General features: G+C 47.3%; 6 protein-coding genes across 7 annotated transcripts in view; 3 read left to right on the top strand and 3 right to left on the bottom strand.

Annotated features, from left to right (window-relative positions):
- The window catches only part of UCK2 (uridine-cytidine kinase 2), a 20,678-nt gene extending 16,278 nt beyond the window's left edge, over positions 1-4,400 (bottom strand). The window contains exon 1 of the mRNA XM_054285996.1: positions 4,153-4,400. Coding sequence (XP_054141971.1) covers positions 4,153-4,251 — 99 coding nt within the window. The 5' untranslated portion in view covers positions 4,252-4,400. The remainder of the gene's footprint in view (positions 1-4,152) is intronic.
- Positions 4,401-9,527: 5,127 nt separating this feature from the next.
- Positions 9,528-28,141, top strand: TMCO1 (transmembrane and coiled-coil domains 1). The gene is made up of 7 exons (XM_054285675.1): positions 9,528-9,665; positions 10,379-10,456; positions 13,838-13,897; positions 17,293-17,339; positions 17,923-17,990; positions 21,470-21,614; positions 27,815-28,141. Exons 1-7 carry the CDS (start codon positions 9,596-9,598, stop codon positions 27,911-27,913), a joined length of 567 nt encoding a protein of 188 aa, XP_054141650.1. The 5' UTR covers positions 9,528-9,595; the 3' UTR covers positions 27,914-28,141.
- Positions 28,142-28,257: 116 nt separating this feature from the next.
- On the top strand, positions 28,258-35,596 carry ALDH9A1 (aldehyde dehydrogenase 9 family member A1). Its single transcript, XM_054285674.1, has 11 exons — positions 28,258-28,491; positions 29,129-29,274; positions 30,353-30,482; positions 30,764-30,898; positions 31,350-31,546; positions 32,292-32,432; positions 33,089-33,277; positions 34,192-34,279; positions 34,589-34,730; positions 35,208-35,320; positions 35,423-35,596. The coding sequence occupies exons 1-11, from the start codon at positions 28,299-28,301 to the stop codon at positions 35,515-35,517; spliced, it is 1,569 nt and encodes a 522-aa protein (XP_054141649.1). The 5' UTR covers positions 28,258-28,298; the 3' UTR covers positions 35,518-35,596.
- An 887-nt stretch (positions 35,597-36,483) lies between these two features.
- Positions 36,484-41,493, bottom strand: MGST3 (microsomal glutathione S-transferase 3). Of its 2 annotated transcripts, none has more exons than XM_054286034.1 (6): positions 41,421-41,493; positions 39,257-39,380; positions 38,411-38,484; positions 37,728-37,785; positions 36,984-37,056; positions 36,484-36,694 (listed from the first exon to the last, which is right to left on the bottom strand). In XM_054286034.1, exons 2-6 carry the CDS (start codon positions 39,371-39,373, stop codon positions 36,579-36,581), a joined length of 438 nt encoding a protein of 145 aa, XP_054142009.1. In that variant the 5' UTR covers positions 39,374-39,380; positions 41,421-41,493; the 3' UTR covers positions 36,484-36,578. The 2 variants fall into 2 exon arrangements, with proteins under 2 accessions (XP_054142009.1, XP_054142011.1); XM_054286036.1 differs by having other exon boundaries at positions 39,257-39,377; positions 41,421-41,491.
- Positions 41,494-43,260: 1,767 nt separating this feature from the next.
- LRRC52 (leucine rich repeat containing 52) lies at positions 43,261-46,026 on the bottom strand. The gene is made up of 2 exons (XM_054286079.1): positions 45,408-46,026; positions 43,261-43,517 (listed from the first exon to the last, which is right to left on the bottom strand). Exons 1-2 carry the CDS (start codon positions 46,024-46,026, stop codon positions 43,261-43,263), a joined length of 876 nt encoding a protein of 291 aa, XP_054142054.1.
- A 1,949-nt stretch (positions 46,027-47,975) lies between these two features.
- On the top strand, positions 47,976-59,171 carry NUF2 (NUF2 component of NDC80 kinetochore complex). The gene is made up of 13 exons (XM_054286101.1): positions 47,976-48,098; positions 49,061-49,135; positions 49,887-49,963; positions 50,125-50,186; positions 51,002-51,099; positions 51,838-51,911; positions 53,039-53,135; positions 54,048-54,110; positions 54,772-54,909; positions 55,758-55,898; positions 56,667-56,842; positions 58,233-58,368; positions 58,558-59,171. Exons 1-13 carry the CDS (start codon positions 47,976-47,978, stop codon positions 58,693-58,695), a joined length of 1,398 nt encoding a protein of 465 aa, XP_054142076.1. The 3' UTR covers positions 58,696-59,171.
- Positions 59,172-67,627: the final 8,456 nt, after the last annotated feature.

Genomic DNA, 67,627 nt, shown 5'->3' with positions numbered 1-67,627 from the left:
CACAGGCCAAGCAGAGCAGGAGGGGGATAGCCAGGTTTCTATTCACTCACCCTGGGACACTGTGCATGTGATCAGCAATCCAGGGCTGGAGCATAAACAGGCACACACAGAGGCTCTAAACACAGATTACATGCAGGGAGGAAAACAAGCCCTCTAACACAATCCCTCCCAATCCTCTGGTTTTAGGCACAGGATATTTTTCTCGAGCCCCTGCTGCAAACTCCATAGCCCAGAGCTGGCTGAGCCCACGGGACTGTGGTAAGCAGGCTCCATAATGAGCACATATTCCATCAGTAACAGGAAAGGGCTGACCCATCAAAACGCCCTGTGGATCAGTCTGATCAGGGCTGGCACACAACAACGTTCTGCTAGAAAGTTTGATGAGTCTCTAGCACACGTTGACACCAGTGTTTAACTAGTCAGACCTTGTGATGCAGGGCTCCTGCCAGCCACAAACCAACGTCACCAGGAAATGGTGCTGAACCGGCACAGGGCTGCTGCAATTCCTGTTAATCCCCCTCCCGTGGGGGAGCCATTCCCGGATCTCCCCTGGCCTTCTGTGCCAGCCATCCGGGTGGTGACATTGTGCCAGTGACTCCCTCTGCCCTTGGTGGGCTGAGTTGTCACAGAAGAGGCTCCATGAGAGATGGAGCTGCCCCTCGCAGCTCTGAGCACGCCTTCCCTGGGGGCCAACGCTGCTATGCCACCCTGGCAGGGCAATGCCAGCCTCCTGGCTGGCTCACTCCTGCAGCCTGAGCCAGCCCTGCCAGTGTGGTGGAGTCAGTGAAGAGCACACCTGGCTGATCACAAGGCTGTAATCTTGGTGCTCTGCAGGCTGGAAACTCTGAGGCTGCATGTTCAAACAGACACTGGGAACTTTATGTGCTAACTCAAGACCCAAATGATGTAACTACCTCCAAGGCTGCAGTGGCACCCATGCTCAGCCCTCACTGCCATCTGAGCAATGAGCAGCCAACCAAAGCAATCTGTCATTTCTCACAAGCTCCTGTTGGAAGGCAGCAGTCAGCACCTCACTTCACGTGGGGACAATTAATGCTTCAGCCTGAGCTCCAAGTGCTCTCCCCACCCCTGCAGCCACCCCAGCACCAGATACTGCTGCTGGGAGCAAGCTGCTCCAGGCATGCTGGCAGAGCTGCAAGGTCCCTAAGCAGAAGTGAGGACACAAAGAGCTTTAGGAGGTATCCCAGCAGTTCCCAGCTCATCTCAGCAGCCAGTTTGCTGAACTTTCCTCCAGCCTGCAGCCTGGCTGCCTGCCTTGTGCTCTGCAGAGTCCTTGCTGGTCAGGAATGTCCTGCAGGAGCTGCTGGCAAAGGCCATGGGTGTAAGAGGGAACAAGAACTCCAACAGAACACTTGAGAACAGACAGGGTGAAAGAAAATGTGACAACAAGCCTTGGGAATTGCTCTGAAGGAATGAGGCAGTTGCAGTGCTCTTCATGTTTGGAAGGATGGGGGTCTTTATGCCAAGTGATCTCCACCCCAGGAAAGCACAGACTGCACAGTGCTTGGGTTTCAGGGGACAACTCTTTTTTTTTTTTGTGAAGAGCCTGTCCCAGCTGAGCTGACTCAAACCAGCCACTGCGCAGCTTGCACTGCCCTCACAGGGGCTGTGATATCCCAGACTGCTCAGGGCCTCTGCAGCTCCCCAGTTTTGCTCCCAGCACAGTCCAGCTTTCTTCCCAGAGCCCAAAAACCAGGAAAGCACCCAGGGTTCTATCTTTATCTGAGTGGGCAAAGTTGCTCAAGCCACTTTTGCTCACTAGGGAAAGAGCACTCAGCCTTTGAATTTAAGGAACACTATCCAAACAATCCCAGCTTTTTGGGAAGGCTGGTTGTTTCCAACACCAGCTTCCCCAGGGTACCACGGCACACAAGTCATGGCCAGCTACAAACACATCCCATCCTCACACAGCCTGACCCTGCTGCTGCACCAAGAGGGATGGAGGGGACTGTGGAGCCTATTGTCCCCATGTCAAACCCAAAAGCAGCAGTGGGAGGAGCTGCAGGGGGCCTTGGAAGGCAAATTCCCTCCGTTATCTTCGGGCTGGTGCGCTGCCAAAGGGGTGTGTTGGGACAACAACCCGCAATTGGTGTTGAGGCCAGTCGGATGGATCTGTCACTTTCCCACTGGGAAAGGTGCCTGCTTCACTCCCCTGCTAGCACTCACTTTTCACCCACAGCCAGCACATCAGCACGGCAGCCCCTGGGCTGGATTTTGGCTGCAGGCAAGCCCTTAGCTAAGCAAACCTCATCAGCCCCATTGCTGCTTTCCCAGAGCGTGCTGCAGCACCCGGCACAGGCCACTGTCACCAGGCAGGTGAGGGACAACCCCCACATCCCTGCGTTGCAGCCACACCAAATGTGAATCTGAGGAGCTGTGGGCACAAGCCTCAGGTCATTTTTTTCCCGTTTCTTGGGGTTTTTTTGCCAGTATATTTCTTGTGGCCTTTTCCCACCAACTTTGTAGCGATCTGCTGGACTCCCTTCAACAGGCAACACTGCACAGAGATTTTCAGCAGTCACTGGAGGGGGGGAAATCAAAGCTGAGAGACAGGAAAAGCCAGTTAGTACATCTCCCTTGCTAGAAAAGGACTATTTCCCTATTTTTTTCCTAAGGCAGCCTGCTGCTCTTGAGCATTTTCACTTTGAAGTCGAGCACCACTGCGGTGCATTGTACTGTAATCACGGATTTTACCTTGTGGGCCTGAGACACCGTGTTCAGAGACATAACAGTTCAGCAGCGCCAGACGCGATGTTATTGGGACAACTACAGAGAGGCAGACCCACGCATCAGAGAACAGACAAACCCAGCGTGTTTGAGTCACCAGAGCTGTGCTGCAAGAACAATCCAGCTTTCCTTCCCACCGGAGGAGATTGCATCCTCTCTCTCACCATCCCTCCCCTGTTACAGCTGGATTTTTCCCCCTTGCAGCAGCAACAGCAGTCCAAAAATCAATAGGAAACTCGGAGACACATGCTTAAAACACTGGGCTGAGGTACAGCGGTTGGGTTGTGCCTTCAAGAGAAGGAGGGATCCCCCGGAGATCAGCCCGCAGATCCCAGGCTCATCCTTCTGAATGTGCCAGCCCACATTCAGTTTCCTCAGCAATAAATATTTCACAGGTATAGAGCTACTTCCAAATCTATTCATCCTTTCCTAAATACAGCTAGAACGTGCTGCCCTGCATACGAGTGCTGATGAGCTGCAGAGCTGCTTTTACCGCTCTTAAATAAGAAGAAGAAAAAAAAAAGGTATTTTCTTTTCCTATTAAGAAAGAAAGTGACCTAGCGAGGTTAAACAAATTCAGACGGGCACACTGCATGAAACAAGGAAAATAAAACGCTGAAAAGGCGCAAGGCTGCCGTGCGCTGCAGTTTGGGCGTAGCAGCCTGCCGGCAACACCCGCATTGCCCCGGCGGGCGATGCCCCGTCCATGCCCGCAGCCCTCGGCCCGCTCCGCTCCCACCTGCCGCTGCCAAGGGCCAGCCCCTCCCGGCACGGCAGCCAGGAGGTCCTGCCGCCGCTGTGAGTCAGCATTTGCTGCAGAATCCCCGCTCCTGCCACCCTAAACTTGGGCAGAGAAGGGCACCCCCATGCACGACCGGCGAGGGTGGAAGTTAAAGAATTGCATCGGCCCCGAGGTGCCCTGCGGGGCGGGCAGCGCCTGGGGTCGGTACGGGTGATGGGGAACGGGGGAAGCGCTGACTACAGGACCACAGAAGAGATTTTGGAGGGGAGGGAGATGCCGCCGCTGCCCCGGCCGAGCTGGGGCCACCCTTGCTCCGCACAGCGGCCCCCGGCTCTGCCCGCTGCCACAGAGGGACACAAGGTCCCGGCCGCAAAGAAGGAGCGAGTAAATCCCGCACCCACCCCGCACCCCCTCCACGTGTCCGCGGGGCTCCGTCCGCCGGCCGGGCAGAGGCCTCGGCGGCCGCGCTCCTTCCCCCGGACCGTCCTTCTCCGGGCAGCCGGCTCCATCCGCAGCCGCGGCCCCGGCTCCTCCATCAGCCCCGAGCCCCGGCCGGGCCGGGAGCAGCGCACGTGGCGGGGCGGCCGCTCGGAGCCGCCGCCGCCGCTGCCATGTGGCCGCCGGCCCGGCCTGGCGGGCAGCTCCCCCGCCGACCCCCGCACCTTGCCGCTGGCCGTGCCGCCGCTGACCCCGATGAGGAAGGGCTCGCCGCCGCTGGGCTGCCCCTGCTCCTCCAGCCGCTGTTCGCTGTCCCCCGCCATCCTCCCCGGCTCACCACCGCGCCTCCTCCGCCTTCGCTTAGCCGTGCGGGGCTGGATTTATCTGATGAGTCAAGGGCCTTCCTCCCCGCCTGGTTCACATCCCCGGCGCTGCGGCTCCTTGCCAGGTGCTGCCGCAGCTGCACATGCTCCGGCCCAGCCCGCCGGCGGGCGGCACTGCGGCCACATGGGCCCGCACCGCGCCGCCGCCCTCAGCCCGCCCGCCGGCCGCGGACAAAGGCGCCGGGCCCCGCGCTGCTCCCGAACCCCGCACTGCTCCTGAACCCGCTCCCTTCCTCTCTCCGGCCACTCCGCTTCATCCCACACCACGGTGGGCCCTGGCAGAACCTCCATTGTTTGTGTCCCACGCTGGCCAAGGAGGCCAAGGGCATCCTGGTTTGAATCAGCAATAGTGTGGCCACCAGGACCAGGGCAGTGACCGTGCCCGTGTGCTGGGCACTGCTGAGGTCGCACCTGGAAAACTGGATTCAGTTTTGGGCCCCTCACGACAAGAAAGAAAATGAGGGGCTGGAGTGTGTGTAGAGAAGGGAACAGAGATGGGGGAGGAAGGCCAGGGGGCTCAGTCTGGAGAAAAGGAGGCTCAGCAGGAGCTTTATTGCTCTACACCTGAAAGGAGGTTGTGGCCAGGTGAGGGTCAGCATTTTTCCCCCGTGTAACAAGAGATAGGGCAAGAAGAAATATCCTAAACTTTTTCATAGCCTTGCGTGGGTAGGTTGGGTATTAGGAAAAATTTCTTCACCCAAAGGGTGGTCAGGCTTTGGAACAGAGTACCCAGAGAAATGGTGGAATAATCACCATTCCTGGAAATGTTCAAGAACCACACAGATGTGGCATTTGGGGACACTGTTTCATGGTGAACAGTGCTGAGTCAATGGCTGGACTTGGTGATCTTGGAGGTCTTTCCCAACCATAACAACTTTCTGATTCTCCCACCCCACCTGGGCCCTGATCCTGCAAAGCACTCATAAATTATTATTATTATTATTAACAACTCAAATCTAGGAATAAAAGTTATGCTTATGTCTTTGGCAAATGGGACCTGTCTGGAAAGAGCCATGAGCGCTCTGGAGGCTAGGATTCAAAGTCAAAATGACCTCAACAAAATGGAAAAAGGATTGGAAATACGTAGGGTGCAAGTCCACGCAGACAAATGCGATATGATCCATGACAATGTGAGATAGGAGCCTGCTGGTTAGCCAGGCCTTTTACAGATAAAGATCTGATGTAGAGTGGATCAAAGAATCAATTGGTGATGCCCTGTGAAGAAGGCAAACATCCCATTGGGGCATAGAAACATCCACAGGTGTGCTTTGAGAAAGGTGAGGCCTGATGGGAACTCAGGAGCAGCCCAGGGTCTGGCTTTGTAGGACTGCAAAGAGAGACCTTCCCCATGTTTAGTCTGGGGAAGGTCTCTGCTGCAAACGACTAAATAACTATTTAGTGCAATACAACATCTGCTGGGCTGTAAGGCTGTGTGGACATGATAACTGTTTCCAAATACATAAAAAACTGCCACAAACAGAAAGGGAATAAATTTCTTTTACCCTTAGGGACTAAAACAAAATGTTGCCAGCTGAACACTGTTACAAGGACAATTCAAGCACATATTCTAGGGTTGAAAATGCTTAAATCATAGAAAAGGTTGTTTAAGGAGAGTAAGGACTTTAAAATCTGAGGACTAAAAAAAAAATTAAAAAAGAAAAACTAGTAAACATGCTCCTGTATGGAAAGTGTTCAGTAATGCTGATCCTGCTTTGGAGCAGGAGCAATGCCTCAAGGTTCCTCCCAGCCCTGTTCAGAGAGGATCAGAACTCTCACTGAGGTTTCTAACTTCCCACTTCAACACAGCAAAGCAGGTGTGGAGATGTTTGCCAGACAGGTGCCATGTCCCCCATCCCACAGGATGTGAGAGAGGATCTCCTCAGCAGCCCCATCACACAGGATGATGTCCCCCATCCCACAGGGTGTGAGGGAGGATCCCCTCAGCAGGCCTGACCCCTCTGCCCACTGCTCCCCATTCCTCTCCAGCAGTGCCAGCATGGGAGACTGGCACAGCATGCAGCCCTGCCAGGGAAGGAAGTGCTATATATGGATGAGAACTTCCTGCAGGGATGAGTTCCCGTGGATTCCCATGGCCCCGGGCCAGTTTCCAAGCGCTGACCATGGGCACAGCTCCTGCACACCCCAGTGGGATCCAGGAGCTATTCACAGCTCTTCTTTCTTACCTCAGCGCTGACACAGTTCTATGTGGATGGCAAAACCCCCTCAGGAGAGAGAAAACTCTAGGTTCCTGGGTTCTCCTCCTGCCTGCCATCACTGCTGCCCTGCTTGGGGACAGTGCTGTTTCAGGCTGTGCTGCCCAGCTTGAGCTTCTCTGGAGGATGCCCATCATGGCATTTCAGCTCCAGGTGAAAATGGACTTGTCCTTCATGTGGCAGGAGCTGACACACACCTGCAGGGGAAGGAGAAGTAAATGCCTCTTGGAGGGGGTTGAGCTAAGGATACCCAAGGCTTATTTATACAGAGCACAAGGAGAACTTGAAAAGGTCAGATTAATGGCTCTTTCAAAACCAGGCCAGGGCTGTGACCTAGAAGTGAACTAAATGCAAGTCCTAGTTAGTTTCAGATGGCACTTTTCCTCAAAACTGAGAATTTTACACACCCTTTTACTGGCTGCTGGTCACTAGCACACTGTGCAAAGCAACTGAAGATTTGTTCAGTTTAAGCTTGGAGACTTCAGTATGTGAAACCTTCTGGGATTATGTGTCACTCTAATCTGGTTTCAAGGTTGCCTCCATAAATATTACCACTTCTATATCTAGAATGTTTGTGGACTACACCAGTCCCTGACTCTTGAAACCAGAGTGATGTATTATGCAAATGCCTTTCTTTTTCTCATATCCCAGGCTGGTAGATCAAACCAGACTGCACCCAACTCTCATCTGTCCTTTACACGTTGATCAAAGCACAAGAATGCTGTTTTGAAAAGGAAATGCCATTGAGGGTAATGTGCTGTGTGTTGTCTGTAAAAAGGATCTGCTGATAAGGATCCCCGTGTGATTCAAAGTGACAGGATGAAATTACAAAGAGCCTGTTGTCACCTCTACCTCCAGTTCAAAGCATGGACCCTGCAGAGAAAAGAGGTTCATGGTTCACTGACCATCTCCTCCTGGCCTGCATCTGCCAAAAAAACCCCACTCAGTATCAATAAGTGATACCATGTGAATAATTTCCCACAGCAGCATCTGAGAAACGATTTCAAAATACTGCTTTGATGCATCTCACAGCCAGGAAAGTCATGGAGCTCGAAAGGGAGGGAGAGAGGGGGGTAGATGGCATACAGCACAGGGAACTGCATGAGGTGGCACAAAATAATACAGAATCACAGAATGCAGTGGGTTGGAAGGGGCCTTACAGCTCATCTCGTTCCAAGCCACCTTCCACTATCCCAGGGTGCTCCAAGCCCTGTCCAACCTGTCCTTGGCACTTCCAGGGATGTGGCAGCCACAGCTTCTCTGGACACCCTGTGCCAGGGCCCGTCTACCCTCACAGGGAAGAATTTCTTCTATACATCACAAATCCTTCTGCATCACCAGCGGTCAGCATCTTCCTGCTGCTCACCCCAAACAGAAACATCCAAACTCAGTTCCATCCCTGTCTCCCTGATGGCTCTGAGTCCCATTTTGCTGACATCCAGTACTTAGTTTTGCCCTGGTGTGGCAGGAAGTTCCCTGTATACGGTGCTGGGACTTTTCCCACCTCCCTGTGACGTCTGACACAGCCACCTGCACACAGGTGGCTCTCTGCTTTCCTTGTGTGTCTATCCCCAGATTTGCAGAGGTTGTTTGCTGTCTGAGCTTACACCTCACTCGCTGTCTTCTCCTCTTTCTGCATGCTGTGTTTAATTTAAGGGTGGTAGATTTTTTCCTTTCCCTGTTTTTCACTTAGCTCTGCCCCTGTAATCTTCTGTCACCAGCAGCAAACTCCTCTGTTACGTAAGGACAGGCACAAACCTGCCCTTCCCTGCTTGCCCTGTTTCCTTTTCTGTATTTCTGCTTTCTAGGTCTCCTCACCCCATTACAAACCCACGGGTTTGGTCTAGTTCTGCTGCTCCAGGTGTAATTGCTGGAGCCTCAATAAAAGTCAATTTGTCTGCAAAATCCTTGCTGCTGTTATTGTACTGGCCTCGTTAATGCACTGCATAGTGCCATCCCTTCCATGAATATTTTACACACACGAGCAATGGGAGATTTGAGTCCCTGTGAATCACAGAATGCTGTACTCCTCTGCTGGCTGTACAAGAGGCACGTGGGACAGCAACAGCCCCTGTTAAAGGGCAGGCAGCAATATTCCTAAATATTTGATCCCAGAAAGTGCCTCCTGGTGAGATGCACCTACAAGCTGTTTACAGAATCACAGAATCGTTTGGGTTGAAAGTGTGAAAAATGCGCATTTTATGATTGGCTTTTCTCAAATATTCAAATGAATATTATATGTGTTATGTTAGAAAGTGATGCTGTATTAATTTTTCAGTAGTGTGTTAAATAGAGTTTTAGGTTATAATGTTAAAATAGAAACATGCTATGTAAGATACTTTTTTTGAAGAAAGGACTCGGACTGAGATAGCAGCCACAAGGACACCTGAATCTTTCAGAGAAAGAGAATTTATTGCTCCATTATCAGAAATGAACTTCTTCCTGCCTTCCTCAGCCATGATGACACCATCAGGATTCAGAGGAAGAAGCTGACACTGACTAGACAGAATCCTGTGTGTGAATGGAATTTATGCATCATGTATGAGGTGTATGAATATGCAACAGGCTGTTGCATTTAAGGGTTAATCCTCTGTTAGCGTGGGTCCTTTTTCGGGCTTGTGCTGCCCAGAAAAAGGTACCCGGACTGTCCGTAACTCTTTGTTCTATTGTCTCGTATTGTCCTAATCCAAATTGTCCAAATTATCATTACTCTAATTATATTACTACTTTTATAACCATTTTATTACTATTAAACTTTGGAAATTTTAAAAACAAGTGACTGGTGTTTTTCACAATGGCATGACAACGAGCCTCCCTCAGCGCCGCTGGGGGGCGGGGCCACCGCCGCCACCGGCAGATTGACAGCCGCCTCGCCCAATCAGAGCAGCGCCCGCCGCGCATTCCCCGCCCTTCACCTTTCCCGCGGGTTCTCGCGGAGCCGGTGGCGCCAGCCGGAAGTGCAGGTTGTCGCTTCCGGGAGTTGCTAAGCAACGAGGGGCCGCAGCTTCCGGGTGGCGGGTGCACTTCCGGGTGCGCCGCGCTGTTACCGGGTCGGGGGCGGCGGCAGCACCATGAGCACCATGTTCGCCGACACCCTCCTCATCGTGTTCATCTCCGTCTGCACCGCGCTGCTGGCCGAGGGTGAGCCGGGCAGGGCAGGGCCGGCAGCTCCCGGCAGCGGGGCAAGGGGAGGGAGGCTGTGGAACGGGGCTCGGGGTCAGCTGGGGCTGGCAGGGAATGGCCCCGGTCAGCGCTGAGCTGCGGTGCGGAGCGCTGGGAGCTGGGGTTATTCCCCGCAGGAGGGAGGGAGGGAGGCTGTTGGAAGGTGAAAAGGGACGGAATGGTTCCTCCATATCTGTTATGGGAAGGGTGTGAGGGAATCGCCTGCCCTGGCAGTGATGGTGGCTTCAGCTGCTGGAAAAGGTTGTTTTTATGTCAGTGGCTGAAACAGGGGCAGATTTTTAGGGAAGTGCTGCATAAGTGTCTTTTGGGGTAGTCACAAGTCCCAGGTCCCACTTCTGGTGTTGTGCCGTATCCTTAAATTCCCCTTATAACCCCTGTCCCTAAATTCATCCCACACGGCCAAAACAGGTTTATCAATACAAATAAAAACTAAAAACTCGTTTCTGTTTTACACCTACAGCTCCTTTCATGGTTTATTTCCCCATTCCATTTCACATGGAACTTGGAATGGGGATTTGAAGGGAAGGCATGGTGCAGTTTGCTGCTGCTTTGTGCTCCCTTATCTGGGTTCTGACAGCACAGGGGTTTTGTAAACATAAATTTAATTGCTGCAGGGTTTGCTCTGCAGGAGGTTTTTCCCTGCCTGGCTCCTGGCTGAGTGTTTGTTTCAGGTATAACCTGGGTGCTGGTCTATCGCACAGACAAATACAAGAGGTTAAAGGCTGAAGTGGAAAAGCAGAGCAAGAAATGTAAGTACTCACCAGGGGCTTGTTTCTGTCCTTAATTCTGTGTTTTTTTGTTTGTTTTTTTTTTTTTTGCTGGAAGAAGCTCAGCCATAGACCTTTTGCCTTGTGGAAATTGTCTCTCCGTCAGTGGAGGACAGGAAGGAGTAGAAATTGGTCCTGGTATCTTCTTTTTATGCATATCAGCAGTCAGTGTCTGAAATAAATGTTTGAAATACATTCACAATGTCTGAAATGTTCAAAAATGCAATTTCTACCTTTCAGGGGCAAAGAGGAGAATTTGAGGTCTGTAGAAAGAAAAAATTAGGGTTGAATAATGAATACCATGAGGAAAAAGCATTTTAATGTAAAGGTTAAAAGTGATGGTGGGGGATGAGTAAGGACAAAGCCATCTTAGAAAGGTCTGAGCAGTCAGTTGATGGAAAACCAAATTATCCTAATGTAAACTGGAAGCAAATACGTTAGGAAATATTAGGGAATAAGCTCATTCCACAGAGAGGAGGTAAACAAAGTGTGAGGGGAGAAGGGAGCTGAGGGTGAGCAGTCAGATCTGCATCAAATATTGAGAGAAATGGTGAACAGGAGCATGGAGTCTGTCTGTATCAGAAGCCAAGTTTCAGATTCAGAGAAATTCTGACCTTTTAGCCTCAGCTGTGTGCACCCTGCCCAAGTTGCAGCAGTGAGAGACAGCACAGGACAGCTGGGGCCAAAGCAGAGCTGGTTTTACCTCACAGATGAATCATGATGCTGTCAGTGCTTTTAATGCTGGGAGAACAACATTATCCCACATTGCTCTTTGCAGCCCAGCTTGTTCCACCTTCCCCTGGGCAGTCTGAACTCAGGAGCTGCAGTGCAGTCATGTTTGTGTCACAGCTCCCACAATTTTGGGGGTTTTTGTCACCACAGCAGCAGCAGATGGGGATTGCATCCCTGCCTGCCTCACTTGAATCCCACTGCTCCTGCGTGTGGGATGGAATGAGCCCCAGAAGAGCAACTCAGAGAAGGAGTTGAAAGCCAGCTGCAGATTTAGTGTCCCCTTGTGTTTGTGCTGCTCAGCTCCAAAAGCAGTTAGCAGGGCTTAATCTCTGGGGTTTAATGAGTGCTGAAAGGGTTTAATGCTGTTTGCTTTTATAGCTCTCCTGGTGTCTAGGCTGTCATCTGTGAGGGCAGTGATGAAGGGTTCATGTGTCTCAATTAATTTCTGAGCTCCTTGTTTGATTCCCCACCCCCAACAACAACAACAACAACAAAAAAGATGAAGCTGCATAAGGAGTCAGTAAAAATTCAGCTTTGCTTTTTTCCCTTCCCCTCTTGTGCTGAGGACAGCTGGCTGACCTGAGGGTTTACAGCTTGCCAAGTGGACCACTTGAGCCACACCTTTCAGCTGTTATCTAACACATCTGAAACAGGAAAAAACACATTTGAGACCTTTAAGCTCTCCCTAGAGCCCTAGCAGATCCTTAGGATTTGCAAAAACAAAGGGGCTGGCCAGTGTGCTTGAGCAGACATTGTTACTCCTTAATTTCATCTCTTCCTGTCCTCTCCTTCCTCGGGAGAGGCTCAGCCCTGCCTGAGGCTGCTGCAGGGATGGTTCTGGGTGAATGTAGGGCTAAATGGACAGGGCTGAAAGCTGTCGCTGGAATTTCTGATTTGTTGGTGTGGGTGTTCCCATGGGAATTGGGACTGGGAGCTCCTGGGGCTTGGCATGAATTTTAGCAGCACTGCCTAGGGTTTAGAGCTGGGGCTGTGGGGTGATGTGCACAGGGCAGGATGGGGTTCCCAGCTGGATTTGGCACAGGGAAGGTTATGGACACACCATTCTGTGAGTGCATTGTGGCATCTGACACCTCTCCAGTGTTCCCTGGGGACTCAAGCTCCCTGTTTTCCTCCCTGCTCGCCAGAGCTCCTCTTGTTCCTTGGGAACGGCAATTGTTTCTCACTCTGTTGCCATGGGGGGATGATGTTGAGGTGGCTTGTCTGGGCTGCTGTGATTTTCTCAGCAGTTGTGACTGACTCACAGGCGTTCCTAAGGCAGCTCTGCAGATCCTGGTGTGGCTTGGAAGGTTGGCTGGCTTCATTTCCCCTGGGCTGTGAAATCAGGGCTGTGCTGAGCTGGTACTCCATGAGGGAGGGCAGCCCCAGCACTCGGGTGTCTGTGAGCTCACACTGAGCCCAGGCTCTTGTTTGGGATATGGTGTGACCGTGTTCACAGGGGTTTTAGGGTGAGGGAAGAGATGAGGATCTGACTCATGTTTCAGAAGGCTTGATTTATTATTTTATTATATATATTGCATTAAAACTATACTAAGAGAATAGAAGAAAGGATTTCATCAGAAGGCTGGCTAAGAATAGAATAGGAAGGAATGATAACAAAGGTTTGTGGCTCAGCTCTCTGTCTGAGCCAGCTGACTGTGGTTGGCCATTAATTAGAAACAACCATATGAGACCAATCACAGATGCACCTGTTGCATTCCACAGCAGCAGATAACCATTGTTTACATTTTGTTCCTGAGGCCTTTCAGCTTCTCAGGAGGAAATTTCCTAAGGAAAGGATTTTCCATAAAAGGTGTCTGTGACAGATATGGTACCTGCACTTTGCATAAATACACTGAGTTTAAAGTAAAAAAAGTTGTTAGAACATGGTCATGCTTCATCATCCTTGCATTCTGGAGTACTCTTATTATAGATCTTGAATAAAAGTGTCTCTTTCTTCCTGGAAAAGCCCTTTTTGCTGTCCCAGAACCTCCTTTGCAGCACATTTGCTGTGTTCCATGTCCCTGTGCTGGCTCTGCTGGCCTGCCTTGCTGCAGTGGTGGTTGGTGCATGTCTCATGTGGGGTTTTAGTACCTTTGACCTTAGGCTTCAGCTTTAAAATATTGGAAATGCTTCAGTGCTAATGAATTGAAGAATGGAGAGGCTGTGGCTGCCTGCTTGGACAGCATTTCCCCTGAGAATGCCTGCCTGTGAAGAAGGGATGTAGGAGAACACAGACTTTGCTGTATTTTGCTTCCCACTGCAGATAATCAGGAGCAGAGCTTGTCACAAAGCTCTTTTCATCCCACTTGCTGAATCAAAAGTACTGTCTGATGCTAATGACAAATCAGCAAGGGTGGCTTGAGCCAAATTTGTCCCCAGACTGCTCAGTCCACAGTGCCATGGGCTCTTGACAGTGTTCAAAATTAACCCTTTAAATATATTTGTATCTTATCCAGGGTTTTGAATTTTTTTATTATAAAGTGATTGGTGTAGGTAGTTGATAACTTCTTGATTCTAAACATGTTGTCAGTCCTATTTGCTGTTTTTTGTGCCCCTGTTCTGTAGAGGACTGAAATGTTCTGTTGGTGGTATCACTGTGCAGAAATGATGGAGGATCTTTTCATTTTGCAGTGGAAAAGAAGAAGGAAACCATAACTGAATCAGCAGGCCGACAGCAGAAAAAGAAGATAGGTAAGACTGGCACCTCAGGAATGGTGCAAAGTTGAGAAACTGATGGAAGTGATTATCCTTTCCTTCCTTTCAAGGCTGTTTATTCATTTGCCTTACTCTTCAAGGCAGGAGACAGCCAGCCTCCTGATGGTTTTGGTCAGATCACTGGGAGGAGCAGCACCTCTTGCTGAGCTCCCTGACTTTTCCTCCCATTTTAGCCTTGATATCTGTGGCTGTTACTAACTTCAGCTGTCAAAGTCTTTGCTGCAGTGCTGTAGCTGTAGGACTCAAATTATGATTTTTTTCGCCCCCTTCATTTGTACATTTTAGAGCTGAAGATGTTCATGTTAACTATAACCATGCTTAGATTAATTTCAATCTCGATAAATCAGTTTTGCTCAATTTTAGGCAGTGATTTATTTTTCCATTCTTTTTCATTGTCAGTAAGCTGAATTCTTTCAGGGTTAGGGTAAGTATTGACCCAAGCAAGACCAGGGTGAAGAGGTGTTGAAAGGTTTTGGGAGGATCTGCCATCTGCAGGACTCGTAACGTGCAGCAAAGCTCAGTTCAGTTATTACAGAGATTGTGGCAGGAACACTTTTGAGAGCTCCTGGGAGTTGGTTTCCTCATTCCTCTGTAACACCAGGTAGCTGGATTAGTCATTTGATCTGTACAAAGCTTGGGAATTATAAACACATCTTCAAACAGCTCTTCCTAGGTAGAAAACCTGTTGTCCTTAGATTCCTGAGGGGACAGGAGCCAAAATGCTTCCTCTTGTGCATTTCAGTTCTCAATCTTGACTAATCCCTGCGTGGGATGAACACTGCTTGGTGGAAAAGGCAGCTTTGAAAGTGACCATGTGCAACAACTGCAGATAACAGTAAATAAAGAAAGTGTGACAATGACTTTTTTGCAGGGCACCATCCAAGCTGTGTTCCTAGCAGACAATATTTGACTTGTGCTTGGGCTAAACCAATAAACAGTAGAATCTGAGGACTTCAGATGCTCCACCAGTTTTTATACACTGAAATAATCTTGTTTTGCAGATGGAAAACAAAGCACAAAGGGACAAAGATCAGAACTTAGGAAATGACCACTGATTTTGTTTGCTGTGATGCTTGCTGGCCAAGCCTAAGATTCTGACACTGATTTTTTTTTCTCTTTTTTTTTAACAAGTGTGTATAACTTCAGTATTTCATTTGTGTTCAGGCAAAGATGAATTCTTGGTGTTGCTGAAAAACCAGACCCTAAATGTCACACTGGACTTCCAGAAAATGACTCAGAGCTGTTAAGTTGAAATCTCTGATCTCAGTAACTTACTGGATGTCAAATCATTCTGCAAGATGGGGCATTGTTGTCACAGCAAATCTACTTGTGCTGCAGTTCTTCCAAGTTCTGCCATTTTGGTTAACAAAAAGTAAATATTGAGCTGAGGCTTTATGGATAAGTAACAGCTGTGGTACAGACCTGCCTCAGTTGCCATCTGTTCTGCACACAGAATAAGACAGGAGGTGTGTGGATGATACTACTTGGTTTCATAAGGGATGAATCATGCCTGTGCACAAGGAGGTAGGGGGAAAGTAGCTTGGGAAGGCTTCATTTGGTGTTTCCTACATAAAAACCTTTATTTTTAGCTAAAATGAATGGATTGTCACATTTTTGGGCACTGCTGGAACAGGACACCTTTAGCACTGGTGTTGCCTTCTGTCATTTCAGTTTAAAGGGATGATTTGTTAGCTCAAACCTTGCTGCTGCTTTCTGTATCCATGTGCTTCTGGAAGAAAAGACAGAGATTCCCAGGAGTGCACACCAGTGCTGGATGGACAGCAAAACTAAAACAAAATAAAACAAAAATCCCCAGTCCTGGCAAATCTCTAGCCCTGTATCCTCATGGTTTGTGTTCCAATGAGCAGAGTAAGATGATTTTGGACTCCAGGGAGCTGTTTGGTAACCCAGTCCTCTTTCTCTGTGCCTTTTCCCAACTGTAAACTACCCAGCAAAGTGCTGATGTGTGATTTGGGGAGGAACAGACCATTGATGTAAGTTGGTAGATCACCCAAAACGTGTTCATTTTGAATCTGTAGAAATAGGTGAGAGCCAGGTCAGGTATATTGAGCAATCAGAGCTGTGTTCTTTCCTCCCTGTAACCTTTAACCCACCTAAATAGATGGTTAATTATGCAGCAGAGGGGAAAAAACAAGTATTTGTGCCAAATGTGATTCCTGAAGAGCTGGCCTGTGCTTGCTGAAATGTCCCAGGACACAACTTTCTACCTTGCTCAGGAAACAGGTGTCTGAAAGGTTCCTGCCAGAGGGGGTGGTTTGTAGTTAGGAGCAAGTGGAAATAGCAAAGAGGCTTCTGAGGAGTTGGGTAGGGGTGCTGCTGTTGCTTTTCATAACAGTATCTGTGAATGCCTGTGCTTGGCAGGGGCTTGGGAGAGAAATTTTGGAGTTTCTGAGCTGTGGTACTGGAAGTTTCTGATACTAAAAGTTTCTGGTACTGAAACTTCAGTGAGGATCCCTCAAAATTCCCATGCTGGATAGGCCTTGGCAGTCCTGCATCCTCCCCTTTTCACTGATGCTGTTTTTTGGGTATTCCTTCATTATCCACATCCTTATTTCAGCTGGCTGTTGCTTCCCAGCCCCTCTGGATCCATCCAAGGCATGATGGGGACAAGGGAGGAAAGGTGACAGATAGTGGATAATGCTGAAGGCCAGAGCAGCACTCCAGTGAGAGAATTGGAAAATGTTCTCTTGAAAATCTGAGTGTCTTTGAAGTCTGTGGTGATTTAAGGACACACTAAATTTCCATAATATTTCCTGCAAAGCCCAGTAATACACTCATTACTGAATTTCATGTAGGAAATCTCTTTCCTCTTTGGAGAATCTCCTAGGTGTGAGAAGAGTGCAAAATTCATTGCTAAGACCAGCAGGATTTTGGCATTGCTGAGGTGCAGCTCCCAGCTCTGTGCATGGTTTTCCCTTTGGAGACTTCCAGAAGGAAATCCTTATTTATTTGATGTATTTGTGATGGTGTGCAGCAAATTGATCACTGCTGCCTTTGGGAACTGTGCTAGAGGAGCACAGTTTTTGTTTCCTGGCAGCAGTGCTCATGCTCCTGAGTGAATTGGTTGAGTTAGCAAATCTGACTTTGGGTGCATTTCTTTCAAAAATGCTGAATGTGTGATTCCAGCCGCCTCCTCCCTTTGTGCCTGACTTGCTGCATGTTGCTGTGCTGGAGAAGCAGTTGGCTATGTGCAGTTTTTCACTTTCTACTGTCTGGCAAAGAGAGCTGGAGTTGATTTTGGAAGTGTTATTTGTTTGGAGAGCCAAAGAGGTTAAGTTTTCTTGGAAATGAAAACACTCTGGTTTCTAGGTTGACATAACTGATTATAACTGTTGGTTTTGTCTTTCCAGAGAGACAAGAAGAGAAACTGAAGAATAACAACAGGGACTTGTCAATGGTATGAACATTTAAAGCCAGTTCCCAACTGCTGGAGATTTCAGTCAGTTTCCCAACAGAAAGATTTTGTTCAATTGGCAAAGAAAGCTGCTTTTCCTCTGGAAGGGTCTTTCTGGATTTTCTCTAATAACTAGAGATTTTAGTTTGAGCCACAGAGTTACTGCCTCATCTCATTTTCATCTTTATAGGTCTCTATGATGTTTCTTGATGTAGAATTAATTTTTGTGGCTTCCTAAAGCTTTGGTCACTGTAATGATTCCCCTGCTGGGAGTCCCCTGGGAATCCCCCTGGTGGGTTTTATAGGCTTAAGGAAAAAATAAAACCAGCCTGGGGAAGGTGACAGGACAATTCTTGAGCACTTGTTGGTTTTCTCTCCCTGCAGCAGCACCTCCCATCAGTGGCTGCCTTTGTACCAAGTCTCTTGAGGATTTCTCCAGTCATTTTCACAACCCCTCTGTGTCCTGGGCTATCCTTTTTCCCTGTTGATTTCAGTGATCTGTACAAAGCCTGTTTTTAAGGGTGTGAGATCATGATACCTCAGTGTGGGCCTGTTGTTTTAAATCTCTCTGAATTTCTGCTTGCAGGTTCGGATGAAATCCATGTTTGCCATTGGCTTCTGCTTCACTGCCTTGATGGGAATGTTCAACTCCATGTAAGTATCAGCTTCCTGCATTGTTTTCTGAAATTTTTATGGTGAACATATTTTCCACCTTCCCTTCATCACTTGAAATGTTAAGAGTGACATTGTCCAGCTAAGAACCACAAATAAATAAATGGATCCATATTTCATCTGGAGAAGTGGTGGTTTGGTCATCACATATATTTTCTGCTCTAAGGGGAACATTGAGTACTGAGCACAACCAAACTGAACAAATTGCATTCAGTCTAGACACAGCTTTAATATCTTTTCTGCATGGAAACATCCTGATTAGGGCAAGTTTGGTGCATGTCAGGCAAACATCTTCAGTCTTCAGCTGCTTTGGCTTTGCTGTGATGGTGTGACCAAAGAGTGCTCTTGCAAACAAAACTGGGTCAGCTCCCTTGCCCTTAGAAATGAGCTGTAATTGCAGAGTTTGTTGTTGCCCTACTTGAGGAAATCAGAGTCCAGATATAAACAGGTCCAGGCATGGGCTCTGAGTTTAATTTGTTTTAAAAGTGACCTGGGAAGGGTGTAGTTTAAAAAAAAACAAGCAGACAAGAAACCTCAAACTGGTTTGCACGGTTATAGACAGCTTTGTTTCAAATATGCATATCTGAAAGGCTGTGCTTGGCTTTTAAAACTTGATTCACTTGAAATATGAACTGTTGGCTGTTAAATCTGAAGATGACATGAATATTGTTAGGATAACCTTTAGGAGACTGCTTGATATCTGGGAAATATCCTTGCCCTGCAAACAGGAATTTACATTCTTGGGCACCAAAGCCTTTGGCTTCTGTGCTGGCAGTCCCCAGGATACAGTCAGTTGTTATTTTACTGGAGATCTGTGGGTGGATAAATTGCAAACATGGGGTAACATAATAACAGAAGTGCCACTGTGTGGATCCTTTATTTATTCAGCTTAGTCAGACTTCAGCATTCTGAGCAGAGCAAAGCAGCCCAGCACTGGAGGATTTTAAAATTTGGGCTCAGTCTTGAATCAGTGATGTCTCATTTCACTGCAGGGCTGGAGGTGCATCATGAGCAATGAGGGGTCTGAGGGGGCATTTGTAGGGTTGCACTTGAGACCTCCAAGTGCTTGCCTTGCTCTTTGGGTGCAATACAAACACCAAAACCTGCCCCTAAAGCAGACTGAAAAACAAACTAAAAATGCTTTACCCCACTGTGCCCTCTTTCCTAGAGGGGAAAGAAGCAGTTCCTCTGAGTATTCTGTGACTAACAAGTACTACAGAACTGTAAGTTTGTTAAGAACTTTAGGAAGGGCTTGATTTGGGTTAAATTCTATATTGTTCCTCCTTTCATAGATATTAAAAAAAATAAACTTCTACCAAGTTTACTTGTCTTGTTCCTCTTTAGAGGATTCCTGCCCACATGCTGCTGAGCAGAGAATTGATGTCAGTCTTGGGGCCTATCTGTTATTTAACTGCCTCTTTCCTTAGAGGCAGTGTGAGCAGCAGGAGTATCCATGGAGGCACTTGTGGGTGTGGGAGGAAAAGGAGGAAAAGGGTGGCTGACACCTGCAATGGCTGTGGCCACGTTTGCTGCTTTTCCTGTTCTTGAATGAGTTCATGGCTGCTGGGAAAAAAGGAGCAGGAATTGTGTGCAGGCAGCACCCTTTGGACAGGTACTGTGCAGATGCTGTGCTCTGTCTGAGCACCTCACCTCATTGCCAGGTGTCCCCTTAGCCAAACTGGAAATCACTGGGATGGTTTATGGTTTCCCCTGTCATTCCTGGAGTGGCAGCAGGTTGGAAGTGTCAGCAGGGCTGGTTTAAACCCAAAGAGCAGAATGCTGTGCCCAAGACAAACAGCTGAGGGACTGTTGTTGTTTAAAAGGTTCATTATGGCACTGAGATCTGCAGCAGCAGTGGCCTCCAAGCCACCAGGGATTTCACCTGGGGCAGAAATTACCTTCTGTGTGTCTCAATTTTCTCTTGCCAGGAACTTCTTCATGCAATCACTCCCCTGCCTTACTCTAAGAGCTGTGCATTCTGGTACCTCTTAATAACTGTGAAAACCTGCTGGAATTAAAAGCAGGTACCTGAGGGTGCTACTGCTGAAGTACTTGTCATTCTCCCAGCAGGAATAACGCAGAATTTTAAGCCACTGGGGGATGTTCCAGGGAGATAAACATCCGTTCTGAGCTCTTTTGCCAAACTGCCTGTGAGATGTAAACAAAGTTGGCGTGTGTTTGAGCTGTGGCTGTGTGAATGCATCTCCACAGGAAAGAAAGCTCATTTAGGATCTCTTGAAACAAGAAACACCTGTTCGAAAATCAGCACATGCAGAGAAAATAACATCCAAATGTGCACATGCTGATGAGGCATCATACACATCTACATCAAAAGATTGGGTTGACTGGTCTGGCTTGGGAGAAATCTTTGCTAACTGGCCAAAATTCACACTCTGCCTGATGCCCTGGAATGTGGGCCTGGAGGGATTCCAGGAGTAGGATATGTGCTGGGAATATGCAGTATCATCCTGCCCCTGCACTGCCTTCATCTCCACAGCTAATGCAGACAAACTGGGGCTATCAAGTGCTCCTTGATGGCTCTCCTGTGCATCCTGAGGAGCACAGCTGCTCCAGGGAAGGAAAAGGTGTCTTTGATTTATGCTCTGGTTTAAAAAATGCTGTTTTGCTTGAAGCAGAGGGTCTGTCTTGTTGCAGTTACTGCAGTACAGCAGGGTGACAGTCATTCATCTTTTATTGAAGTGCTGACTGTGCTCTGGGAAGTGATCTGCTAAATCTGACTTGGAAATAAAATGCACCAGAAAACTGCAAAACACCGAGATTTCATGAAGCAGCAGCTTGTCCAGCTGATCACTTCAATCACTAGGAAACACTTTGATTATGGTAAAAGTGTTCCTGAGGGAATCCTACCCTGTAGAGGGCTTGGAGAGAGAGATGTCTTTATCGTCCTTGTGTGACGGTGTTCACAGGGGTCTCAGGTTGAGGGAAGAGATGAGGATCTGACTCCATGTTTCAGATGGTTTGATTTATTATTTTGTGATATATATTACATTCAAACTATGCTAAAAGAATAGAAGAAAGGTTTTCTTCAGAAGGCTGGCTAAGAATAGAATAGACAAGGATGATAACAAAGGTTTGTGGCTCGGCTCTCTGTCCGAACCAGCTGGGCTGTGATTGGACATTAATTAGAAACAACCAACATGGGCCAATCAAAAATCTACTTGTTGCATTCTGCAGCAGCAGATAACCATTGTTTACATTTTGTTCTTGAGGCCTCTCAGGTTCTCAAGAGGAAAAATCTTAAAGAAAGGATTTTTCATAAAAGATGTCTGTGACACTTCTTGGTGCAGTGTGTGGAGAGGGGCTGGAGAAGGCAGCAAAGCCTTTCAGCCTTCCCTGTTGCCTTACCTGCTCTGGTGGCCTGTTGAAGGTGCTCACTTGTTCTTCCCATATCCCAAAGCTCTTTGCTGTCTCCAGTAGTGATCCAGTGCTCTCTTTTCCAGATTTGATGGCAGAGTGGTGGCAAAGCTCCCATTTATCCCCCTGTCGTACATCCAAGGTCTCTCCCACCGCAACCTCCTGGGTGAGGATTACACCGACTGCTCCTTCATCTTCCTCTACATTCTCTGCACCATGTCAATCAGACAGGTGAGTACACTTTCCCTGGAGCAGGGAAGGCTTATCCCCATCCAGGAAGAGGAGTTGTGCACGTGTAATCTTGGATCTGTGTGGTTTCTGTGTTTGTCTTCATTCCTGTGCCTCATATTCCAAGCAGTTCTAGGTTGGGATCGTTAAAATTGCTGTCCTGGATGGGCCTGGAAGATTGGCTGGAAACTTGTACCAGGGCTCTGGGACAGAGTTGGCAGAATGGATTCCTGACCTGTGTGATAACTTTGTGGATTGCCATACCAAGAGATTGTGTCCATCAGAAGCTGATCTAAATCCTGCTCCTTAGTAATTACAACTTTTACAGCAATATGTGCATCTTTACAAACAGCAGCATCTTTAGGGGGAACTTTCTAGGGGGCTTGCAGCTCTGTAAAAGTTTCAGCAGTCCATAAAGTTGCTAGAAAAGTGAGGAAAGAGTTAAAGCTGCTCTTTTGGGCTTGTCCTTCCTATTTTTGCTGGCTGCCTGATTTTTTTCAGAATTTTAAGAACTGTACCTTTGGTGTCAAGTCTCTCCAGCATTAGGGACATGGCACAGAGAGGGGATATGGTATGGTAGCCAAGAGCAGGCTCCACAGAGCTCTCCAGCAAAGCTCCATAGTCCCAACTTTTTGGAAGAGGATGAGGATAAGGGACCTGTTCAGGAAGGTTCACTGGCAGCTCAAGTGGCAGAATGGCTGGGGAGGACAGGAGGACCTTCTCAGTGCCACAGGAAGTCTGTTTTGTTTTCCACTTTCCCCACAGGGTGCTGGGGATAGGTTAATGTACTCTGGATGAATGCTGGTGCAAGTAGCTGCAAATCACCTTCCCTTCTGTGTTCATATTTCCCTTTTCTTTGATTCACTTCCTGAATTCTTGCTGCTTTTCTCCTTAACCGCCTTGTTGCTTTTCGTCAGGGTGCCAAGGAAACTTAGACTAAGGGATTTTAGACTTAGATCAGCAAAGGGAGGTGGTGTGTAATGCCAGGAGCTGGGCTGAGCTTGATGGAGCAGCTCCATAACAGTTCCTTTAGTCACAAAGTGCGTGCTGGTGGGTGGAATTCCCCATAGCCCTTTGTACTGGGTGTTTGTGGTGAAATGGATCCCAGATCCCTGTCCAAAAGCAGATAATGAATTGTAGAATCATTTCTGCTGAAAGGAACATCTGGGGGTTCACCCCTCACCCCAAGCAGGCCCAGCTTCACCAAAGGCCAGGCAGGGCCTTCCTCACTGTCTTTGCTGCAAGACAAACTTTCACTTCCCAGTGGTAGAGAAGGGTTTGCTGCTTTGAAAGCTCTTAAGATCACCTTCCAGAATTCTGGAATTCTGGTGTGATGCTGTTCCTTCAGGCAATCCTGGCTGGTGCTGCTCTGTGTTACTTGTTACATGGAAAGTCCTTTCTTTTCAGTGTTGCAGATTATGGTTTAGGTTGACTGGGGAATTCTCTTGCTAAAAAATCCCTCATTTGTTTTGTCCAAAAATAGAATTCCTGTGGTTAATTCTAATGCTGGGTATTTCCTGATGTCTTATATGGTGAAATTGGTGGGCACCATGAACTGAGGGGCAGAAAAGCCAAGCTCTTTGCAGTGGGTTGTGCTTTCCATAAACTCCTGGAAAAAAATTGCCCTTGTGCTTGAGAGTTCCTTATGATGTCCCTGTGGAGGAGGAGAGTGAGTTTATTGCTCTGGAGAAGGGTGTGAGACTGCAATCTTCACAGTGCTGCATTATCTACGTGATCATGGTTAACAATTCCTGCACTCCTCCAGCTGTCAGGCAGCTCAGCTCCTTCCTCCTTGCTGCTCCAGGGAAGGGCAGGGACACCTCAGTTTGCACAAGAGCTCAGAACTGAAGCTGTGATTGCTGCTGGCATCCTGCTCTTGGCTTTATTGCCACTTGAAAGCACCTAGGTGATAACAGCATTGGGAAGAGCAGAGCTGTGACAGGCTGGGGGGAGAGGGCAAGAAAGTAATTAAGGGCTTAAAATGGTGCCAGAGACTTGCACTTCGTGCTCTCAGTGACCTTGGTGGTGAAGGCTTTGTGAGCCTTTGTATTTCACTGTGTGCAGAAGGGGAAATTCTTGCCAGGTTGGCTTTGAAACTGGTGCTGGCCCAGGGGAGGACAAGTGGTGTGGGAGTTGGTGTCTGGCTTGATGCAGCTGACACACAAGAGGAGGAGTGCAGATGTACCAAAAATCAGGGAAAAGGTTGTGAACAAAGCAAGGAGGCCACAGTCCCTCAGTTTTTCCTGAAATCCTGGAGCTGCCTGTGAAAGCATCAAAGACAGGGAAGAGAGATGTTCCTGTGGAGCTCAGAGGTAGAGCAGGAACTCGGCTGTGTGTGAAAAAACAGCAACCTGGTGGGAAAGGCAGGGGAGGCTGCCTGGGCGGTGATTAAAGTGACATTAGTGGGACAGGCAGGAGCAGCATCAGGGACTCTCTTCATGTGGGGGTGAGAAACTCTTCAAACACTGTCTGGGAAGCTTTGCTGCCTGTGACCTGGCCAGCATCTCCCAAAATAGTCACCTCGCCGTGAGTAACTTCCTTTGCGCTGTTCCCAGCTCTCCCTGGCACGTAAATCCTGTCCCCCAGTTCCTCCTGCCTTCCTGTTTGGAGAGAGGAGGGCTGCTGGGAGAGGCCTTCCAAGGGTCCTTGAGCTGTTGGGATTTCAGCTGGGAAAGTCTGCTGCTGGGCTGGGTGGGAGCTGCAGTGTCAGGGTTACATCCTCTGTGGCTGCTCCTGGTTCTGAGCTCCCAGCCTTCACCTGTGCTGGTTGGGAACAGGGATGTGCTGCTGTTCCTGGGCTGTTTGCTGCTCCTCACTTCCTTTTCACACACATCTGAGCTGTAGATTAGGCTGCTTCTCACCAAAATGTATTCCCAGGGGGAAGGGGAGCCAGCAGTTATCCCTGCTGCCAGGACTGTGCTTTCCCACAGAGCCTGGTCTTAGGGCAGGGAGGCACTTGCTGCCTTGTCTGAGGTCCCTTCTGGGTTTGAAGACCAAAGCAGGAGCAGATCCCCAGGAGTAGCAGCATGTGCAAAGTACCTGTCCAAAGGGTGCTGCTTTAGGAATACATTTTGGTGAGAAGCAAAAAAAAATCACCAAAAATCACCAAATGTGGGAAGGGGGGCCAGCAATCATCCCTGATGCCAGGACTGTGCTTTCCCACAGAGCCTGGTCTTAGGGCAGGGAGCTGCTTGCTGCCTTGTCTGAGGTCCCTTCTGGGTTTGAAGACCACAGCAGAGCAGCTCCTGTGCTTCCTTCAGTCATTTGAGGGAAGATCAGAAGAGCTCAGATGAGGGATTTGGATCCTGAAATATTTACTCTTCCCTCCCTGCTCCTCTGATGATCATGCTTGTGTTGGAAGCAGGCTCTGCAGATTTCCTTGTCCAGCGTGGCCCACAGGAGATGGGATGAGGTTTCTGCTGGACCCTGCCCCATCTTTGGTGTTTGCAGGTGTAGATTTCAGGATTGCTGTGCAGCAAAACGTGCTTTCGAGCTGGTGTGTGATGCCTTCTGCCTTCCAGAGCAGGGGGAGACTGTCCCTTCATCTTCAAGCAGTTGGAATGAACTTTAGCACCACAGCTCTCCACTTTCTCCCTGCTGGAAGGAGCAGGGAGGAGGCAGTGCACGCTTCCTCGGTGCCCTGGATCCCTGCTGCATCTCTGCTCCGCGGGTGAGCCGCTGGAAGCTGACAGGACCCGGCTCCTCTCCTGCCGGCTCTGCAGCACCCTCTGCTGTGCTTGCTCTGCCCCTTGGCTGCTCCTCTGTGTCCGTGCCTTGATCCAGGAAACGCTGGGGGGAACCAGAGCAAGGAGTTGATGCTCTCAAACACATTCAGTTGCTGAACATCGAGCAGGGGCTGGTTTATGTATGCCATGGGCTAAACGTGATGTAACTCCTCTTCTTGTGTTCCTTGTGTGTGGGTTGAAGCCTTCCTTTTCATCATCTCCAGCTGAAATGAATCCTGATTTTATCTTATTTTAGCTACTGTGGAATTGCAAAACTATCTGATTATTTCCCCCCCTTTTCTTCCCCCTCTCCCTTTTTCCCCCTCCATTTTCCCCCCCTTTTTTTCCCCTTGTTTTCTTCTTTAGTTTATTCTCCTTCCACGATAAAAAAAGTTCAAGAGCTCTGTGCCCTTGCTGTCTGACCCATCCTGACAGTTATTTTGGAGAGGACACTTAGGTTTGAAGAGAATCCTTCCTCTTTTTGTTGTCTTGATAGCCAGCACTCAGGTGGTGACACAAGGAGGACACAGTTGTTTTATTCTTTCCCCAGGAGCAGCATCTTGAGCTGGACTCCCTTACAGTGAAGGATGAAACTGAAAGAACTGAGGGCTCTTTGTAGTTACACTCATGTGAAATTTAAAAGAAATTTCACAAAAATCAAGAAAAACTTTCACATTTAAATATTTTGCTGTGATTGTTTTGGCTTATGCCTGGCTCTGCTAATTATCTCTTCCCCTGTTTGTTGTTTTCCACTGAAACACCCTGCTCAGATGCAGATGAGGTCATCCCAATAGTCAGGTTTTGGGGTTTGCTCCATGTGTCCTGTTGTCCTGCATGTCTCCAGTGCCCCATTGTTCTGTGTGCAGAACAATTAACAGGCATTCATGTTAATTCTGGGCCTAAGCTCCTGACTTGCACTTGGCACAGGCTCTGGTTGCCATGCTGCTGTCCCAAATTCCAGCTGCATTAGGAGGCTCCAGCTGCCATGGCCAGCACCAGCAGTGCTTTCTGGAATTTGGGAAAACCCAGGGCTGCAGAGTCTGCCCATGAGCACTGCTGGGAGCCTGCACTGCAGTTAAATTGCAATGGGATTTTATGGAAATAGGGTGTGTGAAGACAGCTGACTGTGGGGTGTGTAGCTGGAAATGGGAAAGAATCATTGTCCAAAATATGGATTTGGTGTTCAGGGGCTTTTGTTGAGGTGGGGAGGAATGGCCCAGCCATTCTTGTCTGGCTCCATGCTGAGCTGTTTGAGCACATAGGGAGAGAGGGTCAGTATATGATGGATTAAGATTATGTGGGTGAGAACCTGAATCTGTTAAAACAAATGTGGAGGTTTTACTTGTGGTGCTGGAGAGAGTCCAGCACAGAGATGATTTGGGGTCTGGAACATCTCTATAGATGAGAGACTACAGGAGCTGGGCCTGTTTAGTCCAACGAGAAGACTGAGAGGGAATCTTACCATGTGAAAATCTCAGAGGTGGGTTTCAAGAGGATGGTGCCAAAACTCTTCAGTGGTGCCCAGCAACAGGATGAGGAGCAGTGGCCATGAATTAAAAAACAAATTCCACCTCAGCATGAGGAAGAAAATCTTTCAATGAGGGTGCAGAGCATGGAACAGCTGCCCAGGGAGGGCGTGGAGTCTCCTTTTCCAGAGACATTGCAAATCCATCTGGATGTGTTCCTGTGTCACCTGCTCCAGGTGACCCTGCCTTGGCTGGGAGGGTTGGACTGGATGGTCTCCAGAGGTTCCTTCCAACCCCAGATGTTCTGTGAGCAGAGTTGGGATTTCTTCCTTTTTGTTTCCCTTGCTGTGAAAAATGCGTATTTTATGATTGGCTTTTTGCAAATATTAAAATGAATATTATATGTGTTGTGTTAGAAAGTAATGCTGTCTTAATTTTCTTAAGTAGTGTGTTAAATATAATTTTAGGTTATAACATAAGGTTAAAATAGAAACTATGTTATGTAGGATACTTTTTTTCTAAAGAAAGGACTTGCACTGAGATAGCAGCCACAGGACACCTGAATCTTTCAGAGAAAGAGAATTTATTGCTCCATTATCAGGAGAAATGAACTTCTTCCTGCCTCAGCCCTGAAGACACTGTCAGGATTGAGAGGAAGAAGCTGACACTGCCCAGACAGAATCCTGTGTTTGAATGGAATTTATGCATCATGTATGAGGTGTATGAATATGCAACAGGCTGTTGCTTTTAAGGGTTAATCCTCTGTTAACGTGGGTCATTTTTTGGGCTTCTTTTGCCCAGAAAAAGGTACCTGGACATCCATAACTCTTTGTTTCTATTATCTCATATTTTCCTCATCCAAATTGCCCAGATTATTATTACTACTCTAATTATATTGCTATTTTCATAACCATTTTATAACTATTAAACTTTGGAAATTTTAAAAACAAGGAATTGGCGTTTTTCACACTCGCCACACTCTGACCTGCCATGCTCTTTGCTGCTCTTGCAGAACATCCAGAAGATGCTCGGCCTCGCTCCCTCCCGGGCTGCCACCAAGCAGGCAGGAGGATTCCTTGGCCCCCCACCTCAGGCAGGGAAGTTCTCCTGAAGCAGAGCCCTCAGGGAAGCCTGGCCAGTGCCACCAGCCTGCCTTGGGGAGGTGACAACAGGGATTCTGCACCAGGCATCGCCCGTCTGAACCCCGGCTATGCAGTATTGACGCCATCATCCATTCCGAGCGTTCCACCAGCAGTTGTTCGTTCATCCAACCAAGAAACTACTCTCGGAAGATAGCGCGACCTTTGTTTCTGAGTAATAAACGGCATGGGCATGTTAATTTATGTTAAGAATGTCTCTTAATTGGGTGCTGGGGAGCAGGCCCGGCTGCCTGGCGGGCGGCACGCCCCGGGCGGGGCGGGTCCTGACGGTGAAAAGGCGTCTGAGGGAGAGGCGGCGCTTCCCGGCCGCGGCGCCTCACGGGATCCATCCCGCCGATGTTGGCACAGTCCCGGCTCCCCAGCCTCCTCCTCCAGCTCCCCCGGCTGCGCTCAGTCGCTCCCGGCCTCGCCACCATGAGCTCCGCCACCGGCACCCTCACCGTGCAGCAGCCCCTCAACTACCGCGCGGGAGCCCGCGTCCAGCCCGCCGACGGCGGGCAGCTGGAGGAGGTGTTCGAGCCGGCTACAGGTACCGACCGGGAAAGCTCCGGGGGCAGGGAGAGCTCTGTGCCTGCAGGGCTCGGTGTCCTCGGCTTCCCCCAGCTCACCCGGGTGTCACATATGCGGTGTCCTGCTGCCCCTCGGCCACCGCTGCTGCAGTGGCGGAGCTCTGCCTCAGTGTTTGGCCATCATCGTTCTTCGTGCAGAAATCAGCTCTCGCTCTGTCACTGCCTGATTTTGGCAAACCTCCTCGATTTAAATATCTCTGTAGTTATGTAATTGTAGTTATCGGTGTGTAGCGTTCAGCAGAATCGTTTCTAAGTGTTTAACCCTCCTGGGGAAATGTGTAACGAGAGCCTTGAAGAGGGTGGTGGAAGGGTAACAAACTCAACTGGAAAAGCCAGAGATTTTGTAGCAACTGGAGGTAATTAGTAACCAGAACACGACTGTGGGCAATGTCAGCTCTTTTAATTGGAACCAGCTGAATTGCAGCCCCTCTTCTCTGGCTGAATTTTGATTACAAATCAGTGGGTTTCAGTGGGAAATTCTGTGCCTGGTATAGGTGGCTTGACTGAAGTATGTAGGGTGTGGTGCAAGTAAACCACATTCTGGACCCCTTTTCTGAGATTTCCATCTCATTATTCCCTGTTCAAAAACGTGCCCAGGTCGTGTGCTGTGCAAGCTGCCCTGCTCTGGGGAGAAGGAAGTTGATCTGGCTGTGCAGAGTGCAAAAGCTGCCTTTAAAATATGGAGTCAGATGTCAGGCATGGAGCGGTGCCGAGTGATGCTGGAGGCTGCCAGAATTATTCGGGTATGTTGTGGAGGACAGGGGTGGTTCTGTCTCTGAGCTTCCTTGTGGCTTATTGTGGCTCTTGGAGGCTTCAGCAGGACTTGCAGAACTCCAGGAGTTGCTCAGGAGTTAAAACTCGCCTTTGGCCAGAAGAGATAGGAGGCTGTCTCAGGCAGGGCTTTGCTCCTATCACTGGAGTCAGCATCCGTGCCTGCAGCTTTGGCCTTATCACTGGATTCAAGGCCACTGTGTGCTTTCTCAGCTGAATTCTGTTAGCATAAAACTGAAGCGGCCCATTTGGCATCTTGCAGGCTTTGTGGTTCTTTTAACAGCTGCAAAGATTAAATTTCACTGCACACAGTTTCAGAGCTGAAGTTGCATAACTGGCATGGCTGAACTTTTGGCTTCTCGGAGGCTGTTGTTACATGACTGGAATGTGTCCTGGCAATAAGAGAAAGTAGGAGTACTGGTTTTTTTTATCTGTCAGATAGTACACATGGGAGGATGCACATAAGTGAGGTTTAACACAGACTCCTTTCTAAGACAACAGGTCCTTGGGCTTCAGAGTTAATCTCCATCAAGTTAATCTCCATTAAGTTCTTACACATCTGTAAGAACCCAGACTTTCCCCAGTGTGTATAAGTCATGAGAAAACTTTCCTTTATGCCAAACTTTTGCTTTTTGCAGACTTCCAGAGCAGGGTGACATTTCTGTTAAAGGATGTCTCCCAGCTGCATCGCTTTGTCCCTCTTCACTGGCCTCTGGTTCCATCCTGATCTTGCTGTTTGCTCTTCCCGGTTCAGTTCTGCAAATTTTATCATTGTTTGCCAGACGGCTTCTCTAAGTTCATGTTTGTTCATCTTTTAGATAAACAGGGATGTTAAACAAGACTGGACCAGCAGTGAACCCCTGCAGCTTTCCCTCTGACATTGCCCTGCACTCAGTCACCACGGGGACATTGATAAACAGCAGTTGGGAATGTCCCTTTTGGAGATGACCGTTTCTCATGGCGGGATCTCGTTTGGATTTGTGTGCTGTCTCCTTGTGGTGTTCTGCTCAGCTTCTCTAACATGTTGTCTCTGTCCTGTGCTGCTCACAGGAGCAGAGGGAGGAAATTGCCACCATGGAGACCATCAACAATGGGAAATCCATCTTTGAGGCCAGAGTGGACATCGACATATCCTGGCAGTGCCTGGAGTATTACGCAGGGCTGGCAGGATCTCTGGCGGGTGAGGAGTTACTGCAGTTTGCTCTTTGCTCTCTGTCCCACCTTCCCTGCTAACTCCAATGGCACAAAGCCATCTTTGCTGCTGATTTCCCTGAGAGATGGGCCATTCCTGAAGAGCTTGGAAGGGTTCTGAGAGGTCTCTGCCCACTGCTACCATGCTCTGTGAGCTTGCTGGGGTAAAACTGTCTCTCCTCCCAGGCAAAGCCAGACCTGACCCCTGGGGGCTCTGACCAGACAAGAAGGGACTTTGCTCTTTTCTACCCTCTGGCTGTTTCTTTGCAGGTGAACACATCCAGCTTCCTGGGGGATCCTTTGGGTACACTCGGAGAGAACCTCTTGGGGTGTGTGTTGGCATTGGAGCCTGGAATTACCCTTTCCAGATTGCCTGCTGGAAGTCTGGCCCCGCCTTGGCTTGTGGTAATGGAGCCTTTCTGCCCACCCCAGTGTCTCCTCAAAGCCAAGTGATCCTGTGGGGCACAGTGATCTCTGGGATGAAGTCTATGATTGCCTTGAAGTGTTGAAGGATTAGCAGAATGTTCAGGCAGTTCCTCTGGCAGAAAGGGAAGGGAAATGCAAGGAGGAACATGTCAGATATTGAGAAGTTAGGAGTGCATCCAGAAAAACACAATAGCTTGGCTTTGTACCAGATGGGGAAGGTCTCTGGGAATGTCTGCAGGGCAAGACCAGCAGCCCCATCTCCCCCAGCCTCTGCCCAGCAGCAGTGATCAACTAAAGTGTTTCCTCCTCTCTTGGGGGAAACTTCTGGGCTCTGTTGAGACAAACTCACAGTGTGGGGTGGGGATTGTTGTTTCTTCCCTGAAGCAGTTTGGATGTTAACCCCACCTCGCCTGTGTCTGGGTTCCCTTAGGCAATGCGATGGTCTTCAAGCCTTCACCCTTCACCCCTATTTCTGTGGTGAGGCTGGCAGAGATCTTCACAGAGGCTGGAGTGCCCAAGGGGCTCTTCAACGTGGTGCAGGGTGGGGCTGCCACAGGCCAGCTCCTCTGCCAGCACCCAGATGTGGCCAAAATCTCTTTCACTGGCAGTGTGCCAACTGGCATGAAGGTAAAGACACCTTGAGACAAGGGTTGTATCAACTACAATCAATCTGTAGTTGATACCTCCTTGAGTTTTTCTGCATGGGGCAGCATTTTTGGGGCTGGGCAAGGAGCTTGCAGCACATAGAGGGTCATGCTGGGGATCCAGTTAACCTGCTGGGCATGAGCTTGGGGGAGAAACCCCTTGGACAGCCTCACTTGCTTAGCCCCTGTTTGCAGTGAAGTCTCTGAGCTGCTCAGGTGGGTGTTGCTGTTGGGAGGAGAGTACATGAAACAGCAGCACTAGAAAAATGTGGTTCTGGCTGCTATAAAGCACTGAAGCTGCATACAACCTACTGTTTTTAAGCAAGGGAATAGTTTCTGTGAGTTTATCACCCTCAGTTTATTATTCCAAAATTAAAGAAAGACTTTTGGAAATAAATTCTGAGTTGAAGGAGGGGAAATGTCCTATGAACACTACCTACATGTGTGTACCTGTGGGTTGCAGTGACAGATGGCAGCTAAAGCTGCCTGCAGCTTACACTGAGCACGAGACTTCCTGCAAATGCCTCTCCAGGTTTTGTTGGCTTTATCTGTACCCCCAGACCCTCTGTGGCTCTCCTCATCTGAACTCACCACATCTAGGGAACCCATCTTGCCCTTTGTGCTGCTTCTCTTGTTGGTGAATAGCCCTTTGTGTCTCTCTTGCCTCTCCCCTCCAGCCTCCCCTTGGCCAGTGGATCACTTGTCTCTTGTGTCCTTGTTCCCCTCAGATCATGGAGATGGCAGCTAAAGGGATAAAGCCAGTCACCCTGGAGCTGGGGGGCAAATCCCCCCTCATCATCTTCTCAGATGCTGACCTGGAGAATGCTGTGAAGGGAGCCCTCATGGCCAACTTCCTGACTCAGGGCGAGGTGTGTGTGTCTGTGGGGCAGGGTGGGGCCAGCCTGTGACCTCCTGTAAGTGAGGGGTGCCCTGGGGCTCCCATCCTGCCACACCTTTCCCTGGGCAGTGTCACAAGGGATGCCCTGGAAGGAGCCAGGGTGTCCCAGCAGAGTGTGCCTTAGCCACAGGGCACACTTAGCCAGTGTCCTGTCCTTCCCTGGCACCAAGCACCCAGCTCAGCACAGCTGCTCCTGTGCCCTGGGCACCAGTGTGGCACTCACAGCTCAGGAGAAGCTGTGCTGGTGTCCCCTGGAGGGGCAGCAGATTCCAGCCTGGTGTGCTGAGCCTGAGGACAGGCTTCTGTCCTTCCCAAATTCGGGATATCCTCCCGTGCTGCAGGTTTTGTGTAATCCTGTTGGCAAATTTGCTCAGTAGGGTCATTTCTAGGAATTCAGGAGTCAGCTCAAGGTCTTTGCTGCTGGTGACCTGATGAGTTTTTGCCACCTGGTGGCATCAGAACCACGGTGTCCAGCAAGGACTGTTGAGTGCAGTCACAGCCCCAGGGTGATCTCCTTGTGTTCCTTGTCCCCAAAGGACAAGGAGCTTTTCCAAAAGCCTCTTCCAAGCAGGGAAGGACTGTGGAGTGCTGTGTTTCTTATTCTGAGCTGTCTGTCCTGTGTCCCAGGTGTGCTGCAATGGCACCAGGGTGTTTGTGGAGAGGAAGATCCTGGATACCTTCACAAAGGAGGTGGTGAAACGCACCCAGAAAATCAAAATTGGGGACCCTCTTCTGGAGGACACACGGATGGGAGCCCTCATCAACCGGCCCCACCTGAATCGTGTGCAGGGCTTCATCAAGCAGGCAAAGGAGCAGGTGAGGTTGTGATGCTGCCCTGAAATGTCTCTCCTGTTGGACAGACACACTGCCAGCTGCCCTCCTGCCCTGTGCCTTCCTAGTTAAGCTGGATTATTTGGTTGTTTTTGGTTTACTCAGTGGGTGTGTTGGACCACTAGATACAGAAGTCTGTGGGATCTGCTGGGATGCATCCCTGGGTCCTCAGAGAATTGGCTGATGTAGTTGCTGAGCTGTTTTCCATGATACTTGAGAAGTCATGGCAGTCAGGTGAAGTCCTAAGTGACTGGAGAAGGAAAAACACCCATTTTGTAAAAGGGTGGTGGACAAGAGCCTGGGAATTATATACCCATCACCTTCACTGCTGTGACTGTGCAAAGATCATGGAACAGATCTTCCTGGAAGTTGTGTTAAGGCACATGGAGGACAGAGAGGTGAATGAGCCCAGTACAGGGTGCTGCACCTGGGTCAAAGCAATCCCTGCTATCAATCCAGGCTGAGGCATGAGCAGATGGAGCAGGGAAGGACTTCCTGCAAGAAGGGACTGGTGGATGAGAGGCTGGACATGCCCCAGCCATGTGTGCTGTCACCCAGAAACCCCCAGTGCCCTGGGCTACATCCAAAGCAGTGTGGGCAGCAGATGAGGGGGAATTCTGCCCCTCTGACCTGCTCTGCTGAGACACCACTTCAAGCTCTGGAATCCTCAGTACAGGAAAAACAAGTGAGGAAAGGCTGAGAGCTGGGGTGGTTTAGCCTGGAGGGGAGAAGGCTCTGGGTACACGTGATTGCAGGATTTCAGTACATAACAGGCACTTAAAGAAAGATGGGGACAAATGTTTGAGCAGAGCCTGCTGGGATAGGCCAAGGGCCAGCCAGAGCTGGGCAGGATGCTCCTGGATGTGCCTGCATCCCTTCCTCTCTTGGCTCTTTTGCAGGGGGCAGAGGTGCTGTGTGGTGGGGACCTGTATGTGCCAGACGACCCGAAGCTGAAGAATGGCTACTACATGAGGCCCTGTGTGCTAGGTAGGCTCCATCTCAGCCATGGTACCATGGATGCTGTGGGATTTCTCCTGAGAAATGAGTTCAGCTTTGTAACCTGGCTCTGTGATGGCTCCAGTGTGGATGGACACTTGGATGGGGGTCCTAGAGAGAGCTGAGGCTTCCAAGAACTGCATGCAGGGAAATCTGTGCTGTTGGTGCTTTTGGGGTGCAGGGTGTGCCTGGCTGCTCTGCCATGCTGGGGGCTGTCTCCAAGGCTGTGTGGGTTGCTGAGTGCACAGGCTGTGCTGCTGCTCTTCCTCCTGAAGCCCTTGTGCTCTGCCACACTTCCAGGGAACTGCAAGGATGACATGACATGTGTGAAGGAAGAGATCTTTGGGCCTGTCATGGCCATCCTGCCCTTTGACACGGAGGAGGAGGTTCTGGAGAGAGCCAACGCCACTAAATTTGGCCTGGCAGGTGGTGTCTTCACCAGGTATGACTGGCCAGTTTTTGGAATCATTCTGGGGACTGAAATACTGCAGTGATTTCTGCTCCTCTTGCAGTGCCTGGGCTTCCAGAAAAGCTGAGGCAAGGGATTGCCAAAAGGGAAATCTGTAAATGACTGCACATCTCTCATATTTCCCCCAAGTGCTGGGTGGGCCCAGCTGTCCCTTGGGTTCCTCCCAGCCTGGCTTGGCCTGCTGCCTGCCTTCCTGCCCCTGCAGCATGCATCAGGAGCCTGCTGTGCTGCTGTTGGCTCCTTGCCCCACTCTGTATTGCTGGTGTCCTTGTCCTGCCCTCTGGAATTGAATGCTCTTGGAGCATCCTTGGGAATTGGTGCTGCCTCCTTGGAGCAGGCAAAGGCAGAGTAGGGCAGGCTTGACTCCAAAAAGCCCTGCTGGCCTTTCTGCAGTGGGTGTTGCCTGGCAGGGAAGGAGGGGGTCCAGCTGAATTTGCCCTTTTCCTGCAGGGATATCCAGAAGGCTCACAGGGTAGTGGCTGCTCTCAAGGCTGGGATGTGCTTCATCAACAACTACAACGTCAGCCCAGTGGAGCTGCCTTTTGGGGGATACAAGTCCTCAGGTGAGCTCTGTGTGCCCTCCCCTGGTACCTGCCAGCTCCAGGGGCTGTGTGTGGCCACTGGCACTGCTGGAGCTGTGTCCTCACTGCAGCTCTTCCCTGCAGGATTTGGCAGGGAGAACGGCCGGGCAGCCATCGAGTACTACTCGCAGCTGAAGACTGTCTGTGTGGAGATGGGGGATGTGGAGTCTGTGTTTTAGTGCCTCTGGGGCCTGTCAGGGCAGCATCAGGCAGCTCCTTGCTGCCAGCCAGAGATGTGGATCATGTACACAGCAGTAAAGTACCCTACAGTAAAGTACCCTACAGTTGTCAGTGCCCGGGGGGAAGCTGAGCTGGAGCAGCGTTTAACCACCCTGCTCCTGCAGGGGGGGTTGGACACACAGGGCTCAGCTCTGGTGAACAGAGGGAGGCTCAGAGCAGGAGGCACCAATCTGGCTTTGGGCAGCAGCTCCTGCAGCCACAGAGGTGTTACCAGAGGCTTGGCAGTGGCCAGGCTTCCCAGGCTGTGTGCCTTGATTCCCATTGCCTTCCACCCTCCCTCAGCTTCACTTCTGGCTTGGGACACTACATCAATGCAGGTTTGAGCTCTTGGACACAATTATATCCTGTAGCTATCCTGACCCTGTCTATTCTGTAACTACATAAAAGCCTTAAATGCATCATTGTTTATTCCCTCTAGACCCTTGGTAACCTCAACTTTTGGTTTTTTCTAAATGTACCTTACTTACAAGTGGGACAAAACATTGTGGGGAGAGTTGGCTGATGCTGCCTGGGCCAGGCATGGCCTCGAGAATCACCTCCACACAAGAGTGGGGGTGAGCTCCAGCATGGAATAGTGAAAGCTATCTCACTTCCTTCCTGTAAACTTACTGTTCTTTATACACTAATGAAGCAACAACTTCAATTGTTTTCTTGTGTCTTTTTTTAGCAATCAAATAAATACTCACTCTGGAACAAATTCTCAGTGTGACATTAATTGAGGGGTCCAGAAATGGGCTTGTTGCTGTATGAGTTAAATGAGCTGCAAGGTGGCTTTTTGATCACTAAAATCATAAAAGCTAGAAGGAACATCTCTGCCTGACAGACAGATTTCTGTAGTCCCACAAAACCAGAGTAGTTCTAGCATTCTGCAGAGCTTCTTAAGAAAACCCTCTGTAACTATAGAATGAAAATAAAGAATGGACAACTTCCTTTTATTGAGAAAGAAAAGGAAAAAAACCACAGGAAGCCAAGTGTTCTAAAAGAAAACAGAAAAGTCCCTTTAGCATCTGCAGACAAACTGGCAGCCCAGCTGCTCATAGACTGCATAGACAGCTGTGCCCACCAGCCCAAGGAGTGCCACGGAAGCAAAGGACCCTCTCCTTCGGTTTTTGGGTTCTGGAAAAAAGAAAAATCAGAATTTTTCAGTTCACTAAAAGACTAGCCCAGCCTGGAGAGTGAAGAGGGAGCAGAACTAAAGGGCAACCCCAAGAGCAAAACAGCTCAGGCCTCTTAGGGTAGGCATTCCTGCTGGAGGAGAGCTCTTCCCAGGAGCAGGAAGAGCATGCTGCAGTGCTGGCAGCTGTAGATCTGCACCCTTTCCTCCACACCTGGCTGGGGGCAAAGTCCTGAGGGCACTGTAGGAGCCCTGAGTGCCAACAGTGTGTGCTGCAGGGCACAGTCCTACCTCCCGTGTAGTAGCCATAGGCATAGATGATTCTCCCAAGGACCCAGGTCATGCCAAGCCCTGTGGCCACTCGCTGCAGAGAAAGGAGAAGCATTAAAAGGCTTTGGAGGCTTGAGCAAAGTTGTGCAGGCAACCAGGTGCTCAATCTCATTTTACCCCTGGCTTCTTAGCCAAAGCAAGGAGCAGGATGGTGGAGGCAGCTGCTGCTCCACTGCCTCCAGCAGGTGTTCCAAACTTCCACCTTGACTCTTCATTTAGAGCTCACTCCAATGTGGCTCCCGTTTGCCAGATGTGTTTACACTGCTTCCTTCCCTCTTGGAAAAGGAGTCTGTCTCCAGGAAAGACCTAATTTGTCTTTTGATGGCAAAGACAGAGCTACTGGATTTGGCCTATCTCCTCCCAAGTTGTCTGCATCTCTCAGTTAAAAATAATCCAGGCTTTTGTTGACTTCCTTTGGCAGGGCTTGGAAAAACTGGCCTGAAGGGATTCTTCCCACTCAGTGAGTGGAGGCTGCAAATGCTTTGCTTTGTCTAACAAGGCACCTTTAGGGGAAGGGCTCTAACAGCTGAAACAGCAGTAATGAGTTTATTACTTGTGATTCTCCTGCAGGAGACCTTCTACAACTACATTTTAAGAAGGGGCACTGCTGTTAAGTGTGATGTGGCTACTGAAGGGGCTGTCTTGGCCTCCTGCCCCCCACCTTGCCCAGGTCAGGGAGCCAGAGCACAGTCCTGCATCACTTACCGGGTGGTAGATTCCACTAGTGCCTAAAAAGAACAGGAAGGCAGGGTAATTTTCCAATCTGAAAATAAAAGTGAGGGGAGGTTGTGTTTGTGCTCAGGCTGCTTACAAAGACAAAACTCCAAGAGGGCAGAAACTGCAAACATTCCCTGCCAAGGGCATTTTGGGCTCATCACCAGTCTCTGTGCTCAGCGCTGTGGCTGAGGAAAGAAGAGATCTGAGCACACAATTTTAGGGGCTTCCTCCCAGCCTGTGCCTCTCTCCCAGGACACCCACCCACCCACCCCTTTCCATTTTGTTCTCTGAGCCCCTCCAAACATTCCCCAGGAGTTGTGCTTCCCAGCACCCCTCTGATGTGCTGCTGCAACCTGTCCACAGGAGCTGGGTGGACTTGGGCCTCTCCCCAGGGAGACCTGGGCAGCACAACAAATCAGAACCTTCTGGAAACAAGATTCCTCACATCTTAACATCTACCCATGGAAGCAAACTGGTGGGAACTGGGGAAGAGGAGACAACTTCACAGCACCATCCCAAGGTTTAATGCATAGGAAGGAGCCAGCACAGCCTTCCTGCTGAGCTCTGCAGGCTGAGCCTGGATCAAAGCAGAGGCAGCAGCACCTCTGGGGCTCTGGGCCCTGTCCCCAGCCCTGTGTGTTCCCAGGCCCCTGCTCAGAGGGGTCACTCACGTGTTCTGGTGCGCACGCTGGATGCAGTTGAACATCTGCCCGTTTTCAGGGTCCGTGCTGTACATGGTTGGGTACTGCCAAAAAATAAACCAGCAGCAAAGGTTCAGCAAGGGAGGCCTGCAGCTCCTCTCCCCAGGAGCCCAGAGCTGCCTGGGTGCTTGCAAGACCAGCCTGCTATGGCAGCTTAGAGCCTGTGCCTGCCTTGGGGCTCTGTTCAAGGTCACTGCCCTTCCTGGAGCTGCTGCTGGCTGCAGAGGCTTCCCCAGGCCTCAAATCCAGCCCTCAGTGCACCACACACACTGGCTACACGTGCTCCAATCCTGCCTTGATGCAGCAGGAATGGGATCACCCCAAGAGGCAGCTGGAGCTGCCCTCCTGTTCACCCCTGCCCGTCACTTCCATGAGTGAAGTGGTGAAAGAGCAAAGGAGCAGTGGTCTGTGCTGAAGCCAAGTGGCACAGCAGCCACTGCATGCCATGGGCCTGACTCACAGCTGTCCCCACCCAGCCCACTGCTCTGCCTGTGACAATGGCTCCCCAACAGATGCTGAGGGAAGGTCACTTGAAAGACTTGTGACAGCGCCCACATGTTCCTCCTGAGTCTGAGAAAGCCTCCTGTCACTTTTGTGCCACTACCACCCCTTTCCCCCAGTGCTGCATCAAGTTTTATTTGCAGGGAAAAAGGGCTGAGCAGTTTCTTGCCCATCAGTGCTGCCAAGCTCTTTCAGCCTGATGCCCCAAATCCCAAGCTGTGTTAAGCTTTCAGGAGAGCCATGGCAGCAAGTCACCCCAAAGGTGAAGGGTGATGAAGGTGTCAGCAAGCTTGCCATGCCCCACAGAGCACTCACCTCCACATGGTACTTCTTGCGGGCGTTGCTCACATTGAAGGCCAGGTGTGTGACCATGACAAAGCTGGCAGCCCCAGTCAGAATGACGTAGCCATACTCCTTGGAGAGAACAGCCATGGTGCTGCTGCCAGAGAAAGGGAGCCTGTGAATGCTTGGGGAAGTGGCAACACGTGAAATACATGCATGGAAGAGCTGCTGAGCTTGGACTTCAAGAGCTACCAGCACAGGGAACTGGCACAAGGAATTTGTATCTTTTGTACCTTTCTGTACCTGCACAAAGCAGGAGTTCTCTGCATAGTTCCTGTCAAGCAAGGCTTAAAATCACCCCAGAGCTAGTGGCCACCACATGAAGTCAGTTTATTTCCAGCCTGTTCCCTAAAGAGACATGTTTCTTCATGCACTGGGAACCACACCTGTGGAACTCCTTGCCAAGGGACATTGTGAGTGCAGGCATTTCTCACAAATTAAACAGGAAACTGGGCGAGTCCTGGGACTAAAAGGTAAATTGGGAGTTGTAACAGAACCTGGGTCAGAAATCCCCTGAGCTGGAAGGAGCTGGGCTACATCAGTGATTAATTACATTCATATTGTATTTATATGAGATCATCCTCATATAAAATACTAATAAAACCCAGCACCTCAGCAACGATAACTGAACTTTTGGGTAGAGCCACTGGCCAGATGACTGATGCTCAGCCCTGCAGCTCCCAGGAAGCCTCTCAGAGTCACAAACTGGTGAACAGCTCCTGGCATTTACAGACATCTGCACCAGCGGCCAGGGGACACCAGGGCCTGTGTGGCTTTTGTTTAATGGTTCTGTGCTCCCTCATGCAGGCCTGGGACAGAAGCATAGGGCAGAAGGTGCAGCCTGCAGCCTCTGCCATGCTGTCCCACATTCCACATTCTCACTCTTCCCTGTTCAGCAGCCCCCACAAGCCTACCCTGCTTCACTCCAGCTCCCTATCTGCTGCCAGAGAGCACAAGGGCCCTTCCCCACAACCATCCTGCACAACCCCAAACCTCAGTCTGGGTCACTCTGGAGAGTGCTGCATGACACAGCCCAGAAAAAGAGAGCAGAGAGCTCCCTCCAGCACGGAGATAATTCTCCCAATCAAACACCAGTTGGTGCCTCCACGATGTTTGTAATGAGGTTTTGGTGCCTCCCTGCACTGACCCACCAGCACAATCTGTCAGTGTGGGGAAAAACAGGCCACCTCAGGGAACTGCTGCAAAGTCTTCCTCTTGCACCCCTCACAAGGGATTTTTGGGGACTAGAGGGTTTTATTTCTCATTTGCAAAGGATTATCATTGATGGAGCAAGGTGAAGACAGCAGCTGGCTCTGTCCACGGCAAGTGAGGTAAACAATTATCAGTAAGAATATTAAAACTCTGAAGTAATGAAGAAAAGCCGACTGCATGCACCTGTAATTGAAGTTAGCACCTGACAGGTGACACACTGAAAACAGAACGTGTAGAGCAGGATGGTGGTCACATTTTCCCCTTCAAATTACAAGGTCATTGGAGAACCGGGCATTTTGTCTTCCAGAAGGAAGTTATAACCTGGGGGTTTATCTTGGGAGCAAAGAGCACGGCAAAGCATTAAAACCGGGTGTGTCATAAAACTCCTACTCTTACACGACTGATATCAAAGTGTACCTCAAGCCTTTGCCCTGGTAATTTAGTGCCGTATAAATCACTCCAAAGTCACCAGGACTCCCACGGTCCTTTCCGGATTGTGGTGCCCGGAGCGTTTCAACAACTTTTGCCGGCAGCCGCAAGGCCTTTGCTGTCACGGTGCACAAAACTCAATTTCTCCCTTTTTACCCTGCGATGTTTCCATCGGGAGCCACAGACACGAGATTTAGGAGCGGGAGGAAAAAGGTCCTTCCCAACTCTGCCACAACACTGCAGCTGCTGTGAGTCAGCAAAGCGCCTTAAGGCTCCTCGAGCAGCCCCACGCGTGGATTCGGACTGGATTAGCCCATCTAAGCTCAGCCCTTCGAGCCGGCAGAGCGACAAAAAGGGGCCGGGCCGAGCCCTGCCCGGCCTGCTCGTCCCGCACCCCCTTCCCCCGCAGCCTCCCCCGGCTGGGAGCTGTCCACGGCGTTTTCCATGAGGACAAGCTGCCCCTGGGCGCACCCGCTTTCCCCCGGCCCGCACTCACCCTCAGCGCGGCGCGGAGCGGCGGCGGCACGGAGCCGGGATGAGGAGGGAGCCGGGGCGGGGGCGGTGCCGGGCCCGTCCCCTCAGCAGCAGCGCCCGCAGGCGGGGCCCGCGCTCGGCCCGGCGCGATCGGCCTCGTGCTGCCGGGGCAGAGGGGGTGGGGATTGCTGAGGGGTTCGCTGTATCCTCGGCCTTGCCCCCGTACCCTTGCTGCCATTTTACCCATTCGCAGTTTACAGTTTAATGGCTCAGGGTTTGGTAATTCACCCCGTGCTTGCTGAAATCTCCTGGTTTCCCCTGTTAGCTCAGCAGACCCTGCAGAGTGTTTCACACGTGGAGTTGCTGTGCTGGATCACTGTGAAAAATGCGTATTTTATGATTGGCTTTCAACAATATTCAAATGAATATTATATCTGTTATGTTAGAAATTGATGCTGTATTAATTTTCTTAAGTAGTGTGTTAAATATAGCTATAGGTTATAACAAAATGTTAACACAGAAACTATGCTATGTAAGATTTTTTTTTTAAAGAAAGGACTCACACTGAGATAGCAGCCACAGGACACCTGAATCTTTCAGAGAAAGAGAACTTATTGCTCCATTATCAGAAGAAATGAACTTCTTCCCACCTCGCTCAGCCCTGAAGATGCTGTTAGGATTAAGAGGAAGAAGTTGACACTGACCAGACAGAATCCTGTGTTTGAATGGAAATTATGCATCATGTATGAATATGCAACAGGTTACTGTTTTTAAGGGTTAATCCTCTGTTAATGTGGGTCCTTTTTCGGGCTTATTTTGCCCAGAAAAAGGTACCCAGACTGTCCATAACTCTTTGTTTCTATTGTCTCATATTATCCTAATCCAAATTGTCCAAATTATTATTACTCTAATTAAATTACTATTTTTATAATCATTTTATTACTAATAAATTTTAAAAATTTAAAAACAAGTGATTGACATTTTTCACAGTCATGTAAGCAGATACTTCCCTTGGCAATTCCCAACGCTGGTGGTAACAAGGATCTTCCATCTCCTTGCGGATGTAACTCTGACACTTTGGTATGGACACACAACCCATTTCCAAGAACATTTGGAGAGCGTGTAAGCAATATTTTTACTTTATAAAACATTCCAGTTTTAGGGTTGTGTGACACAAAAGCAGAGCTGGACTTTCCAGTTCATACAACAGTGGAGGCACAGGCGGTCTGGCTGCACTGCAGGAGCACAGAGGGTTCTTTTGCTGTCACCAGTGTAATGGGAAAGAAAGGAAAAAGCAGTGGGATCCTGGGCTCCTAAAAGTGCTGATTTTAATCTCTTTGCCTTTCCAAAGCAGGAAGTTCTTGGATTCTCTGGGGCTCTAGCAATCCAGTAATTCCCTGGGGCCCCAGCTGTGTAGGCTGATCCCTGTAAGCCCTGCTGGGTTTTTTGGCCAGGAAGGACCTGGTGACCTCCTTGGCTACAGCAGAGTGCCAGGACCTCTCCTGTATTTCAGTACCTTTTCAAGCCAGTCCTTATGTCCCTACTGTTCTCAGGGTAGGGTGGAAGTGGAAATGCCTGGCACTGTGCACACCTCTCACACCTGCCCAAAATGAACATTTTGCCAATATCCTGAGTCCCAGTTGCAGAAGACTGGGTAAAGAACAGCAAGTGAAACTGGAGCACAGCAAGTGAAACTGGAGCACAGATACTTCCTTCTCTTGCAGTTTTATTTCACTTCCCAAAAAAAAAAAAAAGAAAGAAAAAGAAAAAAATATCCAGGGTGGGACAACATGGGAAATCAGGCAGGAAGGTAGGAAGGTCCTGCCTTTGGTTCCCACAATGGGAGTTCAGGAGGACTGATTCTAAGTGGCTGTGTCTTCCTCCTCCTCCTCCTCTTCCTCTCTCTTTGAGGCATGGGCCTCGTAGATGACAGCACAGACCCCGGCCAGCCAGGCTGCCGTGGTGCCAGCAAGGAAGATGCAGAAGCCAACGAGGCCCAGAAAGACATAATCCTGCTTGTACAGCTGGGTCAGGCAGCTGAAGTGGAGCTGTGCCTCTGCTGCTGGCATCCTCAGGGCACGCAGCCCTGCTGGGGTGTAGCAGGTGATGTTGTCAGCATCTGCAGAGAGATGAGCAGAAGCAGGACTCTCTAGCCTGTATCATCATTTAATGAATAGGAGTGCTGGTAGAAAAATTATGGGAGGCTTGCTAAAGGCCTGAAAAATAGCTGCAGACTTCATGCCCTCCCCCCCATGGCTTGGGTAAAATCTGACAGCCAAAACTGTGCTAAACCCTTGCCAAACCACAATTCCCAGGCTGCCAGAATATTTTTTGCTCTGTTGGCTCCATAGGATTATATTGCCCACTGGATTATGCCACTGGCAAACTGCTGTCCCTGCCCTCCTCATCTCTGCTGATTGAGCACTTTCATCTTCACATAAGAGCACCTGTGTTTGCTGGGGTTTTTGTTTTAATCTCCAACACTTTCTGAAGTGATACAGTCTAAATGATGCTGGAATAATGAGGCTGCTCTGGGTTTGACAAGGTTTGCAGTCATGCACAGCCTTACCTGCTCTGTGAGGCAACTCATCAATGATTCAGTTCCACTGAAATAACAACCATTCCCTGTCATATTGCAATATCTGCAGTGATAAAGCAGATGCTGTCTGCTCCCTTTCAAGTTAGTGAAGAATCAGTGTGGTGCAGGGTGTGTCCCCAGACATCCTCTGTGGGTTTTGAGCCTCCCAGACACGGTCACTGTGGTGGGGACATCCTGGATGGACAGAATGGAAGAGCCTGAGGGAAAGGGAGCACTGCTCCATGCATGGGATGGAATGGGAGTGGTGGAAGGGAATTTTTATTGCTTTACACTGTATTGTATATGGCTGAGTGATGTTGTTCATGCTGATCTTGATACTGGCCCTGAGTAAAACTGAAGAGCTTTTATCTCTCTGTCACCCAAGTGCAGCCAAACTTGGGCAGCTTTGTGTCAAAACTCTGATGCACAAACATTTCTGAAGGTCAGGAGCCTTGCTAAAGGCCAGGCTGGGGTCTGCTTGCAGCAGATTCCAGAGCTCTGTCCCAGTATCCCTTTGGCCTGGAACAACCCTCAGTTTAAGGCTGCCTTTCCTACTCCTCCCCTCCCCAGCAGCCTGCAATGAGCTTTATTCTCCTGTTGCAGGGTTCAGTGGGTTATCTCCAATCTCACTGCTGAGAGCTGTACTTTATTCCACTGTCCCATAATTGCCTGTATGTGGAAAAAGAAACCCTTTATTGTCTATAAGGAGCTTACTACATCTAATAAAGACCTTGAGATGTCTTTAATTCAGTTCTGTCCTAACACCAGCTTCCAGCTGCCCTTCCCTTTTTTCCCCTTGGGCTCTTTTGTAGCCCTCTCTTATTCAGTAGACAGACTTTCTCAACCAATTCTCTCTTGCAGCTCTCTCTCACCATTGTGCCCTGCATTACTGAAACCAAAGCTTTTCTTGTTCATGTGTGCTGTGCTGCATCTCTTTCCAGTCTGGAAAAGCTAAGTCCATGTGCTGCAGCTGCAAAGCAAAACATCACCCTTGGGAACAGTGTTTTTATGGGAAAGGGAACTGGTGATTGCCCTGCCTCAGCCTCTCCAAGGCCCAGTTATAGAATCTCTCAATATGAGCTGACTTTGGGGTGGAGACAAGGCAGGAAATTCACAGCAATGATTTTCCCAGTGCACATCTCCCTAGAGCTGTGTGGGGCTCCTCATTCTTGGTGCTGCAGCCTTGGGGTGCTGTGCAGGCACAGGGACACCTGAGGTTAGATCCAGGTGTTTTAGGGAAGCAGCATTGTCCCAGCTGCACACTACACCTTTGGGGTGTGAACAAGAGGAATTTTTCACGTGTGTAACCCAGCTGCTCCCATCCCTGGTTTGTGTGACAGCAGAAAATGGCATGCAGTGAACTGAACTTTTCGGAAGGAGAACAGAGGGCTCTCTCTGTTCCTCACACATCTGTGTTCACACAACCCTCACCTGGAAAATGCACATCGCTCTCCATCATCCAGGTGATGAAGTCCAAAAAGGAACAGTTGCAGTGCCACAGGTTGTCACTGAGCCCCAGGAGCCTCAGGTTGGGCAGGTCCCGGATAGTGCTGGTGTCCAGGAAGGTCAAGCCAGTCCGGCTCACATCCAGGTGCCTCAGCCAGGTGTTGTTGGCAAAAGCATCTTTCTCGATGGCCACAAGGTTGGGATTGTCCGAGATCTTCAGTACCACCAGGCTGAGGAGGTGGGAGAAGGTGCTGAAGGTGACCTGGGAGAGGTTATTGAAGCTGAGGTCGAGATAGACAAGCCTGGCCACGCCAATGAAAGTGAAATCCAAGTCATCCCCCAAGAGGTTCTTTCTGCAGTCCAGATAGACCAAATCAGCCAGGAAGCTCAATTCCACTGGCGGCAGGTACGAGACGTTGTTTGCTGCCAGAATCAGCTGCCTGGTGTCCAGAGGGATGTTCACAGGGAACTCCTGCAGCTGCTGCCCGGTGCAGTTCACCTCCAGGTACTGACAGCTACACCTGCTCGGGCAGCTGATCCCCTGGGATGCCATCCCCAGAAGAAACACGAGGCTCAGGGACCGTGGGCTACCTGAAGGAGACATGGTTTGAGACCTTCCAGGCTGCTTAGCCCTTCATGGAGTGCAGGCAGCTCTATGGCAGCTGCAGTGCCCTCCCAGCCATGCCGAGGAGGTGCCCAGCTGCAAGGCTGTCGGGAAGCACTCTGTGGCTCACCTGAGCCCTTGGCAGAGTGCCCAGCTGGAAACCGAGCCTGGCTTTTACATGGGCAAGTGCAGAACGGTGGCTGGAGCGTCTCTGTCTCACACTCGGTGCCAGGTGACACCTCCGTGATGTCAGTGGCTTGCAGGAGCTGCCTGCTTTTGGGGACACTGCTGTGACCTTGCTGGCCTGCTTCCAGCTGGGTGGAGGTGTGGGAAGCTGTGCGTGGTGTGGGAGCATCGGAACTTTGTGGGGAGAGTGTGAACAGCCCAAATTTTGTCAGAAACGATGTTGTGAAAAATGCATATTTTATGATTGGCTTTTCACAAATATTCAAATATTATATGTGCTATGTTAGAAAGTTATGCTGTATTAATTTTCTTAAGTAGTATGGTAGATATAGTTTTAGGTTATAATATAAGGTTAAAATAGAAACTATGCTATGTAAGGTATAGTTTTTTTTCTAAAGAAAGGACTTGTAGCAAGATAGCAACCACAGGACACCTAAATCTTTCAGAGAAAGAGAATTTATTGCTCCATTATCAGAAGAAATGAACTTCTTCCTGCCTTGCTCAGCCCTGGAGACACCATCAGGATTAAGAGGAAGAAGCTGACACTGACCAGACAGAATCCTGTGCTTGAATGGAATTTATACATCATATATGAGGTGTATCAATATACAACAGGCTGTTGCTTTTAAGGGTTAATCCTCTGTTAACGTGGGTCATTTTTTGGGGCTTATTTTGCCCAGAAAAAGGTTCCCGGATGTCCGTAACTCTTTATTGCCTCATATTGTCCCAATCCAAATTGTCCAAATTATTATTACTCTAATTATATTACTATTTTCATAACCATTTTATTACCATTAAACTTTTAAAATTTTAAAAACAAGTGATTGGCGTTTTTCACAGTGTCACACTGCAAGGGGTGGTACTGGTTAGGTGAGAGTCCTGTGCAATGCTGGGCTGGCATCCCATCCACATGGAATAAAACCTCCTTCCAGGAGCCAGGAGGTTTTATCCCATGTGGAGTAGCGTGTCCAGGTCTGGGGATCTCAGCACAAGATGTGGAGATGTTGGAGAAGGTCCAGACAGGCCATGAAGATGCTCAGAGGGCTGGAGTAACGTATGGGAACAGGTTGTGCTGGGGCTGTGCAGCCTAGAGAGGATTATGGGGAAAAACCTCACCAAAAGGGTTTTTGGAAAGGAGGAAGAGTGACTAATTACACTGGCAGGTAATGAAAGAACAAGGGGGAATGGCTTTAAACTGAAAATGGGCATGTTTGGAGTGGATGTTAGGGAGAAATTCTCCCCTGGGAAAATGATGAGACACAGGGTGCCCAGAGACGCTGTGGCTGCCCCATCCCCTGGAAGTGTCAAAGGCCAGGCTGGACAGGGCTTGGAGCAACCTGGGATAGTGGAAGGTGCCCCTGCTCATATCAGACGGAAAACGAGGTGAACTTTAACGCTCCTTCCAGGGATTTTATGACTCTTGCAGAGGCCGTGCCAGCCCCGCCTGACAGCTCCTCAGGGACAGGGCCGCCTCACCCCGCCCTTCCCCTCACGGCCAACGGCCGCGCCGGGGCGGGGCCTGCCAAGCCACGCCCACCACGACACCGCGGCCGCTGATAGGTTAGGAGAGGGCGAGAACGCGCTGAGCCCCGCCTTCCGATGACGATGCGATCTTCCAAAGGTCAGAGAGAGTGCGGGGGCGGGGCGCGGAGGATTCAAGCAGCGGGCGCGCTGCGGTGCTGCCGTTGGGTCTCTGCCGTTGGGCCTCTGCCGTGTCCTCGCCATCGCTGTGTCCCTGCCACGTCCCTGCCGCCACCGCCGCCATGGAGACCATGACCTTCCCCCGCTACAGCCCCGACGACATCATCAGCTACCTGCGCTTGCACATCCTGGAGGGCGCCGAGGCCCGCAACCTGGTCAAGGGCGACGTGTTCGGCAACCCCAGGGTGCGTGAGGGGGCCCCGCCGGCTCCCGTGTGGGACGGGCACGCTGGGCCGGACCGCGGGGTTGGGTGGAACGGGCTGGGGTGGGCTCGGGGCTCTCCTCGGGCCTCGCTGGGAAGCGCAGTGCTGTCACCTTTGTGAACTCAAATAATGCCGGCGTGAGGTCTACTTGGAGCTACAACAGAGCTATATAGGATTACGTGCTGTTTTAATCCAGATGCTTATAAAAGTATAAGTGATGTTAACCTAGAATTAGCAGCGTGAAGCTTGTGCTTTAACTTCAGGTTTAAGCAGCGCATGGCCTGTCTTCCCCAGGAACTCAAAATAGTTCAAACATCTTTCGGATCCATTTAGTGCTTTTAAACCCCTCCCTGCTTCACCCCCTTTCATCACTCTGAGCGTTTAGTATTAGTGAGTGAAGAAAAGTGGCTTTAAAGCAGAGTTGATGCCTCTAAGTGATTCCTGGTGATGTTGTTGCCTGTTTTTGAGCCTGCGGTGAGAGGGGTCTGGCCCTGCTTGTTTAGATGGTTTTTAAGAAGCAAAATGTTCACAGATTAGTGCTATTAATGAATAATTGTATGGCTTGTAGGTGATTTTTTTCATCTTAATTTTAATAATTAATGAGGGGCACTCGTTGCTACAGGATTATAATTTCTGTGACCTTTTTTAGGTTTTTTGGCATTGTTTGGTTTGGATACTGCTCAGCAAGCAGCAGAGTAATGAAAACCAATGCCAGACACACACAGTCAGGGCTGTAATTGCCTGAGCTGACTGCTGCCCCTTAAAACTGAATTATCAGCAAATAATGCTTGAACTGAAAAATGTTGAAAAGGAAACTTGGTTGCCTTGGTTGGTCAGTGAATTCAGCCTTCATGTGTTAAAAGCTGAATGCTGTCATGGCCTGGCCTGGCAGCCCTGAGTAATCAAACATATGGAATCCTGATTCATGTCCTCTCTTCCTGCAGCTCGAAGTTTTACACCTGATTTACCTGAGAATCCTGCAGAAAGTGTGTGGGATCCGACTGGAGCACGCCTACATGGTAGGGCTGCCTGTGGCAGGGGTGGTGGGATGTGAAAGGAAAAAACTATTGGATTTACCTTTTCTTTGGGATGCTAAGGGTGCCAGAAATGTTTGTAAGGTCCAGGAAGGAGTGGACAAGCTTTTGGAGGGACACCTTGCCTTGAAAATCCATACTGGGCTCCTGCTAGAGGAGGTTGGACTGATCTGGAAGGAATGGAAATATTGTTTTTTATATTTTATCATCTCCACTCCTCCATTAACCGAGAGGAAAGTGAGGAGAGGCTGATACCTAAATTGACCAACAGTTCATTTACCTACTGTCTCTGGTAGACAAGAACTGATCCTTGTAAGTGAGAATAAGTAGTTTTGTCTCATGGCTTTTCTGGATAAACTGAAAGGGAGGAGTATTATGTGCACAAAATAACTCTTCTGCCTGTTCTTCCCAGGCAGTGCCAGCAGCTGCCATGCTGTGCTGTGAGGAAGTAAATAAAACAGAGTTTAGATTCAGTTCCTGAGTTTGTAATGTTGCTGCTTTAGTTATTATTGTATTTTTTTGTCTTTTCCAGCCAAAGTTGACCCTTAAAATAGTGTGCTATTTACTTTGTTGACATTTTCAGCCTTTAATATCCTTTTCCTGTAGGTGGGAAGATCATCCTCAGTGTTCCTAATCTATTGGGATTATTTTATGCTGTGGAAAATGCTGCATAATTTTTATTTTAAGTATTCTCTACTTAAGCACTGACTCTCTTTTTACTCTTTTTGCTCTTTAGATGCCCCTCAACGTTGACATCATGTACCCACAGATCCATGAAGGCTTTCTGCCTGTCTGTAACATGTATATCCACATGTAAGTAGAAGATGCTTGCCTTGTGCTTGCTGGGCAGATGCTCTGGGATGAGAGGACAAGATCTATTTTGCAGCAAATGGTTACAGGACAAGAACAGAGCCATGGTCACAGAACCGGAGTCACAGTCTCTCAGCTGAGGTTGTGTTTTGTTCTCCTTGCAGGGAGCACTTGCTGCCCATGTGCCAGATCAATGACTTCCAAATTGCTGATGTTTTAAGCCCAAGTAAGCAAGTGCCTTGTAATCCTTGTGTTTCCTGGGTGCTTTTTCTCCTTGGGCATAGCCAGATGGGTGTCTAGTGTGGAGAAATGTCCTTCTGGCTGCTCTTCTGGCCCTTAAATAAGCTGCTTCTAGTGGACAGCTCTTATTCCTTATGTGGGCTGGTGCAGTGAGTAACTCAGGGTAGCTTTGAATGCTGTGAATCTGTTGAGCTGCTGGTCTGGAGATGGGCTGTGACAGTGTAATAATAGATGGGGGTGAAAATTACCCTGGAATGCTTTGGGATTTCTTATGCCTGTGCTCCACTCCTTTCAATACCCAATTGTGATTCTGCCACAACACAGCTTGGAAAATGCTGCTCTGAAGAAATCTTTCACTTCTGGATCTGTCTTATCTAAGACATTTAAAGCTTTTGTAATCATCTTTCAGAAAGTTTGCTTGGAATAAAGACAGAAAGTCCCTGCAGTTCAAATTGCTGCCTTCAGTTTGGCTGATAGCTACAGAGAGGTTCTCTCTTCAGAGCTGCAGCTCAAGATTGACACTCTTTCTCTCTGTGGCTTTTCTTGGAATGGGAGGCTGGTGTGTTAACAGCCTTTTCTCCCAGGTGCCACTATTCATTTGTTAAATTACACTGAATTGCTGTGCTGGTAACCAGCTTGGTGCTGGTTTTGTGTAGTCTGAAATCTTTGCAAGCTGAGTGGGGGAAGAACTAATTTGGACTTTGTTTTGTAATTTCTGTCTCCTTGAATTACACTTGGCCCAACTTTTTGGAAGCAATTGCAATGCTTTTGGAAACCAGCTCAGTGCAATTCCTGTTTCAGAGACCAAGAGGACAGTTCGTTTCTTGAGTGGCATCGTCAACTTTGTGAACTTCAAGGAACTCCGACGTGTGGACTACTTGAAGCTGCAACAGAGCTATGTAAGATTAGATGCTGATTTATTTCAAACACCTATAAAAGTATAACTGATATTAACCTAGAACCAGGAGCATGAAGATTGTGCTTTAACTTCAGGCTTTTGTAACATGTTGGGATGTTAAATGTAGCCAAGTAATTCAGGAAGGTACTGATTATTAATTTGAGTATTACTGAAAGGCTTTTTTTTCCCCTCCAATGTATTGGGGAGAAAAAGAAATATTACCTATGTATATAAATTATATATATTATATAATATATATTTTTATATAATATACATTATTATTACTATATATATAGTAATAATCATGCATACTATAAAATATTATATACAATATAGATATTTTATCTATTATACATTATTATTTATATATAGTGTATAATATAAAATATAGTGAATATAACATAATATATATATTGTATATATTATATATTTTATATATATGTGTATATATGTATGTATATCTATGTATATGTGTGTATATATATACGTGTGTATATGTATATATATGTGTATATATATATCTTTTCCCTTGCAATAAATTATTGAATACTTCAGCCTGGTAAGTGAAGGATTGACACCTTGTACCCTTTTGAGAAAAGTTGGGTTGTAGGTGGCTTCTGTTCTGAACATCTCAGTAGTTGAGAGATGGTGCATTTCATGGGAAATAACGATGAGCAAGGCTCTAATAGAAGCCCAGAGAGAAAGCACACTTCTCTAAAATTAAATATTTAACTTGCAGAAATTAGCTATGGAGAAAAAACAACACCTGGAGGCTGTGAATCGGGAGGCAACACTGAAGCTGGAGAAACTGAAGTGAGTGTGTGGAGTGAGCACTGTGAGATGCTCTGCTTGCCTTTCCTGCTCAGGCTGGATCAGTGGGCCAGTTGTGTGGGGCTCAACAAGTCTGAGTGCAGAGCCCCATTTCTGAGTCATAATGACTTGGTTCAATGCTACAGGCTTGGGGAAGAGGGGCTGGAATGTGGCCCAGCAGAAAAGGACCTGGGGGTGCTGGCTGACAGCAGCTGAACAAGATCCAGCAGTGTGGCCAGGGGAATAGCAAATGGCCACATCAGCAAGTGTGGCCAGCAGGACAGGGCAGTGTCCATCCCCCTGTGGCATGGAAGGGGAATGGAGCACAACTCTGATGAGAGGGAGCTGAGGGGGTTTATTCCCTGCTGGCAGAGGAAAAAAAAACCCCAAAAACTTTTACAGTGTATGGTTGCATTGAGGGAATCCTGTATTTGTGTGTGGAGAACTAGGTTGAAACTTTTTGCTCTTACTTGGCTTTTAGTGATGTGTCTTTATCCCTTCAACAGCTGGAGGAAGCTCATCTTTAAATTAATACATGAGTAAAGTTGTCTTCCTTAGTTATTTGATATGTTTGCCACAATATCTCTTTTTCAGGCCATTTAGCCCTACTGCCTGTGTCTTTGCACCATTAAGTTTTGGTTTTGCTTGTGGATGATAGCATGAAGAAATGTCTGGTTTCCAAGAGAGCTTTCAAAACAAAGTGTTTTTTTTTTTTTTTTCTGACAGCTGCTCTTGGTGTGTGCTACACAGGGGGTTCCCTAGCTGGGATAGGTCTGCATTAATATAAATTATTTGTATGACAGATAATACACAAATTTCATAAATGAAAGTCACCACCAAAATTGGTAGGAGTGTTGTACTTTCTCATGCTTTGCTTAACATGATATGATATTTAAACTTAGTCCTTTATGTTTGTGCCACTTCTTGCCAAGATATCTCTTTAGATTGTGCTTCAACTGCAAAATCTTACAGGCAAAGCAAAATAAGATATATTCACTTGAGACTGTCTTGCACTAATTACTGAGGTTGCTGGCTGTAAACTCTGTGGAGGCAGTGATTGTTTTATCTGCTGTACTCTGACTGGCCTATAATGATGCTGAAACTCCCCAATATCTTTGTTTTTCCCTCAGCACAGTCCCAGCTGAACATGAGGCAGAGATCAAGCAGCTCACAGAGAGCATTCGGGAGCTGGAGCAGCAGCTGAGGCAGGACTGTCGTCGCAAACAAGTAGGACCTTGTTCTCTATTTCTCTGAAAACCTGCTGTGTGTCCCTCACTTCTCTTTATTTTATTCCCTTCCATCTAACTCAGTGGATAAAAGAGACTTTTTTTGATTTAAAACAATGGTAATTTTAGCAAAATGCTGTTGGGCCCCTCATTGTTTCACTGTGAGGAATGTGAAATGTGCATTAAATCAGACTTGGGGAATACAAAAGTATAGTTGACTCTTTTTTTGAAATGCATTTCTGCAATGACTTGGGAGATGCACATCACACTTCCAAACAGGAACACAGGGATGTTCCTCTTTGTTTTCTATTTCAATTCCAAGAATTGGAACTGGAGGTGGGCCATGGCAAGAAATGAGACCCAAGAGAATGCCTGGCAAAAAGAATGGGGTTAACTGCAGGGGTGACTTTTCAGCAGTGCAAACTTTCCTCTCAGGTCTCATGGATAACTTTTTTAGCTCCTTTGGGAGAAAGAAAATAATCCATGGTTAGGATTTTTTTGTTTTGTCAACTCATGTCTCTGTTATTAGCATTATTAACCTTGTGTTAGACTATTATTTGGGACTTTATGTTAAATCATATTTTTCCCTGAAGAAGAGAGCCCCTGGCAAAGAAAGTTGTGGAGGTATAATAACTGCCAGGGTCAATAAGAATAGGGATGGCAAATTTCTTATTCCTATTCCTGGTTACCCACTGCTGGCTGCCTCCCCAGTGCTTCCAGTGGTTTTGGTGACAATATTCTCTTTTCCTGTCTTTGAAATCTTACAGATTGCAATTTTTTCTGCTGGTTAGGACATTCCAAAGGACCCATAAATAGGATTTCTCCTATGGACAGATCTATGATAAAAAAGGATAAGGCAGGTAGCAGCTGTAGAGATGCTTGTTGAAAGCTTGGTGCTTTTTTATTTTTTCAGACACCTTTGCAAGAAGAGACTTCTCAAAAGAAGGCAGATATTGCTGAGAGAAACCAAAACCTGGTGAGTACACCTCTGTGTGGCTGCTGGCTGCAGATCAACTGAGAAATCATCTCTCTTTCTAGGATCAGATTATTCTTGGAATTAAGTCACTAGAAATCTGGACCTCTGAGGTGCTGTGGGTTTACCTTGCACGCATAGAGTGGGCTAATGAGGCACAACAGGAGGTTTTGAACTGGCTGCTGTTCTCCCAAGGTGACAGAGCTGGCTCTGGAATGCTGCAGTCACTGCCTCAGTGTCCCTAGGTCAGGAGTTCTGAGGGAGAGAGCTTGTGGCAGTATTCCAGGCTGGATGGGGCTTGGAGCAGCCTGGTCTGGTGGGAGGTGTCCCTGCCCATGGAACGGGGTTGGAATGAGATGATCTTGGAGGTCTTTCCCAGCTCGAACCATTCTAGGATTAGTTAGCAGGCTTTTGGTGGAAAACACCAGTTAGCTGCTGTTCTTCTGCACCCCTTTAAGCAAATGTGGGAAGCAAAATTGGCTGTTGATTGCTTTGATTTGGGATGTTAATGGTGTTTAGAGGAATTTATTTTTAGAACTTCCTAATGAGGAATGACTACACACCAAATAACCTGTCTAGTCATAAAACCATGGCAAACCTTGCTACACAATTCCTCGTTGTTCACCTAATCCCTAATAGCGAAAGTGTTTGTGTCATTACCTAGAATGAGTACAAAGTGTCTCTGGCTGCTTTGAAAGAAGAACAAGAGCAGCTGAAATCCAAAATTGTGGAGAGTCCAGAAGAACGGAAAAGTTACAATGAGATGATGAAAGAGAAGATTAAGAAATTGAAGAAAGAGAAGGTGAGGTTTTCTCCTCTGTCCACACAAGGAGGTATTCTGTTAGAAAAAGCCTGTTTTACTGGACTGTCATCATCTAGAGCTGCTTCTTGAGTGATGGTGAAACACCAGCAGGACAGGTGTTGGTCTGAAATGAAATCACAGCCTCAGAAAATTGAAGGTTGGTGTATTTTTGATGGGCTGTTATTTTCCTTTTGAAAAGCAAGATTGCAGTCACTTGTAAAATCAGGTGTTGAACTCTTGAATCTGTTTGGCTGTTTGCTCTCCAGAGGAGACAATATTTTGTCAGCTCCCAAATATCCTTGGATTTAGAACATGTGTTTCATAATGCTTCTCTTGTTATTCACTGTTTCTGGAATCAATAGCTGTCTTCACTAATATGCTGAACACTGAGTTCCCTCCTAGATTTATTTATTCCTTTTTTAAATTATAATCTCCACTCATTTTTGTGGTTTGAGATTGCTCACACTTCAGTGGTTGGCAGTTTGCCTCTGAAGGTTTTTTTTGTTCCAAAGGTGTAAATTTAATTGCTGTAATTTTAGATATGAAGCTTTACATAACTCTTGTTTTATCAGTGTAGAATTTCTTCACTGCACAGCTTTTTTTTTTTTTTTTCCTAAAAGTGATTACTGATTAATTCAGTATAAAACACTTGTATGTCACCTTTATTTCTGTGCTTCCAAATAAATGCCTTTCTTTTATTTTTTTATGAAGAGCTCATTTCACCACCTCTTAAATATTACTTCTAGTGTCTTTAAACAATGAGGGGAGGGTTCAAAGTTCAATATGCTTTAATTCTATGTAAAAGAACTCTAAAGCTGTTTATTGATAGTCTTTTTCTCTCTTTAAAGCAAGAAGCTACTGAGAGATATGAATATTATAGAGATTTAGTAGATGTTCTGCCATCATGCCAAGTGGAGTTGCAGTTATACCAAAAGAAGATGGAAATACAGGGAGAAAATGTGGAGAGACTGGCCAGTGTATTATCAGAGGTCTGTATTATCCAAATTATATCCTGTTAGGGAAAATTTGATGTCTAAGCAATGTTCCCCTCTTTCCTTTTCACTGTAAAGAATGACATTTTGAAGTTTCCAAATTCTTTCTTAAAAATGTCAGTAAAACATCGCTGCTGCTTTGCTGGGTGGCACTAGCTAATGTACTATGCACTAGCTATTGACCACTTTGAATAGTCAAAGGCTTTGTTGCCATAGAAACCTGACCTAAAATAGTTGGAGCTGTCTTGGGGTTGTTGGTAGGAAATGATGGGAAAAGAAAAGTGAAATCGAGTTTCTTCTGCCTTGAGAGTGAAAACTAAGAATAAAAAATGGTTACTTCAGGAAGAGTCATGTCTTAAGTGCCTTTAAATTTATTGATATTGCTAAGCCAGACATTCTCTGATGAAATGTTTGTCACAATACAGTCCTTTGCTGTTTGCCACTAGATTTTGGGATAATGGAGTTGTTAGGAGCAATTGAAAAATGTTATGGAGTCTTTTTGGGTATTTGTATAGCATGTGTTCAAATGAGGCTTGGCAAAAAGCTAGAGCAGAGGTCACAGCCACTTCTGAAAGCCGTCCTGGGGGAGGGGGTTTTGTCCAGGTGGATGTATTTATAATCAGAGAAAGACCAGGGAACTGGCAATCAAATCTTCAAAAAGCTACTTGTAATCTTAGCACATTTACAGGCTATGCTGTCTTGATAATTTCCTGCCCCCGTTTAATTTATTTCTATTTCAGTTATTTCTATACTTCTGTGCTCTAGATCAGAAACCTGGAGGATCAACTTGAGAGTTCTCAGGTAGAGCTGAAAAAGGCCAACACAGATGAAAAGCCCCTGAAGAGAGTGGTGACTGCAAAACGTGAGAAGCTGCCTACAGCTGAGATCCAGCTCAAAAAGATTCGTGAAAACGTTGAGCTGCACAAGTGCACCGTGCTCGAGTATGGAGGGGCTGATGTTTCTGCCTGCTGCTGCTTTATGTCTTTGTTATGTGCTGCCAAAGTCCATGGCTGCTGCAAACACACAGCTTGGCACTGAGGGGAAAACGAGCAGTGTGGGACAGCTCTGTATGAGGACCAGGAATATGCTGCAGGCAGGGATTTGGGGTCTCAAATCAATAATTGCAATGTGACTTGACAGCAATTCTTTTATTGGAGCACTAATTTAATTTATAATGCTTATTCTTGATTCTTTTATCTTCTTAAAGAGAATGTCACATTGGGATAATTTTCCAACTTATCAGACTTCAACAAAGCCCCATTTGCCTTTCATGAATTTTTCATAATTTCCCTTGCCACTTTTGCTCATTATCAAAGATGTTCAAGACCCATGGGGAAATGGGGCTTGCATCTCAGAGGAGCATTATCCTGACATGATGCTTCTAAAACAAAAGGAAAAGTGTCATTTGATCAAAGCCTCTCAGCCCCTCTTCTTTCCTCCCATATGCTGAAGGCAGCACCAAACTGCAGCCCTGGAAGGTCCTGGCTTCACTGTGAGCTTAGTGCTGAGCTTTTAGGGAGAAAATTGATTTTTAAACAATTTTCATCTACACAGATAGAGAGGAAAGGGAATATGGAACATTATTGGCTGTGATGGAAGGGAGCTGCTTGCACATGGATGGGAAAATCAAGTAAGATTTAGTCAGGCTTGAGGTTGGTGTGCAGAGTGGCACTTAGTGTATTGTACCAGCTAAAATAAATTATTTGGGAGGAAAATAGGTTGGGCATTGGGAGGAATTTCTGGACAGAAAGGTGATTAGGCCTTGGAATGGGCTGCACAGGGTGGTGTGGAGTCACTGCCTCTGCAAGTGTTCAAGGAAAGACCAAGCCATGGTCAAAGTGACAAAGGGGTGTTCATAGGTTGATCTCAGAGGTCTTTCCCAACTTAAATGATTCTGTGAGAAGCAGCTTTTAATTTAGCAATGAAAGCAACATAATCTTATGCTCCTTTTCATCAAAAGTTGCTGCCTATTTCTGTTTTTAATGTGTCAGGTATTTCCCTTGAGTGATAAAATTAAATGCTTTGATAAGCAACAGGGGAAGGGAGGTAACCTTGGTTGAAGAAAAGAGTTTTTGCTGGTGAATAAAAGAAATGTCCTGACTGTTCCCTTGAGGTGGGAAGGTGCATATGGGCTCCTGCTAAGTATGAGTTTCACTTCTTGTACCTAAGTTGTTCTAGGTTAAAAATCACATTAATTTCTGAGAAAGTCAATTCTATTTATCGTTGCTGGTTTTATGCTCATAAAATGCAAGGTTTGCTTGTGGTGGGCTTCAGTTTCATCTGGAATGAGTCAAAAGGCTCAATACTAACTTTTTTTTCTGTCACCTTTAGACATTTCAACAAAGTCCAGGAGGAGAGGGATGCTGTGTGTGACAAAGTTACGGCCATTCGCAAGGAAATCAAACAGATAAAGGACCAAATTGAGCAGCTGAAGGAAGATGCTGAAGAAACAGCAAAAAAAGCCAAGGTGAGGGTTTTTTTTTTTTTACCCCTCCAAAATCTTCTTACATTCCTGTTGTAGTGTCTTCTGTGAATGCTGCTTTTTAAGCCATGGATGAAACACCCTTGAAATCATTTGAGTCCATCAGACCACTCACTTGACATTGTGCTTGATAAAGATTTAACTTTGCTGATGGATTTTATTTTCTCTTTCCAGGAAATACACCTAATTTTGAAGGCTGTAGTGGACAAGTGTCATGAATCTCTCCTTAAGGCAGTAAAGGCTTCTGCAGCCTCAAGAGCAGAAAAAATTGATGAAATAAGGGAAGGGCTGTTCAGCTTAAATCTTCTCTAAATGATTCTTAAGCCTGTCTGAACTTGTGTTCTACTTCCATTGTGTTTGTGCTCATACCTGAACTCAAGAGCTCCTGCTTTGCATGGGAGGGATAATAATTCCAGGCAAATCCAGTTTTCTCCAAAACTCTGTCAGAACATGTTTAGCTTTCCAGGCTGGTCCTGATGTCATGAGCTTGCTGATGTGGATAAGAAAACAGTCAGTTTCTGGTGTTTCAGTCTGCACTTGGTTTTAGTGGTAATATTGCAAATGTTGCTATCACCAAACTGCTCAACATTTTGGACAGAACCCTGCATTTGTAGAAACTGTTCTGCAGATTTTGGTCTGGGAACACCTGGTGCCTTGAATGTTCAAGAAAAGTCAGTACCAGGTGATGCTCCACCACCATTATTCAATTAAGATGAAATCCTGACAGAGCAGTAGCATCCATCTAAATGCCAAGTTACTCTCATCATAAATATTTGTAACTGTAAATACTCAGAAGTATAATTTTAATATCATTTTAGTAAACTACACTCCCTCTCTATGCTCCAATTGTGTCTGCTTTGTGGGGTATTGAACCGTCATCTGTGTTCATCAGTCTGTGTTAGGATGCTCTTAAATATAGATTGATGTTTTGTACTCTAACTTGTGAGTGGTTTTCATTATTTGGAAAAAAATAAAGATACTTAACCCTTTTTCTCTTGTGTCTTTGCACTCCCCTAACTGACTTGGCATAAGGTTTCAGCTGAAAAATGTTGCTTTGTGCATTTGTAGGAATGTGTGCTATGAGCAGCCTTTTGTGATGAAAGGAGGAGGATGATTCAAGCCATCTTTAAAATTTTAATTCATCTCTAGAGGTACTGGCAGGTCAGTTAGGAAGGGCAGGTGCTTGTTCCTTCTAAAGCTCTTATGGAGGCATCAGACTCTTCTAAAGTTTTGCTTTAAGCTTTTTTTTTTTTTTATTTTCCCATTGTAACAGAATTGTTTAGGTTGGAAAAGCCCTGTAAGATGAAATGCAGCCATTAACCCAGCACTGCCCCCTCCACCACTAAACCCTGTCCCCAAGTGCCACCAGTGCACTCTGAAATATTGCAGTAGCATCTCCTTCCTTATCAAAACTGTTTGGGGAATGAGATATTCCCAAAAACTTCCAACAGATACTGCAGGGGATGATTCCAATCAGCAGATCAAGATCCTTAGGCTAGAGAGATGATGCTTGTGTATCCCACTGATGAGGAATTTGCAGGACAAAGAAAAAGCTGGAGTCTGGTTCCTGCTCTCAGAGATTTTGAGTAAAATAAAATGCTGCAATTCATGAAGAAACAAAAACCTGGAAATCAAGTGTTTTTCTATTTCCAATAGGTTCTTGTGCTTTCAATGTTGCTTATTTGTACCTAGAATAGTTATAAATCAAACTAAGGTATGATTTATCTAGAGATAATTGATTTTTAGGTGTGAATTGATTCCTACAGCTGCTTGTCAAAAACTTCTACCCACCTTGAACCACATGGCAGGGCAGTGGGGGGAGTTTAGTGTGGCCTGGAGAGCAGAGAAGGGAGAATGGTTTTGCTGAGGCAATGCAGCTCCCTTTTCCTCAAGAGGGCAGTGTTTGTCAAAATTTTCTTATTTAGTTTTTTTTTTCCTAATCTTTCTGCTTTAGCTACTGTTTAAAAGTGTAGTTAATTTTTTTTGCATGTACTTTAGTATTTCATATACAACATAAAGCTTGCAGCAAGTTGGGCTGGCCACACTTGTTTGAAATGTGTGGAGTTATTAACAATAATCTATCTGTACACAAGCTTTTAAATTCTGCAAGCAGTAAAAATGGCAGTGGCTAAGGTGGGAAATGGGTTAACAGAACACCTTTTAAGGGATGGAAGGAAATCTTTTCATCACTCCTCTCTTGCCTTTACTCCAGAGTATGGAAGGATCTTCAGAGCTGTCTCAAAAGTCAGATTTTGTAGGTTTTGGGTGAGAGCAGGCGAGCCAGGTTTGTATTTTCACATTTTCAGCTGCTGGGACAGAGGGATGAGCTGGGAGCTGGCCACTTGGTGGGGATGTTGGCACGGAGAGTGGCCCTGGATTCACGTTCCATTCCTGCCACAGCTCTGCTGAGGAAGCCAAAGGAAAACCTGCTGAATCTTCAGCTTCAGGATAACAGCTTTTCAGCTTCCATAAATCCTAGGACCAGCCGGCACCAGGTAAGCTACAAGTTCAAACTCACTGACATATATTTCCATCTGAGGATATGACCCTTGATGCTGCCAAAGCAGGAGCTGCTCTGGAGGAAGGAGCCTGCACTTGGGAGTCTGTTCCCTGTTATTTGTGCAGGGGAAGTAGGAGGGAGTATGAAAATCATGAGGTTGTGAGGTGCAGAGTAAAGAAATCTGGCAGATAAAGGCACTTGTGTGCTGAGGTCTCTTGTATGTATCATCTTGCATGTTTTAGAAAGATTCTCTTGATGTTTCCATCAGGCTCATTAAAGGCAATCCTTATTATGATACAGTAAAATAAATGTATCATTATATACATTTACTTTATATATATATATATATATATATATATATATATATATATTATATACAAATAGGCTGGAGATACCTGGGAATAAGACCAAAGAGAAAACTTGGAGCTGAACATCCAAATTCTTGTTGCCTGCAAAATTCCTTTTTCCAAAGGAAATGCTGTTTCTTGAGATGCTGGAAATGGAGAAACTGTGTGACAAGATAAAGTTGCCATGTGGTTTTTCACTGGAAAGTTTTATTACCATGAGGCTTTTGTCCCTTTTTCCCCATGAAGAAATGACAGCAAGGTGTTCAGGGGCTGAGTTTCTAATGGGCAGCACATTAACCAGTCCTTACTGCAAAGAGAGAGTCTGCAGGCTGGGAACAGTGATATTGAGAAAGGCAATCACTGAAAAATGTACTTGCAAAGAGAAATGGGCATTAGAAGAAGAAAAAAAAAAATTCCACTGTTTTTGCAAGCTGCAAGTCCACCCGGGGAGGACTGGGAGAGGCCAGTGTTTATAGAAAATGAACAAACAAAAGGAGGGAAAACCCAGGTTATGTTGGGGTTTCCATAGCAACACAATGCTTTTCCTGGAAAACTCAGCTGATGAGATCTAATCTATCTGCTGTTTAACTCTTGCATGCAGAGCCCATTTCTTGCCTTACCTGTCTCCTCCAGAGCACATCCCTTCTGACGGCTGTGCTGTCACTCCACCACGGTGGTCCCCGTGGGGAACGATGTTCCTGAGCCCTGTTCTGTTCCAAAGCACTCAGAAAAGGAAGAGTTTATGAGGCAGAGACACCTTTTTGTGTGTAGGGAGGATTTACCAGGTGTGCTGATCCTGGGCAGCCTGCTGAGATCTGTGGAAGACTTTGTGGGACTGTTTGGAGAGTTTATCAAAGCATCCTGACTCTAATTTGTCCCTGACTCCAATTTGTACCTGATTAATTTGTACCTGACTCCAATTTGTACCTGATTTAAATTTGTACCTGATTTAAATTTGTACCTGGTGTTCTGCCCTTTGAAAAGCCCCAGCTGTAGGGATTGGGAATCCTTGGTGGCCAGGGGAGTTTCTTGTGGAGGAAGGTGGAAGGGTGGCAGCTTTTGCCTGACAAAAAGGACAACTGAGAGAGTGGGCAGCACCACAAATGTTCATGAGATGGCCACTGGTCTCAAAAATGTAGAATCAAAAAATGTAGAATCCACTTTCTGCTCAAAAAAGGAGCATCTGTTTTAGGGAGAAAGTGGATGTGAGGCTCCATCCTGCTGCAGCAGAGAGGGAATGAATTCTGCTCCCTGCCTTCTGAGCAGGCTTTGCAAGAGGGGCTGCCCTTGGAGGGGTAAAATGGGATGGAAGAGGCAGAATTTTTTCAGTTTTGGGTCCTCTGCATGGTAAGGAGTTACAAAGAAAGGGTGGTAAGAGAAGGCAGGGATCCCAAAGGATGCTGAGTATATTGTCATAGAGTCAGGGAATGGTTTGACTTGGAAAGGACCTAAAAGGTCATTTTGTTCCAACACCCCTACCATGAGCAGAGACACCTTCCACTGTCCCAGGCTGCTGCAAGCCCTGTCCAGCCTGGCCTTGAACACTTCCAGGGATCCAGGGGCAGCCACAGCCTTGTGGGCAACCTTACCACCCTCCCAGGAAAGAGTTTCTCCTGTCTCATGTGTTTGTTACTGCCCTGTTAGGGGCCTGGCAGTGGCCAACCTCTGCAATATTCAGCAAAAGCAATATTCTGTTTAATTGGTGGGCTTTATGTTTGGGTTTTTTTTCCCCTCTCTGACTGTTGTTCTGTTATTAACCTGTTACTGCTTATTGAGCCCTGAAGATTTGTGAATAGAAAACAACCATCATTACAATATTTAAAAGAAAACCAATTCAGAGGGGTTCAAAGACCAGTAATCTAGGTATGTGCCAATAAATAGGAAGCAGTGCTTTATAATCTCTTCACAAACCATCCCCTATCTTTAAACATTTATTACATTCCCTGTTATTTCTCCTGACAGCCACCTGTTCAACTTGTGACCTGTTTGTAAAAATCTGCACACCATCTATCAGAGGGATGCACTCACTTACAAACTTCTGTTCTGTGGGCATTGAGTAAATTATTTCTTTAAGATCATATGGCAGATCTATAATTAATTAAACCCTCCATGATATTAGTGCAAAATAATTTCTCCTTTCTAAAAAGGTAAATGTAATTTGCCGATCTGGTATTTGGAAGAATGCTTTCCCCAAAATCAATTCCTTTAGTTTCCAGAGAATAGAAATGAGAAGCAATCTCATTTTAATTATATCTCTTTATTGCTAACAAAGGAATGATTTATGCAATTAAATTAACTGGCTAGAAAATTATTCTCAGCTGGGCTGTCCTAATTCTTTGCTTTCTGAATTGCAGGCTCTTACACTTCTCTATGTAGATTAATTTTTCTGATATGCAAACAATGCTCCTTGTGTTCGTTTTTAACATTTTTTATTCACAGCTCCCCTTTTCTTAGTGTCAATGACATGAGTAATATTTGTGCACTGCTGGGCTCTGATTCAGGCCTTTTTTATGTAGAAAGATTGGGAAAAAAAAATCTTTTCTTTTGAATCTCATTATTGCATAGCAAGGTTTTGAAGTTTTCTTATCTATTGCTCAGAAACAGCAGCAGGAACATGGAGGGACTGCAAAGATGTCAAAGGATGCAAACTTTTGAAGGAAAATGTATCAGCACTGAGGAGACAGGTGAATTTGTGGCTGGTGTTAAGAAAGCATTTTTTAATGTATTCCTCTTATACCTCTGTCTCCTTGCAGCCAGGCAAAAAGCTGAAACACAAGGGGGAAAAAATGAGACAGATTTATGTTGTACACAGACTCAATAGGGAACGAATTTGGGATTTTTTTTCCTCTTTCTGCCTGGGATTACCTTGCAGTGGCTGGCCAGAATGTGAGCTAGAGAGATATTTGGGCTGAGGGGAAAATTACCATGTAACAACACATTGTGACCATGTGCCAACACAGCCTGACATCTTCTGAATGGGGCATTGGTGTAATGTGCTGCTCTAAACCAGCAGTGAACATATTGCAGAGCACGTGTTGGCTCTGTCTGAGCTGTCCTGCCCTGTATCAGTGGAGATGTGTCAGCTGGTCAGGCTTTGCTGTGCTGGCACTCCGTGCTGCTGTCAGATGGCTCTGAACTCAGGGAAAGGAGCTTTGGATTGGATGGTAGGAAGGAATTCTTCCCTGTGAGGGTGGGGAGGCTCTGGCACGGGGAAGATGTGGCTGCTCCATCCCTGGCCTGGCTGGACATGGCTTGGAGCAGCCTGGGATGGCGAAAGTTGTCCTTGCCATGGATGATTTTCAGGTCTCTTCCAACCCAAACCAGGCTGTGATTCTGTGAAATAAAGTTTAAAAACCAGAGTTTTTGTCTGGGTTGGAATGTGGTGGTTGGGGTGTGGAAAGCTCTGCACCATTGTGTCACCATCATATTTTCTGAAAAATCCTCTTTGCCCAGGATTCTTCTCCTGGGAAGCTGAGAAGCCTCAGAGAAAAAGGAAAACAATAATTATCTCATTTGCTTCTCCTGTGTTTTGCTGCTTTGGAATGTGGTTGGAGATTGTTTATCCAACATGTGAATTGTTTTGACTTAATTACCAATCATGGTCAGGCTGTGTGAGGACTCTGGAAGGAGTCACAAGTTTTCATTATCATTTTTGGTAGCCTTCTGTCTGTATCCTTTCTCTATTCTTTAGTATAGTATAGTATAATATAATATAATATAATATATAATATAATATAATATATAGTATAGTATAATATAATATAATATAGTATAATGTAATATATATACTATACTATACTATAATATAATAATAAATTAGCCTTCTAAGAACATGGAGTCAGCTTCTCAATTCCTCCTCCATCTGGGGAACTCAGAAAATACCACACCATTGGGATTCTGAAGGCTTGTGAAATTCCAGAGAGGAAGGATCGAGTTGTTATCATTTGGATGGGATAAGGAAGAATTTTGAGCCTCTCTCCTTGGACTGGGGATCATCCACAGGGAATCTTTCCTCTGGGCTGCAGGGTGGGTGAGGGAAGGGGCAGTTGCTGCAATGCCTCTATTGACTGCAGTGGTTCTCCTTGAGGACACCACTGTAAAATCAGCATAAACTGAATTTGCTTAGCAAGTGGGATCACACTTATTTATTGGAAGAACATTTCTCAAAGAACAGTTGCCCTTGGCTCACTGTCAAGAAGTGATTTTTAAAATTTTTTTTTAATTAAAAAAAATTTCCCCTAGTTCTGCAAATTCCCTGCACTGAGTTCAGTTCTCCTGCATGAATATCTTGGCTCATACAGGAAATAATCCTTTGCAATGCCTCAGGAAGATGCTGTGAGGTGTGAGTTTACCAGCAGTCTGCAGAGAGAAGGCTTGGAGTTCAATATTATCTATACAGCAGGAATGGTTAGAAATCAATAAGATGAAATTCATGACAAATGCTACCTTTAGGGAGGAAACATCTGATTAAAAAAATGAGAAACAGCTGCCTAGGCAAGCAGTACTGCAGGGAAGGGTTTGGCTTCAGAGTGAATCACAGACAAGTGAGTCAGTGATGTGCCTTTAAACAGAAATCTCGTTCCTGGAAGCATTAATAGGAGTGTCAGGAGCAAGTTGTGGGGTCGGGGGAGAGATATGACTGCTCTGTGCTGCTTGCTGAAGGCTGGCAGAACGGATCCAGCCTTGCAGCCTGCATTTCAAAAAGCAAGAATGGGGAAAGAGCTGGGAAATCATGATCTGGGGGATAAGTAATGACAAGCCTTACAGAGGGAGAAAATTAAACTTCACTTGCAGCAGGAGAGAATTAAGCTGATACCAGGAAAACCTCCAGCAGAAACTTCAATTCTCACCTATCAGCCCACCTGGAACCCTCTGGATGTGCCCTTTGTGCCCCCTAGCCCCACCTGCTTTTGCTCTCCCCTCCTGCTGCCTTTTTCATTCTGGTTTAGCTACAAATTCCAGTGGGGACTGGCACTGAGAGCTGCTCCTGCTGATGGCCAGGGGAAAGGTTTGATTTCTCAGGGCCAGGAATCCTCCAGTTCTTTTGGAACAAGCAATGTGTGTGAGGAGCAGTGCAAATAAAAGTAGTACTCGTAGTGGAAGGGAATGGAAGATGAGGAAGGAAAAGAAACTGAAGTAAGTAAAAAAAACTCCAACAACAAACAACCACAACAAGGGGGGAAAAAAACCCAAAAAAGCCAACTCAAACCCCAATGAAACCAGAAAATGTCTCCCTTCATGGAGTTGATGATAAGGTGAGGCTTCCTTGCCATATGGGACCTCCAGAACAGTTTAAATGGTGGGCAGCGTAGGTTGGCAGTGACAATTTCAAGGATCTGCCCTGTTGCAGCCTGAATTCTGAACTCCTGTTCTGTTCCTTAACAAAGGAAATAAGAATGAGTTCCCTCCACGTCCTCTAATAGAATTAATCACCTCTCCATGGACCATTTCCCAAATGTGCCAGGATTTAATTTCACAGCGAGTGCAATCCAGATGAAAAGCTGCCTTTGCTAACGTGGGGGATCTCTCCTCTGCAAACCCCATCACTATCGCAGGTGGCCCTTCTCCCTCTGAGCAGATCCCTGTGCCTTGCTTGCTGGTTTATCCTGCCTGGGAATGCCCTTCCTCTCTGGGATAAGGTTTTTGCCTTGTGAAGCTCCTCGGGATGTGTTCTCTGCACGTGCTTTTCTTCCAGATGAGATGCTGCTGAGACAGCAGGAAAAGTAAACTGGGTGGAATTTAAGAGCCTTGTGCATTTCATTAAAACAGCAGAAAATCACCAGAAAGCCCCATTTTGCTGTTGATTCATTCTTTTGTCTTTGCTGGTTTTTTTTGTCCATGGTGTTGTTCTTAAAATCTTATATTCCTGCTGAGGTTCTCACAAAGCAGGACCCAGCAAAATGGAGTTTGGGCTTGCAATATTTCAACAAAGCCAATTTTAATTTTTTTTCCTTTTGTTTCATTGTGTAACATAAAAAAATTTAATGAACATTTTACTCCAAGTTCAGCAAATATTTCATTTTGAATACCATACTTTTGTTTATATTGGATTCTGGATATCAGAGTGCTGAAATCAGAGGTTAATCTGGTTCACTGCACTGAAAGAGATGCAAGTGCTGGAAAGCTTTCTGTTGACCTTGTATCTTCATTTCTCCTGACTTCATTTCTAATCTTTCCCATTTCCCAGTAAATTACTCAGAGATAGCTCCTAGCTGTGTCTTACAAGCAGCAGGAGAAATGAAGCAGTGTAAAGTATAGATAACATAGACTGCAATTAGGCACTAGAGCCTGTGCTTTCTGTCTCATTTCATTTCAGAGGGAAATTCTGGCAAAACCCGTTTCCCTGGCCTTTTAGAACCTGTTTTGTTATTGTTGTCGAGATCTAGTTTGGAGCTGG

This window comes from Melozone crissalis, unplaced genomic scaffold, assembly GCF_028551555.1.
Source record: "Melozone crissalis strain CALT ecotype California unplaced genomic scaffold, PUWL_Pcris_2 ptg000045l_1, whole genome shotgun sequence".
NCBI lineage: Eukaryota > Metazoa > Chordata > Aves > Passeriformes > Passerellidae > Melozone > Melozone crissalis.
The sequence above is the reverse complement of the archived record's forward strand: the minus strand, read 5'-3'. Positions and strand labels throughout refer to the sequence as shown.

What these genes read in the sequence shown, in the direction of transcription:
- NUF2 (XM_054286101.1), top strand. Translation starts at nt 47,976, where the DNA reads ATGGAGACCATGACCTTCCCCCGCTACAGCCCCGACGACATCATCAGC. An exon ending in TGTAACATGTATATCCACAT is followed by an intron (nt 49,964 to 50,124) that starts GTAAGTAGAAGA and finishes TTCTCCTTGCAG; the next exon opens with GGAGCACTTGCTGCCCATGT. An exon ending in AGAAATTGAAGAAAGAGAAG is followed by an intron (nt 54,910 to 55,757) that starts GTGAGGTTTTCT and finishes CTCTCTTTAAAG; the next exon opens with CAAGAAGCTACTGAGAGATA.
- LRRC52 (XM_054286079.1), bottom strand. Translation starts at nt 46,026, where the DNA reads ATGTCTCCTTCAGGTAGCCCACGGTCCCTGAGCCTCGTGTTTCTTCTG. An exon ending in GAGCGATGTGCATTTTCCAG is followed by an intron (nt 43,518 to 45,407) that starts GTGAGGGTTGTG and finishes ATCTCTCTGCAG; the next exon opens with ATGCTGACAACATCACCTGC.
- MGST3 (XM_054286034.1), bottom strand. Translation starts at nt 39,373, where the DNA reads ATGGCTGTTCTCTCCAAGGAGTATGGCTACGTCATTCTGACTGGGGCT. An exon ending in GCAAGAAGTACCATGTGGAG is followed by an intron (nt 38,485 to 39,256) that starts GTGAGTGCTCTG and finishes ATTTTTTGGCAG; the next exon opens with TACCCAACCATGTACAGCAC. An exon ending in CAGCGTGCGCACCAGAACAC is followed by an intron (nt 37,786 to 38,410) that starts GTGAGTGACCCC and finishes TTTTATTTTCAG; the next exon opens with ATTGGAAAATTACCCTGCCT.
- TMCO1 (XM_054285675.1), top strand. Translation starts at nt 9,596, where the DNA reads ATGAGCACCATGTTCGCCGACACCCTCCTCATCGTGTTCATCTCCGTC. An exon ending in GGAAAAGCAGAGCAAGAAAT is followed by an intron (nt 10,457 to 13,837) that starts GTAAGTACTCAC and finishes TTCATTTTGCAG; the next exon opens with TGGAAAAGAAGAAGGAAACC. An exon ending in ACAACAGGGACTTGTCAATG is followed by an intron (nt 17,340 to 17,922) that starts GTATGAACATTT and finishes TTCTGCTTGCAG; the next exon opens with GTTCGGATGAAATCCATGTT.
- ALDH9A1 (XM_054285674.1), top strand. Translation starts at nt 28,299, where the DNA reads ATGTTGGCACAGTCCCGGCTCCCCAGCCTCCTCCTCCAGCTCCCCCGG. An exon ending in GGTGTTCGAGCCGGCTACAG is followed by an intron (nt 28,492 to 29,128) that starts GTACCGACCGGG and finishes AAACGTGCCCAG; the next exon opens with GTCGTGTGCTGTGCAAGCTG. An exon ending in ACTTCCTGACTCAGGGCGAG is followed by an intron (nt 32,433 to 33,088) that starts GTGTGTGTGTCT and finishes CCTGTGTCCCAG; the next exon opens with GTGTGCTGCAATGGCACCAG.